This window comes from Vicia villosa, unplaced genomic scaffold (genome assembly GCF_029867415.1).
Source record: "Vicia villosa cultivar HV-30 ecotype Madison, WI unplaced genomic scaffold, Vvil1.0 ctg.000673F_1_1, whole genome shotgun sequence".
Classification (NCBI taxonomy): Eukaryota; Viridiplantae; Streptophyta; class Magnoliopsida; order Fabales; family Fabaceae; genus Vicia; species Vicia villosa.
The window spans coordinates 297,378-369,466 of NW_026705299.1; the positions used below are offsets into that span (position 1 = coordinate 297,378).

The window sequence follows — 72,089 nt, forward strand, 5'->3', positions numbered from 1 at the left end:
AAGGAAATGGTGATTGACCTTCAACCAAAATATTACAAGATGATAGATATGGGCATTTGCGTCCTTTCTCTAAAAATATTGCTGAGAGTGAAGTGGTCAAGCTTCTTTTCCAACTACGAATTGAAGTGTTTAGTCTCCTTTCCACGAACATGGAACTTGTAGTGGTTAGTCTTCAAGTTCAAAAAAAATTTAAGCTCAATATTGGTTTAACAGGATAACCAAATAACCTATATGAGATTTCAACCAAGATGATCTCAAAACTAGGAAGATTTTACCATCGGCTAATCTTCAATCAATCTTGGTTTTACAGGCTAACCAAGAACCAGGGGAAGATTTTTATAACGACTAATCTTCAACCAATCTTGGTTTTAATAGGCTAACCAAGAACCAAAGAAATATTTTAAAATCGACTAATCTTCAACCTAAATAGAAACTGATCACAAAATCCCCAACTATAGTTTTATCGGGTTTAACCTTTAACCCCAAATAATTCTTAATTGGACAGTATTCGACTAAGATATATAAAATATTCCCTTGGTGAAACTATTAATTCTATGCTTCCAGATTTACACAAATAACCTCACTCACAAAAAGACTTTCGTCACAAAAGCATTTGGCTATAACATTTAGTGAGAGAAAGTGAAAATAAAACTTAGAGAGAAATAATGAGAGAAGGTAGTGTCAAAACACGTTTCTGGATGATTTAAAATTAGAAATGAGGCCTCTATTTATATGCAAGAGGTGTGCCCAAAAGAGATTTCTCATATAATGAATTTTACCGTTGTCTAATCGATTAGACAAAAGTGCTAAATCAATTAGATTTCAAAAAATAATCGATTATATGTTTTCAAAATGAAAGTTTAAGATATGTTACTGTTGCACATCATTAAGGTGCTCTCTAAACGACTTGATCTTAGGTTTGAATTGATCTAATCGGTTAGACCAATGTCCCAATCGATTAGATTACTCAAATATTTCTCTTTTGCCATTTACACAGCTCCTAAGTCATCTGACACAACTGCGAGACATATTTGAAAAAGTTTTCTCTTGATATATATTAAAAAATGGTTTTAGTATGTGTGCTTATAGCCATATACTTTCACGAAAAAGCCCATTTGCTTTTACACAAGATCAATCACTTACTAACCTAGGATATTAACTAATGCTATAAGCCTTTTTCCAGATATTATCTTCTGTGTTGATATTGCTTGAGATATCTTTAAGGCTTTAGATAATATACTTTGTTTGCCTTTCTTGAATAGTCAAATTCATCAAAACATTTTACTTGAGTTTGTATCTTTAACCACTTTAAGTATTATGCTTGACTTATCATCAGTTATGTTTATGATTCACCTTATGATTAACCTTGTAGATGCCTTTACAGTTGTCATCATCAAAATATGATTCCCTGGTTAAAGGTATATTGCTTGCAAAACAATGTTCCACACATACTTGCAACTTTGAAACGTAAAAGATTTAGAAATATTGCAAATATCAAACAAGTGTACAATATTCGGTACCAAACTAACAAGTCACTGAGGGAGGGTAGAACTGAAATGCAACACCTCTTGAAACTTTTAGATGATAACAATTATGTATCCAGGTACTGAATATGCGAGGATAGAGTAACCGTTATAAATATATTTTGGACTCATCCTTATTCCATCAAGTTGTTCAAAGCATTTCCTACTATGCTAATCATTGATACAACATATAAGACCAACAAGTACAAACCTCCGCTATTAGAATTGTTCGTGTTACATCTATTTAGAAAACTTATTCTGTCACGAAAAAATAATCATACACACGACTATATAGGAAAAAAAAAAGAAAATTTTGATGCAATTTATGACTCTCTTGTTCCTTACATTTGTGGAATGACACCAGAGGATAAATGAATGCACTTCCCTGAAATGGATCATCTCCTAGCAAGTGTGTATTATAGAGTGAGTATCTTACAGTGCGCATTGTCCCACCTAAAAATCTAAATGATCGTATTATGTATGATGGGTGGATTTCAAATTTGCGACACTTTGTTCAAGTTTATTTAAAATCAGGATGCCCTATACCACTTACATCACTATAGTTGACAACTCATTCAACAACAAAAGTTGAGACTTGGCCGAACCATTTTGTGGAAATGATGCAAGAGTTCACCAAATTGAGCGAGATTGAAAGAGAATCAATTAAATAAAATTCACAAGGGGTACCACCCATAGTTTTAGATTTAGCCGGCGATAAATCTTTCAGTTTATTTTAGGCTTTCTTCATCAAGGTATTGTATGTAATCTTGTATTATTGTTAATGATGTCTAGTATATATATTTTGAAGTTTGCTAAATTTTTTTTATATTTATTACAAATTTTGTTTATGTCTGAAATAAAATTTTATTCTGTTCTGAGTACTTTCGAAAATACATCTCCAGAATAACATAAAAAGGTGGTACCGAAGATGCATTTCCAGAATATCCTCTGGTACAAGATAGAATTCAGAGGTTTAGATCTGTCTACAACTACTATAAATAAGGGGCATTTGTCTCATTGTTTCATACTAAAACACATTACATTAGAATGAACATCAATTGACATGTCACAAATGTCTACTTTAACGATGCAAAACCCTCAATTGAATTTAAGATCAATGAGTACACCCCTCTTGCATTTATGAAATACATACTGCAAAATCTTGTACCTTACAATGGCAATCGAAAAATTGTGAAACTCGAGTATCCTTCGGTGTCGATTGACAACAAAGGAATATTGAGTTTCAGCAACTTTGAGCTGAAGACGAGTGCATATATAAAGGCTGTGTGAAATACTTTTTCTCCATTTAGAAACAAAAGTTTCAATCGAGGTGAATACGACAATTTTAAGATCGGTCGAAGTATTATGAAGATGTTGTAACGTACACCTGAATATTGAAATGTGATGTTTGATTCATATTAATATCACTTATGTAATGCCGATTTTATGTTATCAATGATAACTTTATTGTCAACTTTCTGACTTTTTGCTTCAGTATGCTACGGAAATGCAATTCCATAAAAATTATGGAGTTGCATCTCCGAATTAAAAATAGACACATTCAAGAGGCTGAACTCAAAGCCAATCTTAATAATATACGTTTGATGCGTCAAGAGATACATTCTCTGAATTTAAAGGTATTATCATATTTTCACGAGGGATACTAATAATCCATATAATACATTAAAATTTCCATTTGGTTAAACTAAATCATCTCACTCAAATACGTTTCCGAGTTTAATGTAAATATATATTTTTTAAATATAGACTTTTATGGTCTACCTAAAATAGTAATTTTTTCTTTTTTATTTTTTGTAAAACAAATGATTGTGCTTGGAAAATAAAAATATCCTTCTAATGCCAGAAATACCCCCTACCTCTCTAAACGAACACAGACAACAGAGAGAGGCGAAGAAGGATTTTTGACAGTGAGAGATGGAGAAAGAGGAATTGCGCAGAAGAAAGAATGAGCGATGCGAGAGAACGAAAATTGACCACATCAGAATGGAATGTGATTTCTTTGATTTCAGGTATCATTCTTGATTTTCTATTTTTAGTTGAGTTGTGTGTTTTTTTCTTCTCATATTTTGTATATGATAGCATGATTCTGCTTCTATTTGTTCCTAAATTTTTTGGCTATTTATGTTATAAGAATTTGTTGTTTGTATTAGTTAATTGAAATGTTTATGGTTGTAGTTTTGTATAATTGAAGATTGCAACTTACTTGTTGGTTTTAAAATCTAGGGTTGTTGTGAGTTATTAGTGTTCTTCAGGGTTACTGCCTTGTGCTTTCTATCATACACATTTTCTTTGACGGTGTTTGGTTACTGATTTATATTCACTGAGGTTTTTAGGAGGATTTGATGAGGAAGTAAATCATGTTTGCATTATTTAGGTAAGTTAGCTTAACCACTTTATAAATTGCTTATTGAAAAATATATAAAATCCTTAACGAAGGAACCAATTCTAAATATATTTTCTAAGAGGAGAGATTGTTATACGGATCATCGCATTAAATTTATTTTTTTGTTAAAATTTGGGTTTGGATTTTGTCTGAGAGAAAAGACAGAGTTCAAAGAAGCATTTTTTAGATTGACGATTTGACGGAGGGTAGGGCAGAGAAGATGTGAGGCAGATAGAGGGGAGGAAGAGAGTGGTTACAGATCAGTGATGGTTAAGGCGGTGAGGATAAAGATGACTTGAGAGGTCCATGGCTTGGCTGAGAATTTTCAACACATGGCTAAGCACAAATCAGTGGAGACCAAGGCGGCCAGTCATTTATGAAAGGGGTGGAGCGAAGATAACAAAACTTTGATCTGACGATGATTAATTGTTGGACTTACCGCATTAATTGCAGTCCACCTCTAATCGCCTTAATTGCGGCACTTTGGCTTGCTTTCATTGCAGTCCCTAAAACCTTCATTGTGTTGGCTTTGAAGGGGTGGATTTAGTCCCACATTGCTTAGAGATATGGCCTGTGTTGTGTTTAAAAGTGGGGGTAATCCTCACCTTACAAGCCGGTTTTGTAGGGATGAGTTAGGCCCAACCCAAATTCTGAGATTAATAGATGACAATATTGCCTTTTTGGTTAGTAAAAAAAAAAACCATGCTAGACGCCAAAGAAATAGATAAATAAAAAGATTGACACAAAAATATCTCAATCCACAGTATTTTTTTTCTTCAGAAAAAGTACATATAAAAAGGGAACAAATTTCCAAAATATTTCATTTGAGGGATGACTTGTCCTTCTAGAAGAGTTCTACCCTTAAGAGTTAAGACACCACGGTTATAAATCCCGTGCCATCCGTTCCTATGCTTTTGTTTTCTCTCACTTTCTAGGGTTTCTTTTGTCATCTCAGACTCATACTCTTTTGCTGAAAGGTAATTCCTTTTCCATGCCTATGAGTATGCGTGTTCATAGTTTTCGCATACAACATTGTGACTTTATATTTTCTTAATACAAGCATGGATTTCCTTCCTTGAATGTCTCTTTTCCTTATATTCTTATTTTTATTTAGCATGATTTGGTCACGGTGCAAAATTTCCACTTAATTTTTATTGCTCGACTGTGATTGTCCCCGTGATATCAAGGTTTGCGGCTGGATCGGCCATATTTGAGTGTCATCTTCTGTTATTATCACCAATAATGGATAGGATTTATATCATTGATGCACGCGCGTGTAAACTATTATCAATTTCATTTTTCTTGCTTTGGCTTGGTGAATTCTCAAATGGCATACTTTTCTTAAGTTGTATAATGTTCATCCGAGGCGCTATCTGTTAATCATGTTTTGGACTTTTGGTGGTAGGCAAATTTTCAACTTTATTTTATCGTATATTTGTCAGTGCTTTAATCTTAAGAGGGTCTGATTGTTTTAAAGAAATTGATTTCTACTCATATTTATGAAGATTTCCAGTTTGTGTTTTGATATCACTATTGCTGGCATTGAGCTTTAGCTGTTCTGCAGTGATTGAATGACCACTTTTGCTTTCAATCAGGATCTTATACTTGAGAATATGTCGAAAGTGAAAACCAATTTGGATTTAATCCAATGGCTCGGACATGACATGTCAATTAAAGTTTTCTCGTATTTGGATAATCCTCGTGATCTTGTTTGTGCATCTGCCGTTTCTAGTTCTTGGAATGATTTTGGTAAGCTATCTATTTTTTATTACTTCCAGTGCTAGGATTTTATCATTTGTATCTTTATTTGTTTAAATGCTTATTCATCTAGAAGGTTTTTATCTATGCTATATCAAATTTGTGAGTTTTAATGGCATGCTTCTGAAAGTGAATTTCTCTAATGCTAAATTGTTCTCTAAATTCTGCGTGTAGCTCAATGTTCTCTGGCTTGATTTTGCTGTTCAAATGGTAATAATATGAAATCTAAATATTTTGCAGTTATTGAAAATGGTCTCTGCAAGGAACTTTGCTTGAAAATGATTCCTGAATTATCTAGTGTAGTTCGAACCATTGAGGGCGACAACCTGATTGAATTTGATGGTAACAATGTGGGGTATTATTATACAAGAAAACGGGAGTGTCTTAAAAGAGATCATAGAGTCTATGCAATTCTAGCGTTTGGTCTCATTCCAATGGGTAACAACTGCATCTCACAAGCCATATGTGCATCCAGCACTAATGATCCCATAAAAGAAAGCCTTACAAATACATTGGAGCCTAGGGATATTACTGAACGTGGCCTATCATATTGGTCAAGTATAGGGCAAAGCAATCCTTGTGTTACCGAGACTTTGCTTTATCGGCTATATTCCAAGATATGTCTTGTCACCGAGATTTATGTCCAACCATTCCAAGGTTAATCCTGTAGATATATTGATGTATTTTGTATATCAATTTGAATTGAAAAATAAGTTATACTGAGGATTCCAAACTTTTCCTTCTGCTGACATAGAATTTGTATTTCTTGTCAGATTATGTTCATGATGGCGTCCCAATATATTCAGCTAAAGCTATCCGATTTAGATTGGGCGGGGCAAGAGACCCCATGAAAATAGATTCAAAGTTTGATTTACGTGATGAAGTGGCTTTAAGCAGACTTACCATATGGACATATGCTTCGCCTGTATTTCCAATGTCTCAGGTTTGTTGTACTATGAACATATATGGGGTGGTGGTTGACTATCCATTCTAAATACCATTATCTAGTTTTTGTCAATTTTTGTATGAAATTTAACATGCATTATTTTGGATAATGGTAATTGGCTCTGATAGAGTATAAGTTAAAACAGTTAATTGGTTGGGTGGTTAATAAGAGTATGGACTAAGCTTAAAATAGTAAATAGTAAATAGTAGAAGGTAGATGAGTAAGGATGCCAATGGGTACTTCAAAGTTTATCCATGGTGAAGGGGTTAAAACTGTTATTATTAGGTGCTACTTAGCTCAATTAGTAGCAGAAGGGTAGAGATATCATTCAATTTTTTTGTTTTTTTGGATAAAGAGCCAAAAGGCAATATGATTTGTTTTGAATTCTCTACCTTTTTTGGTTTAGATATGATAAGCACATTCTCTCCCTTTCTCTTTAGATTTTCTAAATTGTTCTCTTGTGGATATTTACTGATATTTGGTAATTACTCAAGATATGAAGTTATTTTTGAGGTGGTGCAGTTTCTCATCTCTCTGTACCTTCTTAAAATAACAAGTATAGTTTTGAAATTTTACCCTTTTGAACTGCATTTTTTAGCGTAGTATATTCTATCCATGTTTATGAAATTTGAAATGCATTAACAGCATATTGTACAGGAAAACAAGTTACAGCATTTCAAGCTACCTGAACCTGTTTTGTGCATTGGAGGTTTTCTGCTAGTGGAGCTGTTGGGAAGTGCTCAAGAATTTGTAGGGAATAATTTATTCTACATATGGTATGTTTCTCAAATCTCATCTCTTCCGCTCACATGCACACACACGAATTAATGTTGTTTGGGTCAAATATTGACTGAAGAAGAGCATTTTTGCCAATTTAAATGGAATTGATAAGTTGGTTATTGATGGATTTTACAATTCCAGATTGATGAAATATGTATATTATTCAATAGAAATGATGAGCATAGAAGCTCTACAATGAAGGGATCACATGTCCGAAGTCAAAGACTCCTTGTTATTAGGGAATAAAAGTGAGAATTAAGTTTGTAACTAGAACTAATACACTTGTAGCTGATGAGTAACTAATTCTGTTAGTAAAACAGAATTAGTTATAGTAATTGGAACTGTAGCAAATTCTGTTAGTAGAACAGAACTATAAATAGTAATTGGAGTGAAGGGAAGTCAATTTTTGAACTCAATTGTAATCGGAAGAGTGGATTTCTCAAATCAGTCAGTTTATTGCAAACTCTGAATTCTTTTAGAATTCTTTATCTTCTTCCTTTGTTCCAATTGAAAATTCAATTGGCATCAGAGCAACACGATCTTGGAGTAATTCATCATGCGCAATATCAGAAACTCAACCATAATGGAATTGCGACCATAGGAAGTGTAATGAGAATGGATACATTGAAGACAGAGGTTCTTGAATCGACGGAGACACTCATTTTGGGGAACCAACAAGGGGACCCAACGACGACTTCGAACTCCAAAACTGGTAACGGTGAAGGGGGATTCAATTTTGGGGATGCCAATGACGGACTTGGAACTGTGAGTAGATCCATTCTGAAAGAATGAGAAATAAGGCATCACAAGGTGGAATTGCCGCTTTTTAGTGGCGAAGACGCAGCTGGTTGGATTAGAAAAATTGAGCGTTATTTTCAATTTAGGCAACTGCCTAAGGAAGATAAGCTGGACACTGCGCTTATGGAGATGGAGGGAGAAGCCCTTGCATGGGTGCAGTGGTGGGAGGCAAACACTTTAGCGCCCAATTGGCACGATTTCAAGAATGCCATGCTTAGAAGGTTGCACCCACGGTGGTTTTGAATGTGGTGGAGCTGATGTTGGGACTGAAAAACGAAGGCAGTGAGAGAATTTCGAAGGAGTAAAGCTCTTTCCGATCATTTGAAGATTCCAGATCCATAACTCATCTTAGGAATGTTTTCTAATGAATTGAGGGACGAATTAGGGCTGAAGTGAGGCTGCAAAGACCCTAAGATTTGGCAGAAATGATGGACGTGGCTCTGCTGGCCGAGGAGAAATTGGGTCCGGGCAAATTTGGAGGGTATGTAGGAAACAAAAATTAGACTTTTAACAAATCTCGTGTGTTCAGAAATCGGAGAGCTGAACCAGGCAGCAAACAAACTAATTCTGTCAATGGAGATAAATCAAAAAGTGCAGCAGGAGAACATAAAGGATGTAAGAATTCCACCCAAAAGTTTTTATCTAGTGAAGATTTATGGAGAAAGAAGGAAAGGATTATGTTTCACTAGTGAATAAACATTTTAAATTCTAGTGATAGAGGAGAGCTGTGACAGGGAAGATTCAGATGTGTCCGAGAAGGAAGACATTGTATGGGAAACACAAATAGAAAATCTGGATTTGTATAGTTTAGCACGAATTACTACTAAAAAATCTTTTATGATGTGGCAAGAGTTGTGGGAACAAAAGATTCTCGTGTTAATAAATAGTGGCACTTCCCACAGTTTTATTTCTTCTAAGATGATGGAGAGATTGGACCTAATGCCAGAGACTACAACGCCTTATTGGGTTCAGGTGGGAAATGGAGAAAAGATCCAATGTAATGGGGTGGGTAGAGGCGTGGAGATCAAATTACAAGGATTTGGTGTTGTGGCTGATTTTATGTATTCTGTTTAGATGGAGACAATGTTGTACTGGGAATGGAATGGTTGGACCTTGGGGACATTGAAGCCAACTTCAGGGACTTGAAATTGAGGATCAAGAGAGATGGGGTCAACTATAATTTGTTGGGGGATCCTGCCCTATCAAAGGGGAAACGACAACTAATCAATTGGTGTTTGAGTTGGAAAACACTACAGAAGCCTTTAAGGTAGATTGCAAAATCTTACAAGAGGTCAGCCATGGAAAGAACAGCATTTCAAGCCCTTTGCAGCAGTTTTGCAGGAGTTGAAGTTGTTTTCATGAAATTGGAAGGGGTGCCTCTTAAGAGGAGGCATGACCATACAATTATCTTGAAAGAGGGAGCAAACATACCTAATCTAAGACCTTATAGGTACCCTCAATTCAAAAAAATGAAATAGAGTTTGGTGGCAGATATGTTGAAAGCTGGCATTATTTTACCTAGTAGTAGCCCGTATGCAATCCCAATCATCTTGGTTAAGAGGAAGTACGGTAGTTGGATATTTTTTGTGTGAACTACTGGGCTTTGAATAAGGTGACGGTTCCCAACATATCTCCAATTCCTTTGATTGACTACTTGTTGGATGAACTAGCAGGTGCTCAAATATTTTCTAAACTAGATTTGAAATCTGTTCAAATCAGGATGACAGAGGATGCCATTCTAACATCAGCTTTTCATACGCACGAGGGACATTATGAATTCGTGCTCATGCCCTTTGGGTTAACTAACACTCCTTCAACATTTCAAGCTCTCATGAATGAGGTACTCAAGCCATTCTTAAGGAAGTTTATATTTGTATTTTTTGACGATATACTAATATATAGTAGAAATATTGAGGATCATGTCATTCATTTGAGGAAGGTGTTTAGAATTTTGCTGCAGCATCAGCTAAATGTCAACAAAAAAAAGGTGATATTTTTTGGGGGCGTATTGTATCTTTCGAAGGGGTGTCAGCTGACCCAAAGCAGTTAGAGGCCATGCTGCAGTGACCAACCCCAAAGATGTCAAAGGCTGCTTATGTGGATTTCTGGGTCTCACTGGTTATTATGTAAGGTTAGTCCAAAGCTGTGGCTTGTTGACTCGACCTATAACTAAGTTGTGAAAAAAGTAAAAAATTTAAGTGCTCTATAGAAGCAGAGTCAGCTTTCCAAATATTGAAAACAGCCATGACAACTCTGCCTCTGCTGGCTGTTCCAGACTTTAAGAAGCAGTTTGTAATTGAGATAGATGCGTCCAACAAAGGGGTAGGAGCTATTTTAATGCAGGAAGGGAGGCCAATTTCATATTTCATCCAGAAACTGTCCACTAGAGCTCAGCAGGAATCAAAATATGAAAGAGAGCTGATGGTAATTGTGTTGGCTGTATAGAAATGGAGACACTACCTATTGGGGCAACATTTTATCATCAGAACTGATCAAAGAAGTCTTCAATTTTTGCAAGAACAAACCATATTAGGGGAAGATCAATTTAGGTGGACCTCTAAATTACTTGGGTTTGATTTTGAAGTACAATATAAACCAGGTAGTGCTAACAAGGTAGTAGATGCCTTATCCAGGCAATGCATCATCTCGAAGGTGAATTTGTTTGAATGGGAGGATTGGGAAAAGGAAATTATGGCTGATGAGCACATAGCAGCAGTGACACAGAAGGTATTGTTGGCGCCTAAAGGGGAGTCCAAATTCTGGGTCCAGAAGGGCAGACTAATGAGAGGCAGCAATCTTGTTTTACCAAGACAATTCTGAAAAATACCCACTACTTTGGCTGAATGTCATTCTTCTTTGGAAGGTCATTCAGGCCTTTTAGAACTTATAAGAGAACTGCAAACATCTAAGGGAGTACATTGGCAAAACAAGTATGAAACTCAAGCCCCATCTGAACTACTGCATCCCCTACCTATTCCCGCTAAGGTATAGACTGATATCTCCATATGCTCTATTGGAGGATTACCTAGGGTGGGAGGAAAAGATAACATATTAGTAGTCATTGATAGACTTACTAGGCATACTCATTTTCTTTTATTGGGCCATCCCTGTACTACAAGAGAAGTTGCTGGGCTCATATCTAAAACATTTTCTCCGTGCTCTTCGATCCATCAATTCAGGATATGTAAGTTTTTTATCCCTCTATTCCAGTTATTGTTACCTCCTCTCCGTCCTTCTTCCTTGTTTATTTGAAGTGGATTAAAGCTGGATCCTTGGGCATTCACAAACAGATTGGAATGAAAACTGGGTCCATCGCATTTGGGCTGGTTACCCATACTTGGTCCAGAATCGAAACTTCCTCTACTTGCTCCCAGTTGCTAACCTGACCCATATCCTCATTTACCATGGGGCCCAATGTATAAATCTCTTCCTCCTCTCCGCACATTCTTGTATATGCATGCCCGTTTCCATATCCCAGCATATACCTCGCAAGTCCTTTCCAACATCTCCTGCCAACCTCATTACATGAACATAACACATTAAAACATCAAACACGTCGTTGGAGTTCTGGACGGAATCCGCCCACAAAGATCTTCGGGTAAATGACCAACCTGAGACGAAATACATTCAAATTTAGCAATGTATTTGTCTACACTTGGAGTTTGTGGAATTACGAGTAAATGATTTGAATAGAAGCATGATCCTAGATAGAACATTATGGCTCAAGTTGATCCATGTAGTCTACCCTACTTAGTGGATAAGGATTGATTGATGTGTAAACTATTCTCAAGATGTTATCTTGGTCTTGATGATTTAAGTTTTTGTTTTTTATAATAAGAAACAGAGGGAGCAATATTTTATCAAAATTTCATATTTTACCCTGAATGTTAGTAATTTATCTTGTTTCTCTCTTTATGAAGAATTGAAGCTTCTTTCATTTAAGTTACTTTTCTTACTTTACCCTGAATTGTTAGTAATTGCTTATGTCTTATTCTGGTATGATAAATTGGATTACTGTGGTGCAGCATCTCCCATGTTAAAGTTGTTGGACGAATACTTTCTCCAGAAATCCCTGTGAAGACGAGGGTAATTCGACGATTTTCCCTATCGAGCACCCAAGGTGGCGTGGCTAATCGGTTAATTAATTGATTAGAGAGTGTAAGAAAGATTACTATTTTTAGCACATTCTGTTAAATGGCATTATTGATTTGGATTTGTTATAGTCTCGGTTACATTTTGAATTTATTTAAATAAATAAAATTTCAGACTTGATGATAGATACCAAGTTATTTTATTTTGCCCTTGTAATGTTTTATGCACTTATTAGTTTTGCTTCAAGATGAAAATATGAATGTCACTCATCAAAATGTTTGTGTTGGTGTTTTTGGAATTTAAGGGAACAAAATAATATTGAACAAGCCATATACGTGATGTTTAAATTTTGGGGGGTGGAAATATGACTTTTTCTTCTCTCATTTGTCCTTTTGTTTCTTTCACCTTCTCGGAACTTTGTCAGTAATATTAGAGTTTGGTTTGTGTCGGTGGTGGAGTGATTTGAGAATTCACATTTGTGGTTAGGCTCGGTGGGAAAGGGGAAGGCGAATCGTAATGCAGATTTAGGTTGGTGATATGGGTGACTCACACTTATAGAAGAGATTATTGAAATTCAAGTGAGGGAGTAAGTCCCACAAAGATTAGAAATAGAGGAATTATAGAAGAGATTATTGAAATTCAAGTGAGGGAGTAAGTCCCACAAAGATTAGAAATAGAGGAAATGTTGGATATATAAGAGAAATAATGATCTATATTTGATATCATTAATTTTTAATTTATTCCAAAATAACAAATTGACACTCTATCCTTCTCTTCTTTTATAAACTATTTGGTTTAATAGACATTTATAGTTAAAAATAATATTAAAAAAATACTAGAATTAGGCTTTCACTTAATTTAATATTTTACTTTGTTCTCTTATTTAATAAACGTTAATTTTTAGTCTCTCAAAAATTCTTTCGTTAGTCAACTTAATCCATTCGATTAAATTTTGACTTTTAATATTTTAGAAGAGACAATATTATTGAGTGTCTATCATAATTTTATTAATTTTTTTATTTTAACCATTTGATTTTTTTAACAAATTGTATACCTTTAAATTTTGAAATTTGAAAGTCTATTAATTATAAGAGCACACCATCAACACATATTTCCTCCGGTCTCATATATAATCAAATTTACAAAAAAAACTCACTCTTTAAGAAGAATGTACCAATACATTTAATTCTTACATTCTTTCTAATTTTATCTCTATTTTTTGGTTTGAAAATCGTGCAAACATTAAAATGTAAAAAAATTATAGGGGTATATTTGGAATAGTGACATTGAATATCCGATGGAGTACGAAACACATCTGAATCACGACTATCATTATCAGAAGTAACATCCATCCTTGAAGGGTTTTGTGTTGGAACCGTAGAGAGAATTGTCGTCCAATCAATTATAGCATCAGTACCTAAATCCAACTCATCAAAAACAGCTTCATCATCTTCCTCATCTTCCTCACTGCTCATGTTATAATCGGGATCAGATTCACTATCTTCATCTTCATTTGCAGCCTCCTCATTATCAACCTCCACCTCCACATTTTCCTCTTCATTTACACCTCCATATTTTCCTCTGGATTTGCAGCATCCTCATTATCAACCTCCACCTCCACGTTATTATTAGGATTAGCAGCCTCCTCATTATCAACCTCCACATTATTATTAACCTCCACCTCCTCACTAGTAACCTTAAACTCCACATTTACATCCTCCTCAAAAATAACAACATCAATACTAACTTCTTCAACCTTGTGCACAACATAAATGTCAACGAGTTTAACTCCTCTAACGTCTTCCACAAACTTTAACACGTCGCTATCATTATTCAACGACCTAAGTCCATGGTAAAATGAAAAGTTTGGATTCCAATACCATAGACACTTTATGTTAATGTACCCCGGAGCTTTGATCAACTCTCCAATTTGCATATAGGATAGATAGTCCACATCCCAGTCCCAATTCACTGGATTGTCGATAAAACGTCCGCAATGATGTATTCGGAGTCTCACCAGTTGAGTTTCGGATGGCCTGCAACAGAACAAAACAAATTCACAAACATGTTCAACACTTTATGGACCACACAACATTCACAAATCAAAATTAGGGACACCAAATTAGGGACCACAAAAATTAGGGACCACAACATAAACAAATCAAAATCTGGGACAACAACATAAACAATCTGGGACCACAACATAAACAACTCAAACAACAATTTCAAGACGAAACGTAAAACTAAACAGGAAACGACTTACCTCGAAACGGAGCTTGAATTCGCCATTTCTTCAACTGAAAACGGAACCGAAAACACAAACGCAAACGGAAAACTGAACGGGAAACGCAAATGTAAACGCACAATTTCACTGTTTAGGGTTTGTGGGTTTTTTCTTTTACTCTCTTCATTTTGTTTAGGGTTCGTGGGTTCTTCATTGTCTAACAGAGAAATGAAGAGAATGAATTAAAATAACCTATTTTCTAATTAACTTAAGTTGTGAAATACAATTTCCATAATTAATATTTTATTTTAATATTAGATTATGTTTCTTTATGGATGAAAATGACGTGGATATTGTTTCAAAACGCCAGTTCATATAAAATCACGCTACGTCATTAAAATTCTGCACCGAATTGACTAGGGGACTAAATCCAAGCAACAAACTTAAAATAGGGACTAAAATGGTGATTTTGAAAGTGGGGGATCAAAATAAAAAATAGCTAAATAGGGAGACCAAAGTTGCATTTAAGCCCAATTTTTTTTTTTATATTTAAGATCATAGAAAAAAAATTGTTATTTATATTTGAGACCTGATGAAGTAATATGTTTTCATCTCCATCTTCATCCAAATTCAAAAAATTCAAAAAATAAAAGAAAAATAAAAACTTTCCAAAATAATTCAAAAACATTCCACACTGAAGATGCTCTAAAAACAAAACCAAATCAATTAATGAAAAACACAACAACTCACTAATCCGGATTATTGTAATAACAAACCAAACACATATATAACAACAATTAGAAAAGAGAAGGAACCAAATAGTTACCTCATTCATATTCCAACATCTTAGCAAATTTATTACCATTCTTGTGATTCCATCTTAGGAAATTTCGAAAAATCCAATATTTTTTTTCAAATTTTCTGGTATTTTTTTGAAATTTCTTGTAAAAACTCGTGGAAATTTTTAAAAATCCGATATTTTTTTAAAATTTCTGATAAAAACGCATATTTATTGAAAATTAGTGATTTTGAGCAAAAGTATAATGGTAAAAGCATACCCTTCGAGGTGGCGTGTATAATTCTCCTTATGGAACCATAATATTACCATCCTAATTTATTGTTTCAATGAACCAAATCAAATTGAAAACACATAATTGAAAAAAAATACCATAATAACTTTACTCAAAGTTTTCATCATTTTCAAAATTCATTCGGTTTTCATCATTTTCAAAATTCATTCATGCGAAGTGGAGATTTCAAATCTCTCAGGCAATATTGGAATTTTTTTTAAAAAAGTAAGTAATATATCGAAAAAGTGGGAATTAGTGGAAGATTTCCTTAAAAATTTCTGGTACAGTCTTCTCACTCTAATAAGTTCTCCTTTTTCATTTTTCAGTGAGGACTAGGAGAAAGACAACACCATTACCAGCAAGATCACTGATAGAGCGACAATTATCATTAGGGCTCCTGAGGTAGAGTCTTCTTAGCTACGGGCTGAATGAGTTGCTTCAACCGGTTTGCATCAGAAATAGATGGCTGAGCAGCCACATGGTCAGTTCCGCGGCACCCCGACGCCCAACAACTAGAGTTACTATGAAGGTACATGCTACCGTAGACGTACCCTGCTGCTGATGAGGTACCTCTTCATGAGGAGGTACCTTCAAGCAAATGTCTACAAAAAAGAAAGCATCCAACAAAGTCTTGAAGTACTAAGATGCCCTGCTAAATTAGTAATGAGTGAGCAAATTGTAAAATATAAGAGATTTCTTGTAAAAGCGCATGGGTAAAGCACACATACTAAAAAATATTTTCAATTTGTTTTCTTTTAAGAAAATATTTTCAAAAATATCTTGAAGTTGCATGAGATGAATGGGCAGTTGTCAAAATAACTCTGAGCAAAATTTTGACCTTGTTAATTGATTAGTACTTTCATCTAATCGGTTAGCTCACTTCAAAATTGAGTCCCAAGCGATTATGACAGTGCCTTAATGATATGTAACGGCTAGATATACTTTTCTTCCTATTTTAAACTTACAAAACTATTATATTTTGAACGTCTAATCGATTGGAATCATGTGTTAATTGATTGGAAAGTCATAAAAGTATTACATTGAAATTTCTTTTAAGCCAACCTTTAGCCTATAAATAGAGGTACCATCTCTCATTTCAAAATATCCAGAATCGTGTTGTGAGTTTTGACACAACTCACTCTATCTAAACTAATTTTTTACTTTCCCTCACTAATATTTTAGCCTTAGTGTCTTTGTGAAAAAAGTCCTTTTATGAGTGAGAACTAATGTGTAAGTTTGAAAGGATAGAATTGTAAGTTCACCATAGAACCTTTTTCTATAACTTGGTTGAAGATAATATCCATCTAGGTAAACTCATAAAAGTTTTGGTTTATGGGATTGTGTGATTCAACCTCTCTTTAGGTTTGAGATCAATCCGATGTTAAAATCTCATATGTTCTTGGTCAGTCCGGTATAAAACCAAGATCAAGTTAATGCTCATCCCGATATTAAAAGCTTGGATAAGGTTCGCGATTAGCCGAGTATTAAAATTTTATAGGTTATTGATTAGCCCAGTATAAAATCAAGGTTAAAGGTTCGTGAGCTCAGCTTGTATAAAAGTTTGTAAAGTTTCTGGAGAGAAGACTAGCCGCTTCAATCTACCATTTGTGGAGAGGGAACAAACCACTTCAATATACTATTTGCAAAGAAAGGACTAACTGCTTCAATTCACCAAGAGAAAACGCACAAACTAAACCTACCGTCTCACCGTTTTTGGTTGGAAGTAAACCATATTTCCTTGTATAAGAGATTTTTCAGTATTTTCAACTAAAAGCTCTCAATATATACTGGATAATCTCAAGATCAATTCTTCGAGAAAGGAGAATGTCCTTTTGTTTTGACAGAACCTCTATAATTCTCTTTGTTCTTCTTTCCCTTATTATTTCAATTTCCACAATTTATTTTCTACATTTTATTTGCGCTATTAATTATTTAAAATGTTTTTAGACTATGATTTTATTCCGCAAAGATTCTCAAAACCACGTTTTTCTCACCCACACAATTAACCACCCTATTGTGTGTAAAGTCACATGTCCACCACATATTATTGATTAAAAAGATTAAACGAGATGAGATTTCACGTCTTCAATTTATTTGATATTAGTCTTTTTAAATTTGATTTGACTTGTTTCCCGTCATCATTAAAATTTGATCAACTTTATATTTTGATAGCTTATTATATAATGATGCTTATGATTAACTTTGTCTTTTCGTTGTCACTAGGGGTAAGAATAAGTTGAGCCGAGTTAGGCTTTGCCAAGCCTGAGCCTAACTTTCTAAAAAATTCAAAGTCTAAGTTTGTCCTGTGCCTATCAAAAGCTTTTTTTTTTGTCTGAGTCTGACTTTTTCAAAGGCCTGATTGGTCTATTAGCCTACTTAAAAAGCCCATATTACATGAACATACGTAAATAAGCAATTCAACTAATGTTTAAATATACTAAAGAATCAAAAGTACAATGAGACTTAATGTTTATTTTTATTTACTTATCTGAGTTTACTTAGTAACATAACTTTTGTGAGATAATTTGTTTGAGAGAACTTATGAAAACACCTTATAATATTATTCTTAGAATTCCTTTCAACTTATTTTCATAAGTACTTCAAGATAACTAAGTTTCATTTTTGTATTTTAATATAAAGTATAAAATACAATATAAAAAACAATAAATTCATTCATATTTATTAAGATAGGCCGATTTGATAGACTTATAAGACTTTTTGTATGGCCTGTGGCCTAGTCTATTTATCTAAATAGGCTTATAAAAAAACTCAGGTCTTTTTCTACTTAAAAAAAATCTGATCTGTGTAGGTTAAACCGTAGGCCCCTATTAATTGACCAATTGACCTGAATTATTCAACCCCTAATTGTCACCATTAAAATTTCGTAATGCTTTAACCTGCACAGCAAATAAAAGCACAACTATTAGGATGTTGGAAATGCAAATCCTAAGAGATGGGTTAGGATATTCACTTTTCATTTCTCAAAGTACTATTCATAGAAGGTGTTGAAAAGATTCAATATCCATTTAGCAAAATAACTAAGAACTCCTATTTCTCAATATTTCAAGCCCTCACAAACACTCACCCAAGATAACTAAGAAACAAGCTTACATGGAGAAAGTTCCCTACTCAAATGTTGATAATTTCATGTCCACGGTTATATGTATTAAGTATGATTGGCCTATGTTGTGATCCTTGTAAGCATGTGTATTACAAAGCCAATAAGACTACATTGGGAGGCAATTAAATGGATCCTTAAATTTTTTAAAGGAACTTCTGATGCATGAAGGACTGAATTATGATAAACATAACAATGACAGATTTGAAGCAACCTGGAGAGAGAAATGACAAAGAGTTTGAAGCCACGACAACATGTAACCAAATGTTTTGTGATAATCAAAGTCACATATACTTGACTAAGAATCAAGTGTACTATCATAAGAGTACTAAACACATTTATATGAAACTGCATTTACCATATCAGTTTTCTTATTTTTTTACACCTTCAATGTGATTTATGTTTGGGAGTTGGAGGAGAAGGGAGGGGAGGGTTTTGAAAAAATAGAAGGATATGGGATGAAAAGAATTGAATGATTTTAGTTGGGAGCAGGGCAGACCCAAACAACGCAGAGGCCCCGTTCTAATTTTAAAAATGGACCCAAATATAAAATATAAAATATAAACACAATTATAATAATTAAAAAACACACATAAAAATTATATTTATGAATTAATCAATAATATATTTAATTATAATTATTGGAGCCCTGTTCTGTAGTTTTCTGCACATGCACAGCATAGGGCCGGCCCTGGTTGGGAGGGTTTTAGAGGATTTGGTTTTATTCATAACACCAAAAAATTTGGGGAACTCAAAATTTATATTAAATGAGGGTTTTGGAGAGTTTTAGAAGGCTTACATAAATTTTTTAAAGGGTCTTGCTAACCAGTGCCCTCAGGGCAATGGTTAAGCATTCCAAATTTTCAATTTTTGAGACATTAAATACGCAGATTACCGACATAAATTTACTATTTTTAAAGTCTTAATCATTTTCCTGAGGGCACTGATTAGCATTTCCCTTTTTAAAAATATCTTTTATGTTGTTATAGTATTCGGAAAATCAAAAATATAGTAATGATATACATTCTTTTATCATAGTATACAAAAGCATTTTTTTCAAAAAACATAAAATATTTTTCTATATTTTTTAAAAAATTTATTTTCGGAAGTCTTTCCTTCTGCTCCCCTTCAAACTCCCAGATATAACCTAAAGTTATATTCTATAATATTTTTCAATCAACAGGTTCTTTGGTTGGCATTATGTTATGATATCTTCTAGAGTCTTTGAAATTTAAGAAATCAAAATAATTTTTGAATAAGGCCAGATTGGGATCATCTCTTTTTCATGTTGGAACAAAAATAATTTTTGACAAGGTCAGATTGGGACCACCTCTTTTTCATGTTTTTGAATAAGGCCAAATGCAGTACAAAGATGGAACTACTCAAGACATGATAGAATGGTTATTATACCTTTGTGCTTCCCTCTTTTTAGTTTATTAAAGTAACACACTCATTATTAAACACATAAAAATAAAATACTTAACTTAACAATTAATTAATTAATTAATGTTTCCATTAACAAATTATTCTCACACATAAAACACATTGATGATACCATCACAAATCACACTTACTCAACTAAAAACTAAATCACAACATACTTGAAACACAAATACAAAGCACATTTATTCAGCTCCTCTTTCATTTCTGATTGAAGAATGAAAGTTTCTACTTTATTTAATCATATAAAATGACTTATGCTTAGTTTACTACTTCTTCCCCTTGCATAACTTCATAAAGTTTGTCAACAAGACTAAGCAAGAATCCATCTGCTCCATGACTAGCCAACAATGAGATTGATATAGGAACATCATTATACTTCCCAATTGGTATACTCACCTACAAGAAAAAAAGTTTCAAAAAATAACCAGAAATCAAATTCTGCTGAATATTTCAAAAAAAAAAACATACTTTCTCCGTCTTATATTATAAGCAAAAATAAACTTTTCAGATTCATTAAATAATTAATGTATCTGGACTATATATAGTCCAAATATATTAATTATTCAATAAATTTGAAAAGGTAATTTTTCTTATAATATAGAACGGAGGGTATATATACATAAAAGTAATCTACCTGGCAGCATCCAGATGTTCCAGCAATGGACTGCAAGCTAAAAGCCCTTGAGAGAAAATTCTTCAATTGTGATATATTTGTTTTGAGTTTTGGCGGCGGACCTGAAACCGTTGGCATCATAATAACACTTGAATCCTGAAATTTTTACACACAATTTTATTAGACATTATAAATTCAATCTGTTAATTTATTCGCAACTAACTAACTTATCTGTTATCGGCTAAAAAAGAAATACTTACTCCGAGAAGATTAGTAATAGCATCACGAGATTCTTTAAACACAGAATAACAAGTATCAATTTTTTTTCCACTTATCCTTAGAGCTTCATATACACTGTCAGAAATTCCAGGTCCTAGTTTAGGGTTCACAGCAGTAACCCATTCACCGTGGTTTTTCTTGAACTCATACCTACAATATTCAATTATAGTTAACAAATTAAGAAATTAAGTTTTGATATAAAGTATATACAAGAACAACTAGAAAATTAATGAACACATATATTCTACCGCTAACTTTACAGTGCACTTGGTCGCAGATTGTTAACTGTCTGCAACCGATTGTACATTAAAGTCAACAGTAAAGTATCCGGTTTGAATGTTAAGTTACACCTTTCAAGATATTGCATGGAACTTGACAGTGCGACTATTGGTGGAATGTTGTACACGCTAAAACTTTCCAAGCTTGGAACTGCATCATTCACATAACTGCCAATGTTTTGATGCTTTAGAACACTACCTACAAATTTTGGATACAACAAAAAAAACATGAAATGAATAAAAAAACGCACTTATTACAATTGATAAAAATAGTAATTTTTTCACCTCCATATAACTTCTCAACTGCTTTGATGATGAGTGATGTAAGAGCTTTGTATGGAATGCTTGAAAGCTCAAAACAATCATCAGCAATAATTATTTGAGCAGGTTTCACATGATGTATTTCCGGAAATTTCAGAAGTACACTTCCAACTTTGTTCAAAATCTTTGGATCCCTTGCAAACCATCCTACATATAGAAATTATGTGAAAATTATAGTTTATAACAAGAAATCAATTGTACAATAGATATGAAAATGGTGAATTATTTAGAGTTTTACCTACGGTATCCAAACTCTGTGCCATAGGAATAACTCCTGATGATGAGACAAGACTGTGTGAAGGACGGATACCGAAAACACCGCAATAGGATGCTGGAACTCTGCTACTTCCTATGCAATCTGTTCCCATAGAGAAATCCACAAGCTCTGAAGCAACAGCAACAGCAGATCCACTTGAAGATCCTCCAGGAACCCTATCTGGAGCATTCACATTTTTCGGTGTGCCATAATGTATATTCTCTCCCATTATACTGCCAAGATAGAGTACATATATAGTTTTAAGAATTAATACCAATGATAACATAACTTTTTCTCTTTCAATAGAAGTTATATATGCCGTGTTAACAGAAATATCGCAGATTTAAACTCGCATCTCAGTGTATCATCTATGTTTGGACTATAACTTACGCTCGAAGTAATGTTATATATATAAATTTGGAGTGAAAAATATGTAAATTTTGATTTAAACCTGTAAGCCATTTCATCCATGATATTTTTACCAACACAAGTGGCACCAGCTTCTAATAAGTTCAAAATAGTTGGAGCAGTGCAAGTAGCAGCTAGATGAGTCTTTGCCCAATCAGGATTTCCAAAACTAGACACACGTCCTTTCACATCATACCTGTTTCAAATTCAAACTCTAATTAAAATTACTTTCAATTCTTGTATAATTAAGCAGTTTTTGGAAAGATGAATTTGCTTAAAAAGAAAGTGTTACATGTCTTTGATTGAAAATGTAAGTGAGTTCAAAGGAAGATTAGGTGCATGGTTGGGTTGTAAAATGAAATGTTCCATGAATGATCCTCCACCTCCAATTTTTGAGATTGATTCCATGGTCTTAAGTTTCAACTAGAGATTGATGGTGCTATGTAACACAAGCTGTTAAGACCATTTATAATGAGGTTGTTCAAAAAATTATTAAATAGTTGAATGGTTGTAATGAGGTTGTTGAATGGAGGGTTGAAGTGAAGTGGATTAATTGGTATTGAAAAAGAGAGTGTAGGGGCCACCTAAAACACTTGGTAAAATCTTATTGGCTGCTGTGATTTTTTAGATTTTTATTTTTATTATTTGGGGTCAATTATTTCATAGTAAATTAATTAATTAATTTATTTTTATTTTCTCTAAAATTCTTTTTTTTTTCAATTATTCCATGGTAAATTGATTTTTTTTTTACTAAAATTTATTATAAAAAAATTTATCATTTTTTTCTATAATAGAGACTTGGTTTATTTGATTTGAATACAGAAAAAAATCGATTTTTTCTCTCTAAAACATAAAAGAAAATAAGAATATGAAATAAAAGTAGTAGGATAGAGTCTTGAATTTTATTAAACAAAATTATTTTCGTGAATAAAAGTTGAATGAGTGTTAAATAATTAGGTGGAAGAGAGAAGATGACGTGGAGTATAAAAAAAGTGTTAATGTGCCAACTTGATAATGTAATACAACTGATACTACAAGATGCAATGCATGCTTTTATAGTATTTTTTTTAGAAATGATATTTTGACATTCAATTCCTACACTACACCGTATGTCACTTTTCACGTGAAAAGTGACATACACAATTTTGACATTTTCTTTATATTTTTTTCTCTCTCCAAAACAACTTTGGTTAATAGGGTGTAAAAATTTAGTTAATACAGTTTGTAGTTTGGTTAATAGATATCCTGGCAATAAAAAGTAGTCTTAACTTGAAAATAAAAGTGGGTTAATTGAGTGTTATAAGTTGGTTAATATAGTTTATAGTTTGGTTATTAGTGTCTTAACTTAGAAATACAAGTTTTTTAATTGAGTGTTATAACTTGGTTAATACAATTAAAAGTTTGGTTAATATATATTCTCACTTAAAAAGATAATCTTACGTGATAAATTAAGTTTGGTTAATACTATGTATAAAATTGATTAATATTATTCATAAACTAGTTAATTAATTTTCAAACATAAAATATATTAAATATTAAAATAAAATTGATTAATGAAGTATAAAAGTTCGTTAATATATTTATAAATTAGTGTCAAGTATGGTTAATAGCATGTATTTTATTGGTTAATAAAGTAGTGAAATTGATTAATAAATTATAAGTAAGATAGTTGGTTGATAACGTACATTTTTGTGGTTAATTATGAAGTTGGTTAATGACACAACCATATATTGGTGTTATAAAATAAAATTTTTTTAAATTTTTTTTTAAAAATATATTATTATTTTATTTAAAAAAATATTATTCACCGTATAATATGGATTTCTAGGGTTGAATAAGGCCCCACCACATTTCTTAACATGGTACCAGAGTCTGGTTTAAGATCCGATAGGTATTATGATTCTCGCTATCGGGTCACCCACCATTTATTTTCATGCTCAAGTTGTCTAGTCCTGGGCGTGAGCGAGTGTGCTAAGAGTTTCACATCGGACAATATATGACTTGAGCATGTGTTTATAACTGGGGACAATCCTCACCTTATAAACTGGTTTTATAGGGTTGAATTACGCTCAACCACATTTCTTAAGAATAGTGTATATGATGTTACAAATGAGTGAAGAAATAGTGTGAAGATCATTTTGTAGTCACCTTTATCGGTACTACAATATATGTTTAATATTATCTAATTTTATAATATCAATAAAAAATAATATTACATGATTTTTCTACTATGTCATTAGTAATTTATTATTTTCTCTTTTTAATTATTTTTAGTTTTTTCAATAACATTTTGATGGATGATATTTTTAAATACCTAATTTGTAATTTTTTTATAATAATACAAAATTATCTATCTTTTTGAATTTTATGCAAGTATAAAGTGACATATTTTTTATTAGACAGACTAAAACATTTGCCTCTAATTAAAAGTTTTACAGGGTAATATTAACTTGTGTTCTAAGACACGCTAAAAAAAATTCAAATAAAAAATTTATGTTGAAAAATACATTTAAGATTAATTATACAAATATAAAATGACATGTTATTATTTTTATTTTTTTAAATATATTATTAATTAATATTTCTAATTTATCTTTAGAGGACATTTTTTTGACACAAATATAGAAAAAAGACAACTAATACTCTACTAGAAATAATATAAAAACAAAGAACAATTGAAACTAAAATAAATAGCATCAAGCACAAAATTAGTAGGTCAAATAGAGTAAGAAAATTTTTAGAAGAAGAATAAAGGGTTAAATATGTTTTTGGTCCCTATAAAATTATCAACTTTAGTTTAAATATGTTTTTGGTCCCTATAAAATTATCAACTTTAGTTTAAATATGTTTTTGGTCCCTATAAAATTATCAACTTTTGTTTTTGGTCCCTATAAAAGAGTTTGGATTCAAAAGCATTTCTCATTGTCTTATAGTAACAGGGTAAGATGAGATGTCAAACGGTGAAATTGTCAAAACACTTAGCATTTTTCAAAGTCTCAAAAATCATGTCCAAGCAGTCAACTTTTCAAGGTTATAACTTCCTTCTCAAGCATCCATTTTGATGCTCAATGGCTACAATTCAAGATTTCATATGATACTACATCATGGTGAAGAGTTTGGATTCAAAAACATTTCTCATTTTCTAATAATAACAGGGTAAGACGAGATCTCAAAGTTGTGAAAATGGCCAAAACACTTAGAAATTTTTCTAAGTGTTTTTCAGTCTCAACATTCAATTTTGATGGCCAGATTTCTCCATGATGCAAGTTGATTCTCTTCAGGTGTTCAACATCAAAGTTGTAGGGCATCATGCCACCTTTTCATTGATACCAAGGGAAAAAAATTATGATGCTTGAGCATGAATTTATGATGGGACAAAGTGACCACGGTAAGAAAGATTTTTAAGTCAAAATTGTACATCACTTTTCATGTCCAAACGTGAGATTGGCCTCATGATCCATAGAACCTCTGAAGTGAACCTCTAATACTCATAAGTTCTTATATTTAGAATGCTTAAAACATCTCATTACACAAAGCATCCATGCCTTGTCCAAACCTTTTGCCATAAATGGATTAAAGTGAACAAAGCATTTTTTTCCAGAATCTTCAAAATCTTGCTTTACATTCTTGAGCCTTATAAACCTGAAAATTCATTTGATCATACTCCATCTCTACATCAGAAACACTCCACCCTAAACCAAACCAAGAATCCATGCCCATTTGTGTTCATCCAAACGTAAGCCATGAAGCATGTTTGTGCCACTTTTGTTTGAATTGCACCAATGAAAAACTATCAATGCTTGCTTCCAAGACTTCTCCCATGCCTAAATGCAACCTCTATAAAAGGTAAATTCAACTCAGATCACAAAGACACTTGATTTCTAAAAAAAAACCACAACTGAAGCTCACTTTCACTTCAAAAATCCTTATCTTTGAATTTCCAAGCCTTCTCTCCTTACAATTTTTTCACTCAATCACCATCCATACACACCATAGAGATTATTGTAAGCATTATATTGCATCGGTAATCACCAAACCGAGCCATCCAATTCTCACATTTTTCACTTGGTCAGCGTGATTCAGCAAGTTTCAGAGCAAACCAAGCATACCAATATACTCTTGGAGGTTCAAGGAAGCTAACCACATTGTTTTCCATCTTTGAAAGTTCTTGAAAAGGAGAAACAAACTCTCTTTGTTAGACAAGATTATTGCAACTTAGAACTCCCTCATACGTGCATCAACTTAGAACTCCCTCATACGTGCATCATTTTAATCATTTCTTGACATGGTTATGTTAACTTTAATGTAAGGAGTAAAATCCCTGTGCATTTGGATTGTGATTGTGCTTGGTTACAATTTATTTATTTTTTTGGTTTATCACCATCGGTTTAGTTCGGTTCGGGGATCAGTTTTGGCATCAAGTGGTTCCAGCCCCCTCCTGATCGCAGTTGCGGAGAATCGAACTGTGGTTCTCCCTACCAAGTCCAGCGTCAATCACCACTGGACCAACTAATGATTGGTGGTTACAATTTAATTTAAATTTGAATTTTTAGGGGGTAGACTTTAATCTGAAAAATTATAATTAATGATTGAGATTTAATTTAAGTTAATTACATATTTGAAATCCTCATGAAATTTCAAGCAAAATGACATTTACTTTTTATTTTTGATGCACAAATGAGAAAGTTAGAATTGTGTCATTATTGAGTTTTGTTGTTGTTATAACGATGAAGAAGATGAACAATACTGTCCTGCTTAATTTTTTTAATTCGTTTGTTTATTTTATTTTTATTGATAGCTAAGTGATTAACGAATTGGCCATCATGGCATATTGGTTAGGGTGTATGTTTGCAAGGAAATGAGTTAGGGTTCGAATACCCCTCGTCCCAAACCTGTTTTGTGTTATTTTCTTTTCCCTTTTTTTTTGTTTGATCCTATTTTCTGTTACGCCTCCATGACTCTGGGTCTGAAGCATTTTCTGTCCACACACCTCTACCTCAGCCTATCACCCCCCTTTGTTTTATTTATTTTATTTTTATATTTATTTTTATGTTTAATTTTTTGTTTAAGTTATTTTGTTTTTTTATTGACTTTATTTTTTACACATAAAAAGTATCAAAAATATGTATGATTATTTTTTATTTTATTAGTTTTATTTAATTTCTTTTAAGCATGTTATTTTATCTCAATATATTAAAAATACAAAAATATTTATTTATTTTAAGTCTTTTTTTATTGAACAACACCATGATTTATTGTTTGCCTTAGTCTCATGCCTTGATTTTTTTTCTTGATAATAATTTGAAAGCTTGATTCATGAAATACTTGTTCACTTTTGATTTGTACATGTACTTGAAAAAACCCTAATTCCATGTCCTTCTTTGATGTTAATCTTGATGCCATGTTTTTCTAGTGATTGATCAATCTTATTGATGTGATGATGATACTTGGGATGTATGATTAATGATGCTTGGATGTTTTTTCTTAACACCTTACCATGAACCATAAACATTTGATGAATTCATTTGAAACCCTAATTGTGTAAACCCCAATTTCATTCTATGTTTCCTTTGTTGCTTTGTCATGTTATGATGTCTTTGAGATATTGCTTATGATACTTAACTTAGGTTTACCACACTTGTGTTTATTGTTTCGTTCATTCATGATCTCTTATCATTGTTTCTGATGTATGTTCATGCTTTGTTATTTTTGTGATGTTGTCTTAGATGCTTGATACTTTCTTCTTGATTCATACCATGATACCTTGAGTTGATAACTCTTGCCTCCTTTATGGACTTGTATCATTTTCTTTTACCATTCCTTGATTGATGTTTGTTTATAATATGCCCACATGCTTACTTTTCCATTCTTGATTGGATACATGATTGATTTTCCTTAGGTTTTAGACTTAGCTTTATCATGTTTTAGATGATACATGCTTTACCTTGTGCAGTTGATGTTTAGTCTTGACTTTATCATGTATGGTTTATGATATGTTACTTGATTCACACTTTGATAATTCCATCATTTAGCTTTGATGTTTTACACTTGATATGTCTTGATGCTTGCCATGCCATATCTTTGATACCTTGACTCATTTCTCTCGACTCACATGATTGTTCTTGCTTTGGTTTGTCTTATTTACTTATGATTGATCTTTCTATACATGTTTGGAAAGATTATTTTCTGAATTAATCTTGCATTCTTCCTTTGATACATGACATGATGTATGCTTTGATTCATTTCTCGTTGACATGTTATTTGTTCATATTTGTTTACTTGATGCATTTGGTTATGGGCTTCTTGATTGCTTACTTGGTTTGATCTTGTCTTGAGCTTGATGATGTTTGCCCTTTTGTTTGATTGGTTATTTGATCATTCTTTTGTTTTGCACTTGACACTTTGTTTTGATGCATGATCACTTACTTTACTTTGTGTTGGACTTGATTCTTATTGTATGTTTAAGTGTTCATCTGGGGTGTGATTAGATGATTAGGTTTAAATGAGCCACCTCCTTTGTTTAGGGTTTTTATGCTTTCCTTTGAGTTTGTTTAGTCCACTTTAGGCTTTATCTCTTGTGTATTCACTTGATGTTAATCTTTACTTGCTTGTGCCTCACATGCTCCCTTAGGATCTTCAATCCAATTTTAATCTCTTTATTAAATTGAATTAATTAGACCTTAGGATTTTATTAAAGCATGCAAACATGATTATGGTTTCCCCATTTCAATCCAAACTTTAAGTCCATCATGGCATGCCAACATTAGGTTAAAAACTCCCCCTTTCAAATCTCAACTTTAAGTCCACTTTGTATGACAACAATTAAGATCAAGTTTCCCATTAGATTTTGTTTCTTTCATATGCATCTTCATCTAAAACTAAAACCTTTTTCTTAATGAAATCCAAAACCACTTAATAAATATCTCAAACACTTTCAAAACTAAAGGGTAATGTACTCAAATACCCTCACATTATCAACATTGCTATGAGCCTACCATGGGAAGCACAAGAAACACTCTAAATACACTGGACAAAACACAACAACCAAAAGTGATAGTTAATGTGATTCTTGACTCACGAGGACCATTGCCAGAAAAGTACGAAGAACACATCAAGTACATTGGTGCAGTGGGGCAGCCATCTCCTTCCAAAAAGGAAATCGTTCCAAGTTCCCATGCCTTAACTTCATTGAGGAACATCTGCAATACCCTGGTGGTCGACTAACTTTACAATGCAGGAATGGTAAGCAAGTTGCGGCGTGTCAACAACTGATAGACAACCAGAACTGTAGCATTGCAGCAAATGAAGGAAGCTAGTGATTATATCCTTAATAGAGCTAGTGATATGAAGGAAGGTGTTGGCCAAAAATTTAGGTAAAATCAGGTTATGAAGACACTTTAATTCATGAGAGATTTGCAAGAGATAAGACAAAGGTTGGCCACATGATTTGTCAAGCTAGAAATAAAAAATATCACCTTTGCCAATGAGCTAAGTAGTTTTTTTATTGGAATTTAGGATATGAGTTTTTTAAATAACTTTATATGGATGAGAAAATATGGTGCCTAATGTGGCCATCAGGTTTAATGTCTCTCTCTAAAAAATTTACGGTTGAATTGAAAAATTATTATTGATCTCTCTGGGATCAGAACGATCTTATGTGGCCTGCAACACTTAAGCCTTTGCGGTTGGTGCGAAGACAAGGGGTGTACTTGCAAGACACTCTGATACCGAAGTAAGGTACATGGGGAAGATAGAGAGCAAGTACGAAGTTAGAGTGTAATTAGAATACCTGACCCTCTTATGAAATAGGGTATTTATAGTGCCCCAGCGTTGGGCCAAGGTCTTCCATTTTGAGTTGGATTCTGAGGCCCCAAACAGAAGACTGCCAGGATACTACATGGGTAAGGCAAGATCGCCACGTAATCTTCGTCCTGGTCTAACTACCCCGTGGCCGGCAGATGTGGGGAGACCGATTCTTTCGGAGGCGGTTGACCACGTGTTCTTAGAGGAGCACGTGGGTGAAGGACTTCTCAACGATTGTGGCAATCTGGGCTACTACGTTGGGCCATGCAGTAGCGTTGGACTGAGCCCTGCCCGTCGGTGGGCCAGCCACAGACCTAGCCAGAACAACTATCAAATGAATATGTTTCTAAAATTTAACATCAATTAAAATTTATCTAATATGTTAATAAAATATATCAGAATGAACTCGTCTTTGGACCATTAGTTTATTTAACAAAAAAAATATTGATTTTACTATAATAAATTAACATAAATTTCTAATATTTAATCTGTTTTTAAGTGTTTGGTTTGAATTTTCCATATTTATTAAGATAATAATGATTAATTTTATGTTTATTTCAATAATAAGGTGTACTAGCTAAACATGTTAATGAATACTTATATTTTAAAGAAATAAAAAAAAATTGTTAAATAAATAAACGAAAGATTAATGCATATTAGAAATCTATAAAAAATCTGAGATTCCAAATTTAAATTTTATAATATTGATATTTTTCAACTGATCTACATGCCAAAAAAGAAAAAAAATTAACCCAAAATATATATCATTTGTCTAATAAACTAATGCAAAAATTTCGCTTTTTAAAAGGTGATTAAATGAAATATTTCAAATTTCAACTAGTACTTATGCAATCAAATGAGTTTAGCGAGCAGGATTATGGAAATCAAAATGATTATGTTTTTCTAACAAGAATTAAAGAGAGTTCGTATAAAGAATCATGTGAAAAAGACATAGTATAAACCAAGGCACAACAACATCGTTCCCCTTCATGCAAGTTATTTTCCAAATCCGTTTCAAGTTTCACGTGTGATATTCAATTTTGAAACTATAGTCACTCTCACTCACCAAAATCAGTATCTTGTTTATGTGATTCTCTTTTCACCATCTGTCATAATCGTCACGACGAGCCATTCAGAATGATTTTGTTCCAGAGTTTCTAGTTTGGGGTTTTGGTATAGTAAACTCTGGGAAAAAAAGGAACTTGACCCAACCAAACGGCGAAAATTTTACTTCGTACCCCTACAATTGCCCTTCTACCCCTACAATTTTGTAAAAATGCCAACTTTACCCTCAATAGTTAATAACCATTTTACCATTTTACTTTTTACCATTCATCTAAAAAGTCAAAAAAATTCAAATCTGCACCCCTACGCACCTTCAATTCGGAACACTTCTGGTAAGTCATCCGGTTCACAAACTAACAAACCGGAACACATTATGCAAGTCATCCGGTTTACTTTTTTTTCTTCTCGGAAGACATTCTAAAACTGTTCCGGTAATACGAAAATCAAACCGGAACAGATAAGAAAAGTGTTCCGGTGCATTTGTAATCAAACCGGAACAGTTTTGAAAAGTAATCCGGTGAACTTGATATCAAACCGGAACAGATTGGAAAACTGTTCCGGAACGCATTTTGTATTTTTAAATTTTTGGTTTTTTTTTTTAGGTATGGAAGTTCCGCTCCAAATTTGTCGGAAAAACGAGACAGCTATAGATACCACTGATGTTTTCACAACTTCACAGAGATTTGTCACACGGGAAGAAGTTATCCGCTGGGTTAAAGAGACCGGAATCAACAATAAAGTGACTGTTATCATAGCGCGTTCAGACACTGAAACAGGCAAAAGAGGAAGAAGTAACAAAGTTATATTTGCGTGCGATAAAGGTGGAAAATATAAGGATAAAAGTGAGACTCAAAGTGCTACTAAGAGATGTGGATGTCCATTCAAAATCAGATCGACTCCGGCAAAAGATGGGTCTGGATGGAAGGTTGATGTAAAATATGGAGTTCATAATCATGGTTTACCAGATAGATTAGAAGGCCATTCATTTGTTGGTAGGTTGACAACAGATGAGAAGCAGCATGTTGCTGATTTGACAAAGAGACATGTTCCGCCTAGACACATATTGACTTCCTTGCAAGAGCGAGATCCTGAGAACGTCACTCGGATCACGCAAATATACAAGCATAAAAGTGTGATTGAAGCGGAGATAAGAGGTCCAAGAAGTGAGATACAACATTTGCTTAAGCTTATAGAGGAGGCGAACTATGTTTATTGGAGTAGGAAACGGGATGATTGTGAAGTTGTGAGAGATATTTTTTGGGCTCATCCAGATTCGGTAAAGTTGCTGAATCTTTTTCCTACTGTCTTGATTATGGACGCCACTTATAAGACCAACAAATATAGACAACCTCTGTTTGAAATAGTTGGTATGACATCGACCGAGTTGACATTTGCGGTTGCATTTGCTTATATGGAGTGTGAGCAGACAGAGAGTTATATTTGGGTCTTGGATAAGCTGAAGCAATTGTTTGTGAAGAAAGATGTGGTTCCACAAGTGATTTTGACGGATAGAGATCTTGCTTTGATGAAAGCAGTTGAAGTTGTTTTTCCTACGACGCATAACTTGCTATGTCGTTTTCATATTAACAAAAATGTTGGGATGAAATGCAAGGAATATGTGATGAAAGACATGCGAGAGACGATAGGCACATTGTGGAAAGATGTTGTATGGGCTAGTAATGAGGTTGAGTATGGTGTACGGTTGCAATATCTTGAACAAGCATGCTTTGCTTGTACTGACTTCCTCGATTACGTGAAGAACACTTGGTTGATCCCACATAGGCAAAGATTTGTAGGCGCATGGATTAATCTAGTGCTTCATTTTGGTAACACCACGACAAATCGGTATGTCATAATTCTTAAAATATTTATTTAGTATTAATTTTTGGAATATTATTTTTTTATACCTTTTTTGTTTATTTTAGGGTTGAATCTGCACATTGGAAGCTAAAGCAGATGTTAGGAAACAGCCTTGGTGACATGGTCAAAGTTTGGGAAGCTATGAATTCTAACCTAAAAATCCAAATAGGTAACATTCGAGCTTCGTTTCAAAAAAGTTTTTATGAGGTTGAGCACGCACACATTAGTCCATTTTATGATAATTTGCGTGGTTCAGTATCGAGAGCTGCTTTGAGACGCATTGCAGAAGAGTTATCGAGGCTTGATTATGTGTTAAATAGTAGGGAAACATGTGGTTGTACTATGAGAACAAGTTATGGGCTACCTTGTGCTTGTGAGATGGGAAGATCGATTGTTGTTGGAATCCCATTACAAATAGAAAGTGTTCATCTTCAATGGAGGATACTATCTATGGAAGGTGACTTGCCTTTAGATGAGGAAGCTGGTTCGGAGGTGGATATGAGTAATGCAATTGATGAATTGTGGAGAAGGTTTAAATCACTAGATGTTGTTGGAAAAAGAGCATTGAAAAGTAGGGTTTGTGAAATTGCATATCCCACAACAACTTCATTGTGTCCACCACCTGAGAAAATAAAAACTAAAGGCGGAGTGAAGAGGAAAGGGAAGAAACCAGTTGGGTATGATGTTTATAGGGATCCTTCAGGTTTTGAGTATGCTGATCAGGCGTCTCAATCTTCACAAAAACAATCGCAAGCATCACAAACTTCCAGGAAGCAATCACAATCAAAGAAGCAATCACAAGCAAAGGATGAGGATTTCACTCTTCAGTTTCCTTGTCATATTAGGCCATATATTACCGAGATTGTTAATGTTGTAGCAGATGGTAATTGTGGATTTAGAGCCATTGCATCGTGGCATGGGTATAGTGAGGATGGTTGGGCAATGGTGCGTCGTGACTTGGACATGGAATTGAGAGAAAAGAAGGACTTATATGAGAGATTGTTCGGTCTAAGTTTATTCGAAGTGAGAAATGGATTGTTGATAGATCATGTTGGTTTTCAACCACCGGAGAAATGGTTGACACTACCAGAGATGGGTTATTTGATAGCGAATCGGTATAACATTATTCTTGTGCTGCTTGGTAACCCTTGCTTGACCTTTTTTCCTATGACAACAACATTTTCTCCAAGTGCTCCTACATATTGCATTGGCCTTGTCAACAGGAATCATTATCTTCGGGTAACCTTTATTTAATTACTTATTTAATTACTTATATAATTACTTATTTAATTACTTTGTTAACGAAGTTTTATGTCATGAAATCAGGTTAATATGAAAGAAGGCTTCCCGCTGCCACCCGTCACGCTAGATTGGATGAAGTTTCGTCATCAAGTGGCGACATCTTGGATGTTAGGATTTGCTGGACGTCTTCAACATTGGCACCATCTTACGCCTATGTTACCATCACGTGTTAATATAGATTAATTAAGTGACTTTAATTTATATGTAATATTTTAGCTAAAAACGTCTTAGATTGAGTTATTTTATTTACATCTTAGAAGTTTTTATTTTATTTACAAAAAAACACTAAATTATTATAACATTGAATATAGAACATTAAAACATGATAACAATAACATAGAATATTAAAACATGATAACAATAACATAGAACATTAAAACATAGAACATGATAACAATAACATAAAACATGATAACAATAACATAAAACATTAAAGCATTAGACTCTTGCAGACGATTCTGGGCGCACCAGCATCTTCAGAACATCCTCAGCAGACCTTGTTAGGTTTACCTCAAACTCGATCGGTCCCTTTGCTATCTTACGGCGGTGTGATTTCCACATGTCTTTCATATCACCATCACATTTCAACTCCACAATATTATAACTTATCCTTCCATCAACATCCATGTTCCAATTTTCACGATACCAGATTTTAGTCACCACTCGGTTATCAGTTTCTGGCAACTCTTCTTTCACCCAACTTTTAAGTGACTCGAGTCTCCCGCAATTGTTAGGTATTGAAAGCTTCATGGGTTCCTTAGTTCCAGTATAGAAAACAATTGTGTCAACCATAAAATTACCAAGAGACATTCTGAAAAATATGATATTTTGTGTCAACACTAGGAGGTCCTATTTATAGGCCATGAGGGCAATCTTATCCGCACAATATCTTATCCACATAATATCTTATCCAAATAAGATATCTTATCCAAATAATATAAACTATAGAATAAAATATAATCCAAAATATACAATAAAATATAGAATAAAACAAAAGACTAAAATCAACTATAGAATCCAAAATATAATCCAGAATGTACCATAAAATTATCCAAAATGTAATATCTAAAATAAAATATAACATAGTCAATGCTCATCGGCGATGCGCAACACCTCAAATAAGTCAGCATACGCGACATCATCCTCCTCGGCCTCTACCTGCCGGAGATAACGGCGAACCAGTGTGGAGGCACGAGCCCAATCTGGATCAGCTGGTCCTGCATCAAAGACAGGAACGGGAACCTCTCTACGCTCACTAGGTGGGGGCGGCACAACCTGAGGATGAGACACACGGTAATACCACTCTAAATATCCATCCACCGTCTCATGAGGGTATCCCACCGCCTCCGTACCTCTAATCACATCTGCCACGCTCTGGTGATAACCAATCCACTCCACAGCAATCTCATCGTTGCTGAGCGTATCAGCAGGAGGTGCAGGCGGGATATACTGGCGAATACCAAACTGGCGAAGACACCTATCGGGTAAGTACGGCACATGTATGTCACCCGAAACAAGGAAACCTCTGTATAAAGATAGCTCGTTAAAAGCAATATGAGGTCGATGATCCTCGAATGGACGCCATATGACGTCTGTAGGTGTCAGCCGATCCAATATCGGTCTATATGCATCCACCTTGATGGCCCCCTGTCTGTAGAACCATCTCATCGCCCTCGGAAGCCCTTGGTTGTCTGACCGCCAATTTTCTCCTTTCCTTCCCAGAGTAGGAAAGTACTCATGTATCCAACACTGTTAACAAATAAATTAAATGATATTCATTAATACCAATGTTTATATATATATATATATATTAAATAATATAAATTATAATATATGAATAAACATATAATTAATTAAAAATAACATAAATACCTGTAGAAGAGTAGGATATCCACCGAGCTGCTTGCAACTAAACATAGATGCATCTCCAAGGTGGCGATAAAGAGTGGCCAGTGCCGCTGATGCCCAATTGTATGAACCAAGCCCACGTAGATCTCTAAACAATAGCAAATATCGGGCCTCAACCAGGGTAAATGTCTTATCCGCAAAAATGGTAGAACCTACCAACATCATCAGATATGCCCTGGTCGCGTAAGTCCAACTACCAGCAGCACGGTACTGCACGAATCTGTCATACAGCCACTGCAGTGAGTAATAAGCTCCCCTGCAAGAACGCACATGTACAGCCATGGCATGTCTATCCACTCCCAATAACTCACAGCCAAGATCAACAGCCACCTGCTCTGTGACATGCTCATCAGGATACCAGAACATACCATTGATAGGCAAATGGAGCAGGCACGCAACATCATCTAAAGTAATCGTCATTTCACCAAATGGCATGTGAAATGACAAAGTCTCAACATGCCACCTCTCCACAAATGCTGAGACGAGATTAACGTCTATCTTGGTCAGGCTAGTTCTCTGAAGAGAAGCCAGACCTGACCTAGACACGATAGCCTCAATCTCAGGTGGGAGCTGCTGAGGCACTCTCTCCTGGAGCTTCGTCCCGTGCCCAGCAACTTTAAGCTCCTTTTTAGAGCCTCTTTCCTGAAAATAAATAAAAAAACCACATTAGAAGATATAATAATAAATTCTATTTAAAATAAATCAAATAATTTTTACTAACCTCTCCGTACCATAACCGGCGAGCAACATGGTCTTGATATCGAACAAGTAAAGATAAATCTGATGGTCCACCAGGATATCCAACTGGCTGTGGTGGTGGGTTAGAGGAACCAGCTTCGTCGCGGCGGCGGCGGGTATGTGGTCTCCCGTCAGGTCCAAGTGTACGCTTTTTCCTGGAAAAAAAATTAAAAAAAAAAATTAAAAAAAAAAGCAAAAAAAAACAAACCGGAACAGTTCCAAAAAGGGTTCCGGTTTGCAACTGAGCTAAACCGGAACAGTTTTCAAAAGGGTTCCGGTGGAGATGAAAACAAACCGGAACAGATTTCAAAAGCGTTCTGGTATCATAGGCAACAAACCGGAAGAGTTCCAAATTGTGTTCCGGTTTGGAAGCGAACGCACCGGAACAGAAACCAAAAGTGTTCCGTGAAATATTTATGTGAACCGACCACTTACCAAATGTGTTCCGGTTTGGAAAGTTAATGAACCGGAAGAGTTTTCAATAGTGTTCCGGTTTGTGTTTCGTACAGATAAAAGGAGAGTCTTTGTTCAAGATCAGTAAAAAGTGAAAAATGAGAAAAAAAATTCCTATTTATGGAAGGGTAATTTCGTCCAAAAAATATGATTGTTAGGGTAGAAGGGCAAATGTAAGGGTAGGAAGTAAAATTTTCCCAAACGGCATAGTCAAGATCCTGATGATGCTAGGCCCAACAGAATTAAACTAAAATCCAAATGGCTAGAAGGATTTATTACAATTATTTTAGAGAATATTTTATTATCCCCCTACCTTCTTGGTCACACGCGGCGAAATTCCTAAAATGCCCCTATATTTTGAAAATGCATCTCCAAAATTATTTTTTTTCCGAAAAAAAAAAAAGTTGATTTCGGAAGTGCACTTCCGAAAACACAAAAAAAATGTGTTTTCGAATATGTATTTCCAAAAACAAAAAAAAAAAGTGTTTTCGGAGATATATTTCCAAAATCAATTTTTTTTGTTGAGATAGGTGCCTTTGGAGATGCATATCTGAAATATTCCAATTTTTGGTCTTGGAATGTTTGGATATGCATTTCTGAAAAAATTCAATAATTATTAAAAAAATCAAAATCAAGGTGAATCAATACCATTAATAGTATAATTAATTGTATTAATTAAAATTTATTATTAAATATATCATTATAATCAAGATATAATAATAATAATAATATTAACCTAATAAATATTTAAATTAACATTTTATTTTTATATAAAAAATTAATAATAATAATAATAATAATAATAATAAAGATATTTATTTTCTATTTTTTTATGATACATAAAAGAAATTATTTTATAAACTAATTTTCAAAAACAATTTTATAGTTATAAAAAATCATTTTATAAACAAATATAAATTAAAAATATTCTAACTTATATAAAATTATTTAAATTTTCAAAATTTCCTAAACAATTTTAAAGTTAAAAATTATTTTACTAACTTATATAAATTAAAAATATTCTAATTTCATAAGTAAATTTTGAATTATATTAAATTAAATATATAATTTATTTATTCATTAAATAAAATTAAGACAAAATTTTCTTTTAATCTTTTTAAACTAAATGAAAAATGTTTTTTATCATAATTAATTATTAAAATAATTTTTATATTTTTTGTTTTTATTTATTATTTTGAAAAACTATGTAATTAGAAATTTATATTAAAATAGTAAATAATTTTACTTTTATTTGATCTCTTTTATTTTAAAATATTGCTGAATAATTATTAATGTATTTTTTTTATATAATCATAATTATTGTGTATTAGTTATAGTTTTAGTATTAATTAATATGAAATTTATTTATTAATTTTAATTGAAATTAGAATAGAAATATCAATAGTATAATTATCATCATTATTATTTATAACTTACAAATTATATCAATTTAATAATATATGAATTAATCAATATCCCAAAAAAAATTAATTTTTGGGATATTTTCGGATATGCATATCCGAATTAATAAAAATCATAATTTTTTTGGTGTTTCGGAGATGCATCTCCGAAATAACCAAAATCCCAATTTTTTTCGGAGATGCACTTCCGAACTATGGAAAAATCTAGAAAAAAATTTACTTCGGAAATGCATTTCTGAAGTAGGGGTAATTAGGGGTTTTCGCTGGGGGTCACCCCCATAGGGGGGTCAGAAAAGAAATTCTCTTTATTTTATGTTATTTTAATATTTATTAGTTGTTGGGCCAGACCCAATATTTCTAAATAGCCCATTAGGGTTAAACCTTTGCTTGTATTTAAATGGCTTGCTGCCTAAGGAATGGGACTAGAGAATTATCATAAATCTTCTTCTTTATTGTTGTTGCAAATTCTGTTTTATGTTGTTCTTGATAACCCTAGATTCTTAGAAATTATAGTTGCTGCTAAAGATATTGTTGAGGAAGTTGTCCAAATAGCTCACCTTCACCTTGACAATGCTAGGCAAGAGACCCAAATGCAAATGGATGAGAGATTTCTCAAGACACATTCTGAAATGGAGCAACTTCATACAAGAATGGACAATGAAAAACATGTTTCAGATTCTAGATATGAAAAATATCATGGGTTTGCTCACAAAACTAGCATCAAGCTGAAAAACAGCCCGCTGTCACTGTTCCCGAATCCACTGTTCACGACAGCACTGTTCACTCACCTACTGCTGGCTCTGCTGCTACTGTTCACAGTGGTACTATTCACTCTGGAAGCTCATCAGGTATCACACAAATCCCTCCTTTGTTCCCTATCACTACCAATTTTCCATCAACTATCCCTAATTTACACACACACCACTTGCCTCACCAGCCTTTACACGTCCCTATACTACTATTCCCCCACTTTCCACTAACCTTTCTAACAGCCAAACCCTACCCAATCCCCAATCTTTCCGAACAGCATCCCAAAGGCTATTCTCCACACAACCTTACATGGACCCCATCTATTATACATCCCCACCAATCTTCACTACAACTCAGCCTTTCCCCATCCCTCAAATTCCCCAATTATGTTACCCACAACACCAACAAACATCTCCTATTCACACATTCCGAACTCCCAAATTAGAACTTGCAATGTTCGATGGTTCTAACCCATTAGAATGGTTGTTCCAAACGGATCAATTCTTTACTTTCTACAACCTACCCGCAGAAAACTGATTACCCATGATGTCCTTTTACATGAAAGGCGAAGCCCTTGCTTGGTTCAAATGGATGCATCACAATCATGAATTAAGGGATTGGAATTCGTTTACAAAGGCGTTGGAATTATGTTTTAGTCCTTCCACATATGCCAATCATCAAGCTAAATTATTCAAATTGAAACAAACTCATTCGATTGTTGAATACCAACCGCAATTCGAAAAACTTGGGAACCAAGTGGTTGGGCTATCTAGAGATGCAATCCTTAATTGTTTTATTTCGGGCTTATTACCGGAAATCCAGAACGAGATTGCTATTCACAAACCTGTTTCCATTTCTCAAGCTATTTGGCTGGCCAAGTTAATTGAATCCAAATTACGTGATTCTAAGCCCAAATTCACCAAACCATTTTCCCCACACACCCCAAAACCCACCCCAACAGCTGCAATCTCTAAGTCAACACCAATCAGCAAACCTTCAATCACAACCCAACCACCCAAACTACCAGTTCGCCGATTATCCAATTCCCAGCTGCAAGAAAGGCGTGCCCAAGGGTTGTGTTTCAATTGCGACGAAAAATTTATTGCTGTCCATAAATGTACAGCGGGAAAATTCCTTTTGCTAATCGAGGATGATGAAGTTGACACATCCGATGCGGTTGAAAATAGTGACCCTTTACCTCCCAATCCCGAAATCAATGACACTTATTTCCAACTTTCACCTCAAGCAGCCAATGGATACTTTTCTCCCAAGGCTCTATCGGTGGCTGTTTTAACTAATGGTTCTATTAAGGGTCTATCGGTGGTTGTTTTAACTAACACAGGCAGCACTCATAACATTTTACAACCGCGCATTGCTCATCATCTAAAACTTCCAACACAACCAATTCCAAATTTTTCTGTTATGGTGGATAATGGATCTAAGCTCTCATGTTCAGGTGTATGCCCAAAGGTTCCTATCAAGCTTCAAAATAGCTCCTTTTCGATTCCTGTTCACTTGTTTCCATTCGAAGGAGCATATGTGGTGCTAGGTATGGAATGGTTAAGAACTTTAGGACCTCTTATGGCGGATTTTTCAATTCCCAAGATTTCCTTCACTTAAAACAACACCGAGATCACTATAACAGGTGATAACCAAGCCCTCATCTCACCATCCTCTTACAATAATTTTTGTCACCTTATCCAAACTGATTCAATAGCATCCATCCACCTACTACTTTGTCAAACATCTCATGATAAAGATGTTGACTTACAACCCACCACAACAAACTTGCTTGACTCACTACCTAACACACTTCCCCCAAAAATTTCCAATATTATCAAATCCCACTCAACCATTTTTACCAAACCTAAGGGTTTACCCCCACCCATACCTCATTTTCACCATATCCCTATCTTGCCCAATATACCCCCAGTCAATGTTAAACCATATAGCTACCCTCACTCACAAAAAGATGCTATGACCAACCTTATCCAAGAAATGATACATGAAGGAATTATCAAACCAAGTAACAGCCCATATTCTTCCCCAGTTCTGTTGGTTAGAAAAAAAGATGGAACATGGCGTTTTTGAAAAGAAGCGGAAAACAGATGGAGATTCAAGGGAACAAGAACCGAAAATACTGTACCTTTCAAGAGGGTGATCTTGTCTTGCTCAAACTTCAACCATACCGTCAAATTTCCGTCCAATGTCGAACATCTCAGAAGTTGGCTAAACGATACTTCGGTCCGTTCAGAGTACTCCAACGTATCGGATCGGTGGCTTATCGACTGGATCTTCCGGCGTCCTCAAAAATCCACCCGGTGTTCCACATCTCGCAGCTGCGAGCTTTTCACGGAGAGGACACACTTTCTGATTCAACCATTCCCGGAGATTTCGAGCCACCACCAGACGACACAACGCGTTCTGCACATGCAAGTAGGGGTGTAATCGGATTGATTTGGACCTTTTTTGGTAAAAAAAAGGTCCGAACCAATAATATCTTCATCGGTTTGGTTTGGTTCGGTTTTTAACATTTTTCAAAAATGGAACCGAACCAAACTAATCGGTTTGGTTTGGTTTGGGTTGGTTTGGGTTGATTCGGTTGATCGGTTTTTAATATTTTTTTGAAACATTATATTCATCAATGTATTTTTCAATATTGTATTTTTCGGTATATTTTATGCTATTATTTTTTAAAATAATACATTTCATGCCATTTATTTCATGCTCTAATTTTTCAAACAACTTACAAGTTGCACTTAATCTATATATGAAACAATGACATAGTTTCATTGCATAATGAAATAAATTCACAATAAAAGTTAAATCTTGACATCGGAATGTTGGAAATAGATTTGAAAGTTTAACAAATAGAACACAAAAAAACACACATCAATTAACTTGTTTCCGCTTTAAATACACATAAAACTATTTTGTAACAAGACTAGAAGGAGTTTTGTTGAAGAAGAAATCAGAAAGGTAAAAACAAATATGAAAAGTAACGAAGAGAATTTGAACCTGTAGAAGGATACCATAACATATCATAGTGGCGATAGTGAGAGCAACATTTGAGGTAGACAACTAGAGAAGTAGTTTAGTGAAAGTTATGACTTATGATTTTTACTTTATATGTTTTGGAGTTTAGTTCTAAATGCGTGTTTTGCTTAAAGGAAGAAAGTGAAAACAAAGATGGAGAATGGTTGGAAAGGTACAAAATTTGAGCTTAATGAAGGGTGGAATAATGGATTTAGAGCGTAATTATTTCCATTGGTTCGGTTCATCGTTTTGGCGGTTTCTAAAAACTAAAACCGAGAACCGAACGAAACCACATTGGTTTTTATTGGTTCGGTTCGGTTTTAGAACCGAACCATAAATAATCGGTTTTATTTTGGTTTGGTTTGGTTTGAATTGTCGGTTTAATTGGTTTTTTTTTATCCGCTTACACCCCTACATGCAAGGGAGGATCCTTCAACCAACCTGCAAACGAAACAACAATCTTTAATCTCAGAATCAACTCAAGACAAGGGTAAGCCGAGCGAAATCGGATATAAGAACAAAGTGAATACCTCGCATACTTCAGAAGGCTTCGCGTCTTTAGATTGGGAGTACATCCTTTGTATTTCTAAGATAAGTTTCAGTTGATAGTTTTTTTTTTCTAAACTTTATTCTCGGTCTTTTGTAAATGAATTAGTGTACCACTAATACTCTCTTTATATCAATTCTTGCTTATAAAAAAATTGCCAACATACATTCAAGAGTACAAAATCTCGTTTTGTATTCTCTCTACTTTTCCCTTAATTTTCACATGTTTTCTTATCTACACTTTAGTATTAGTACCTATTTCTTTTATAGTATTCATTGCCAATAACACAACTATTTTAATATTAAAAATATGTATAACATGCAAAGAGACGGTCCCTCAATTTTCACATGTTTTCTTATCTACACTTTTAGTACCTATTTTTCTTATAGTATTTATTGCCAATAACACTAAACTATTTTAATATTAAAAATATGTATAACATGCAAAGAGACGGAGGATTTAGTGTGTGTTTGTATCCATGTCTGAATATTAAGTATCACATTACAAAACAACTTTAACATGAAAATGTTGAAGTTTTAAAACTAAGGATTTGCGAAGACATAAAATTCATCATGCATCAAATTTAACACATGATCAAACCAATGTTTAATGAAACTCCCTACACCTCTTATTTTCTCTCTTCAAGGGAGTATTTATTTGGGACCAAGATTTATGGAGCTAATTCCTCCAATAGATATCAGGGTCGATCCAACACAATTCGAGATTTAACGTAAATGTTAAAGTGCAATATTCATCTCATTCTATGGAATGCGTCTCATACATTTGAAAATTCAAAAATATGTTTACTGTGTCTAGAGATGCATCTGCAAACGCATCTAAAATCACACTAATTCTATTAATTCAGAAACACATCCAATTTTTGTCAAAATGTAGTCCAGAAATACATTTGTGTATATTATTTAGGGTGCATCAGAAGATACATCTTCATATACCCCCATGTATTTATTTTTGATATTTTTATTTACTGAGTTGATTTATTTAACAACTTAATGATGTTTTCAGATATGCATATGCGGAAATGTCAACAAAACTTTTTGAGTTACGAAGCTCTAATTATGATTAAAATACTACACGTCTGTCATGTTTTTCAATTCCTTTGAAACACCGCATTTTGTATTTTTTTTTTTTTTGCACTGATTTGTCTCGAAAACATCATTAAATAAAAAACGCATAAAATATAAAAGAATGCAATAAAATGCTTAATAATATAAATCAAAGATAATTAAAATAAACGATAAATAAACGTGTAAAATTCACTGATCACTCGCCGCAAGAGGGCTCTTTAACATGAGCATGTTAGAGCTATGCGGGAAATTGTCTCACCTAGGCCTCACAATGGGGAAACATCCTCTTCTAGGAGCCGCCATATGGCATCATCCCAGACTCACGTACACCAAGAGGAAATGCCTCAAAATACACACATAATCCAGAGCTTCTTTCACATCACGTGAGTTTGCTCTCTCCATAGCTAAAAAAGTACCACCAAACAAGGTATCTCACCATCGTTTGAAAACCAAAAAGAAAAACATTCAGCAAATTGTGTAAAAGACCATATTCAGAGATGCATATTCGAAAACTAAAAAAAAAAACAATTTTGGATATGCATAAAACCAGAAAGGACCAATTTTGAATATGCATAAATTGACTTTATCCGAAAACCAGAAAGGTATATCTATCCTTTAGATTTTTGAATAATTTTAATAAATATGCGTACAACTTATTTTAACTTTTCCTCAGCATAAATTTTTGAGAATTTCTTAATAGACCTCCTAACCTTCTTGGCCACCCCTTGCGAAATTCCCAGAATGCCCCCATATGTCGGAAATGCATTTCCGAAATCACTTTTTTTCTGAAAAAAAGAGTGATTTCGGAAGTACACTTCCGAAAACACCCCCTTTTTTGGGTTTTCAGAAATGCATTTCCGAAAACACCTTTTTTTGGGAGGGGGGTGTCTTCGGATATACACTTCCGAATTTTTTTTTGGGAGGGGGGTGTTTCGGATATACACTTCCGAATTTTTTTTGGGAGGGGGTGTTTCGGATATACACTTCCGAAATATTCCAAGACCAAATTGGTTTTGGAATGTTTCGGATATACACTTCCGAAAGAATTCAATAATTATTAAAAAATTAAAATCAAGGTGAATCAATACCATTAATAGGTATAAAATCAAGGTAAATCAATACAACTAATAGGTATAAAATTTCCTAAACAATTTTAAAGTTAAAAATTATTTTACTAATTTATATAAATCAAAAACATCTTAATTTCATATATAAATTTTGAATTATTTAAAATTAAATATAATATATAAATATAAATATAATATATATTATAAATTAAAACACTCATTGTTTTAATTTTTATAATTATTATATAAATGTATAAATATATTTATAATTAATATATAATAATTATTATATAAATATATAATAATTTTTATAAATATATAATAATTATCATAATTATTATATAAATATATAAATTAAAACACTCATTTTTTTTAATTATTTTTGTAAATATATAAATATATAATAATTATTATAAATATATAAATATATAAATAAAAAATTATAACTCATTTTGTAAGTGAAATTATTTTAATTATTTTAATTAAAATTATTTTAAATTTTAAAATATGAATCAAAATAGAAATATATAATAATTATTATTCATAACTCATAAATTATATCAAAATATATAATTATTATTATTATTATTCATTAATCATAAATTATATCAAATTTATGATAATTGAATTAATTAATATCCTAAAATTAATTTTTGGGATTTTTTTTAGATTTTTTTTTTTGTTGTTTCGGAGATGCATCTCCGAATTAGTCAAAATCCCAATTTTTGGGATTTTTTCGGAAATGCACTTCCGAAGTCTGGAAAAATTTAGAAAAAAAAAAATTTCGGAAATGCATTTCCGAAGCGGGGTAAAATGGGGTTTTCGCTGGGGTGACCCCATAGGGAGGTGGGTAAAGAAAAAATCAAATTTTTTTATTTTTTTAAATTTTGAATCCTCATGCTCTTTTGTTCCAGTCCTCTCTCTTTTTCCTTATCCTTATGTGATTAATAGTGACAAAAAAAAACAATAATACAAAAGAGAGAGAAAAAGAAGATCAACATCTCAAATTTTAAATGCACTGTAATTTTTGTAAATTATTGAGTTTTTGATTTCCGTTGCGATCTGACTCCCTATATTTTACTTTCTCGTTCTTTTTAATCCCTAAAATCAAAATCAGCATGAAATTTCACAAGAAAATCCGGAGGTTATTTCCTACGTATTTTGGTTTTAGACACTAAACCTCAAACAAAAAATAAGATATAGGGACTCAATCCAAAAAAGAATAACTTACACGAACAAAAATAAAAAATTCGCTAACTTGAGACTTGCATTTAAACCTTAAAAAAATTACAAAAACACAAGAGAAAAGGCGTGAGAGGATCTTTAAAAAAGCATCCATTTATTTTAATTTTTATGGACTAAAATTTGGAAGATTTCACTCAGAATAATTTATTTGAAAATGTAAATTTGAAATTTTAATTTTTGGATACTATTTTAAAAAAGTAGTTGGCACAACATGAAATCTTTAAATTTGTTAGTTATAATTTGTTAAAATAAAATTTGTATAAGTACTATAACCGACAAATAAATTGTTTATCCAAAATGTTGTAACTAGTTAAATTCAATTCCCATAATCTGCAGTCCCTTTGTCATTTTTGTAACAAAAAACTACCAACAAACTACTATAGCTACAATTATGTATATATTACACAATTTGATGTCTACATCACTAACCTTTTCAATATGAAAATGCAATACGTATACAACCAAGCAACAATCATCTCTCCGTGTGTTGCACGGGTTAAAGTACTAGCAGATTACACTTGCAGGCCATGAAAAAAAAACAACCCTTAAATAAAATCTCTCTACAACACCCACCTACTGTGGAGTAAGAGTCATCCATCACAAATTCCATCAAGAAAGAAAACAAGAAAAATAAGACAGAAACTGTTTAAAGTATCATCATCTGTACAAAGATAATATTATAATAAGATAAAACAATTGAACAACAAATTCCAATTACACTCACATCTTGACTCAGTCATGTCTTCCAGTTAAAACCCATGCTATCGTCTAGATCACTGTTAAAGAAGGGGTTATCAGCAAAATCATTGGCGAAATCGGAAGCTATGTCTTGCAATGCAAGATTCTGCGGTGGCATGTCAGATGATCTCTGGTTGAATCCTGTGTTGCTTCCTCCACCAGCTGCTGCAGAAGAATCACTGTTTGAAGCTGCTTTGAAGCTATTACTCCTTGAAACAGGTCCGTTATTTGCTGGACCGCTGGTAGAGCCGCCGCCTCCTCCGGTTGTGGGTGGAGTTTGTCCCGCAAAACCCAAATTATTATTCTTTGCCATATTCCCACTTACATTGGGTCCACTATGAGACTGTTGTTGCACTCCCCCGCCGTTGTTATTTGACATATCTTGTAGTAGTTGCTGGATCATCTGCTGTTGCAGTGATTGATTTCCTTGAGGACCTTGTGAGTGATTTTGTTGAGGTAAATTATTCGCACTTAACGAGCGCTGTTGAAGGTGTTGTTGTTGCCGCTGCTGTTGTGCGGATATATGTTGATTTGAGAAACCACCACTACTGTTGTGAGGTGAATTCTGCAAAGAGCCGGGGATTATAGCAGCAGCACCAGCACCTTGCAAAGAAGCTGACGAGGGACTTTGGTTTGGGTTATTGAAAGGGGACCCTTCTCGATGAAGTGAGCTAGGACTTGAATTCATCGAGTTTTGCCTCATGAGAATATTCTGATAGCTAGACATTGCCAAAGCAGCTTGTGATGGCCCAGTCAAAGCACCACGATTGCCCATATTGTTGTGATTATTGGTTATATGATTGTTTGATCCAGGATTCAATGCCATCAGTTTATTAAGTGTATTTCGATCAGATGGGAGACCTTGAGCATTTGCTGCCTGTTCCATCTCCTGCATCTTTTGCATTTGGTGCTTTGACGCGGTTGAAAATTGAGAATAATTTTTCAAACTCTCTGCAGGAAAATGCAAGGTTAGTAAACATGGAAACAGTGAAGGCTATTCCAAATTTGAAAAAAGAATCCAGACACCTAAAATTAAAATAGACAGACCAATATTTGATAAGATGACATGAATAATGAATTCAACCCAAGTGTACGATAATAAATATAATAAAAACCACAAGAATTACCAATTGCTCCGATATCTTGATCAGAACTGATATCAATTAGATCTTTCATGTTATTGCAAACCTCAGAAATCTGTAAAAACATTACATATGGCAAAGAAAAAAGAGGTTTTGATTAAATATTATAAATAAAGAATTAAGGTTTCACTGGTTTTCAACACTACAGAGAAACTGTGAAATCTAATTTAACAGTTTACCTGTAAGGTTCTCACAAATCTTTTTGAAAAGCCCAAGTCATTTAGTGATTGTAGCTCCAAACTCTTCGCAAGCTGACGCCCAGCAGTTAGGACCCTGATATAAAAGAAACATTGCCTTAAAACCTTAGTTCATAGACTCTCATAATAAGTCATATTTGGGTAACGACTGCTTAATAAGAAAATGAGTAGTTAGGTTGATTATAATGATTAATTTCATTTTTAGAAAACAAAGTATGCACTAATATGGGTAACAATAAAATTCACTATACCTATTAGTTGACCTTGTATGACTCCAAACACATTTGCATAAGCTATAAAAAATGTTAACTTACATGTTGCTGTTTGATTGCAAGTCATGCTGAGATACCCCGTCTGACCCACTTTCAGAAATTGTACTTTGGCATTTTTGAGCCACCTGAACTAATTGGTTGACCTGTAAGAAGTTAAAAAATAGTAAGGGCTATACTCCAAAATAATACCTCTACACCACCATTCCAATTATATAGATATAATTGTTGTTAATGCTATAACACTTTTAAGCCTCAAGGAAATTTTCAAAATAGTTAAAGATGAACAATCGACTAATCGAGAATGGTGATTAGTTCATTTTGAGTAGCACAAAGTTTCAACAAGAATATGAATCTAATAGCACAAGACACAGAAAATGGTGACAAATGGAGAGCTACGTAACAGAAATATCCCGTTAACTTTTGCACCATCTTACACACAACACAGCATGCAGAATCAAATACCTGTGGGGCAACTAACTTTCGAGGAAGAAGTTCTTCGTGGCGTCTTACACAGAAATCCCAAGAAAATATCTGTGCAAATTAGCAAGAATTTCAGTGATCTGTACAAGCAAAAGATTCAAATAGTGAATATATTCAGATACAAAAAAGATCTATAACCTTTAGGTCTTGAGTAAATACAATACGAAGTTGACCCTCACGAACAACACGAAGCTGCTCATACACACACTCTTGAACTGCTTTTGTATATTCTAACATCATCAAACCAGACGCAAATCTTATTTCGCGTGGCAAGTCCAAAAACAAAAGTTCATCGATCACTCCACCATCAAATTTGACTACGTTAAGTCTGGGTAGTATATCAAAAGTTGCCTCTGTTAAAGAGATCCAGCATGCACATATTATTAGATTAGCATCATCAGAAACAAAGAAACATTCTAAGAAATCGAGTTACGGGTATGAACAAAAAAGATATCCATAATCACAGTTTGATAGAATAACATAATATGTTCAGTTCTCTACCAAATCCCCTTCTTCCAGATTTAGCTCCACATATGTCACAGTGCCAAGCATGCTGGAGAAAGAAATATCAAGGTCAGATCATCATCACGTCAAGGACTATGGAACCAACATGCTAGATAGGAAAAAACAAGAAAAAAACTGACTAAGCAAATTCCAAAATTATTGGCAAAACTCATTCTTAGAAGTTGCCTACAATTTACATGATGATATCTAATCCAATCTATTAAAATTTTTAATGCAAGATTTATTATGAGAAAACATTACAGCATCATTTTATTCATGGAACAGGATATACAGGGTAAATAAGTGAAAAAAACTAACTGTAGTTGCTTGCGGTAAAACACCAGCAGTATGGTGTCCAGCATTACTATATAATGCCAAGCACCACCGTTGCTTTGCACGAGGAGAATAATATTCAGCCACGAATTTTCTCCAATACGCAATACTATTATCCTGAAAAAACAGATCAATTGAAGTTTGGTTATGTAACTAATTAAGATGTTAAATACCAAAGCATTAAAAACACACTAACTAATTCAAATGCCTAAAATAGAAGGGCTGATGCTTGAAACATGATATATTGCCTCTCAAACAGATTTGAACATCCACAAATCATAAAACATTGCTGCTGCATACACAAAAGACAGGTGTTCAGATGCAGCAAGCAAATAAACAAAACTCACACTTGGTCGCTGTCTTTGATGATAGAGGTACTGCATCAATCGACGGGAACATACGCCTCCAACACCACCATCATATGGACGCTTCACACCAGCCGAGGGCTGCATCATTTGTTGTTGTATTTGCTGCCTCTGCATTTGTTGCTGCTGCTGTTGTTGCTGTTGCTGCTGTTGTTGTATCAATTGCATCCGCTGGGCCTGGGGCAATGACTGAAAGATTTGTTGTTGCTTTAGTCTATGCTGTTGCTGAAACATAGCCTGTAACTGTGGATTCCGTCCTTGGAATTGTGTGGGGTCTTGTCTCTGAAGAAGCTGCTGTATTACCTGTTGTTGCATTATATCATCTGGTTTGATATCCAGCCTACGTTTTTTCAGCAAGTGAGATATACTATTTGGATCTTGAATGAAAGATCCTGCCACTTGTGCACCCATTTGGTGCGAAGACGATCCAGTTTGAGAAGCAGGCATATGCATAGAACTTGAACCACCCTGAAGCTTCTGCTGATTCTGCTGCAATTGTTGAGCATTCTGATCTTGATGAGAATTCTGCTGTACAACAGATGAACCATCCATTGCAGGTGACCCAGAAATACTAATATTATTCGATGTGAATGACAAAGGCGAGGCAGGTAATCTTAAGTACGAGTCTCCATTAATGCTTGCACTTCTTTGCATATGGCGGTCACCCGAGAGTGCAGAATTTGCATCCGTGACTAGAGAACTAGCTCCAACACTTGGTGCTGAGTTTGCAACACTGTTCAAAATTGCATTATTCATATCCCCGGGAACTGGACCAAGGTTGGAGTGACCAGTTCCAGGTACAGTATTAGACGAGTTAACTAAAGATGAACTCAAGTGAGAGTTAACTAAATTATGCGACTGTCCCTCTCCTTGAAAGAAAATTCCAGAACTTGATGATGATTGGGCTAAACCTCCTGCCACCCGAGAAGGTGCCATGGGAGGTATGCCCCCTTGGTGACTCGAATCAAGGTAGTTCTCGAAAGCCAGGCTTAACTAATAATCAAAATATACTCAAAACAATATACAAATTCAATGTAACAGGCAGATTTAGTATTAAACACCGATCGTAACACTCCTTTCTCTAAGATCTTCACTGCAGTAATACAACCTTTCCAACAAACCTACAATCACACATACAACCAAATGCTCAAAAATAACAATTTTCTTCTCAAATCTATCTTCAAATCCATTTCAACTATGTACAATAATACAGATCAAACAAAACAGAAAAAAGTACACATTCAACTAATTGACCCAAATAAAATGTTCTACATACCTGATTTAGAATCAAACATACATTTCTCAAAAGCATACAAACAAAATTCAACACTAAACACCCACCCTTTCAAATAAAGTAAAATCACAATCAGACAATTTTATTCAACAAACCCTAATTAATTATTCTTCTTACTGGTCAACAAAGAAAATCAGATATCAAAATAAACTCTCTCAATTCACACATTCAAAACCCTAAAACCCAAAATCAAAAAACAGTAACTCAATTATCATTCCCAATACACACCCAAACTCCTAATCCTAAAATCTAATAACAGAAACTGATAATTCAAATACCCAATCATCTTAAAAATGCAAGCTTTGAACTCATCGCCAAAAACACACCAAAAACCAAAACAAAAACCAAAACGAAATACTCGACAAACATTTACCATGATCAGTAAACAATGATTGAAAACATGAAACAACATAAGAGAATTGTTTTGGAGCTACTCACATCCAAACCGCGAGCTGGGAAAAGCGAAACGTCACTTTCTGGAAATGAAATTAGAAAAATCTAAAAAAAATGAATTAATTAATAAAAAGAAACAGTGTGAGAGAGAAGAGAGATGAAATGTTGAAGAGAGAGATATATAGTAGCTAGTGGAAATGAAAGAAAAGGCTATGACTGGTTTTTACCGGTTTATGACTTCGTGTTACCGGATATAGCCGGTGGAATATAGGCTACGTGTCGACTGTGTTACTATGTAGCTTAGTCGGTGATAGATTCGTAGTTTTACGCAATGGGGATTGAGTACGTGGCGGTTTTTCATTGGTTTAGGTTTTGTGATATGGGGAGAAAATCGTCTTTTTATATTTTTTTGCAGAGATGTAGTTTTGTTTTTTTGACTTGGAGAGAAAATCTTTGCACGCGTATTTGCTTCTTCGTGTATTAGTAGGAAAATTGTCTTTTTGTATTTTGCTCTAAAAAAACAAATTAATAATGATAATAATAATAAATAAAATATACTTTTTGAACAAAAATAAATTAATTTAAAATTTAATAATAAGAATTATGATTTATGATATGGAAAAAATATTCTTATAGTATTTACGGAAAATCTTTTGTTCATCGTTTTTTATCTTCGTCTTTATTTACATTACGAGTTCTTAATTTCCTTAATGAAAGACGGATTCAAAATATTATATCATTTCGAATATATATTTAATACTAATATCTATACATATTTATTAATAATTGTTATACTAAATAATATTCATTTTAAAATTTTGAAATAAGTAATTTTTTACACCTACAAATATAGAATCTATAAAAAGGAAAAAAATAATTATATAGCAAGTATAAGAAAAAATACAAAATAATGATCAATAATACAAAAGATCTGTTTGGTAAGGCATAATTTTAAGTTTATGTCTTATAGCTTATAATTTATAAACTTATATGACAATATAGACCTGTTTGGTAACGGTCTTTTCATTACTAACTTATAGCTTATTTTACTAGTTTATAGTTTATTTTCCAGACGCTATTTCAAATAGCGTTTTAGCTAATAGCTTATAGCTCATTATTTTTTCTTTTTTATCCTTATTATTTTAGCATAAACACATTTTTATCCTTTATAATTTATTTTAATTTTAAATTAAATAATTATGTATTAAATATCTTTCATGTCATTGAACCGCTAATTTTATCGAACACTTCAATTAGCTTATCAGTTATTAGTCTCAACCATCAGCAATAAGCTATAAACTATCAGTCATCAGCCATCAATTATAAGCTATAAGCTATCAGCTAGGGGTGGCAAACGGGCATGTCCGTCCCGTTTAGGCCCGCCCTGCAAAAGCCCCCAAGAAAATGGGGTGGGGCGGGACGGTCATAGAAGAGGGTGTGGGCATAAAACTTTGGCCCGCCCAGCAAAATAGTGAAGGTCGGGCGGCTAAGCCCGCGGGCACCATACTTTTTAAGCCTAAAAATGCAAAATTTATATTAATTTCGGTGCCCGTAAAAGCCCGCGTAAAAAACGGGGTGGGGCGGGGCGGTCACACTATAGGATGAGGGCTTAAAACCTTGGTCCGCCCCACACAAAAGTGCAAGCAAAACGGGCATGCCCAACGGGCCGGACCCGTTTTGCCACCCCTACTATCAGCTAACTTTTCAGTCAACCGTTGTTTTTATCAAACAGACTCAAAATTAATTATGGTCATATTAAGTTAATATTCAATTGATTTATATTCAATATGATTATTATAATTTTATGGAGCACTTGCCTGTATTCTAAGTTAATTCTTATTTGATTTTAGTCAATGTAACGTAATTGAAAAATATGTATTTTACGAATTTTTTTGCATTGTGTTGCCTTAAAAAATTTCTTCAACACTCTTGCAACCATTTTGTTATACTTTCTATCGAACTCAGCTTTAAAATGACGGGGTTTCCTTTCAAGCAAAGTCGTCTTTGAGGACGTATAAGAAGAACTACCACATAGCGCCTCAAAATTGTTAAAGTTAAACGGTAGGTAAATAAAACTTCATAAATTATTTTTCAACTTAAATTGTGATTAAAAATAGCCACAATTTATTTTATCATAGATAAATTATAGCTAACCTACACAAGGTCTCAAAAAATTTGAAACGTCTCTATTAAAAAAACAATAAATAGTGATATACTTATCCCACTCAATCAATCATTGTTCAAAACCAAACCAACCTAATAGAAAACCGCAAACCAAACCAAATCGAAACCGCAAAAAATCGCATTTGGTTCGGATTTGTTTGAGTCATCTTTTAACAAAACCGCATGATTCGGTTCGATTTGTAGTCTGTATTTTGTAAACCGAATCAAACCGCATTATGTTACAACCTAACTTTTACTTAACTTACATCCAACCCAAACTTAAACCTATTATACCTTAGCTTATGATTACGAACAATTTTCTCATCCTTACACATACGGTTTCAGTCTCGATCTTCTCAAATCTCTAATAGCATTATCACGCATTCTTTTCCACATACATCTTCCTTCTTCTTCTCTAGTCTCTACTCTTTTATATTCTTTCTTTTTCACCTTCTCATTTCTATGCAAATGTTCCCTATTTCAGTTTCGCTTTTATTGCACATCTTCTTTTCTAATCTCTCAACTCTTTTGTTTTTTCTTTTTCATCTTCACTAATCTCTCGTCTCTTCTATTTTTTTGTTTCATTATAATAATTTTTATATTGTTTTATGCTATTATTTTATATTTATTATTCCACTTTTGTTTAATTTAATTTTTACATATTAAATGGAAAATTATTGTCAAAATATGATGAGTGTTGTTGTTATTTGATAGTGTATGAATGTCTAAATACAAAGTTATGTTGTCATCTATATGTGTATGTATGGCTCAATAAAATATTTGTAAAAAACCGAACCAACCGAACCAAATCAAATCGTATTGGTTTGGTTTGGTTTTTTTAAAAGCAAACAGAACCGAACCAACGATTTTTTTCTTGCGATTTAGATGATTTTTTTTCCGTCAAAATCGTCCAAACCACACCGCAATATATATATATATATATATATATATATATATATATATATATATATATATATATATATATATATATATATATATATATATATATATATATATATATATATATATATATATATATATATATATATATATATGGCATATCATATGATAATGCCATATTTATATGAGAATGTGAGAATGAATCTCAACCGTTGGATTTTAAAATAAATGGTGGAGATTATGGGTGAATATTTTTTTTCTCTCTCCTACATCATTTGTTTCAAAATGTAGGAGAGAGAAAAAAATTCACCCATAATCTCCACCATTTATATATATATATATATATATATATATATATATATATATATATATATATATATATATATATATATATATATATATATATATATATATATATATATATATATATATATATATATATATATATATATATATATATATATATATATATATATATATATATATATATATATATATATATATATATATATATATATATATATATATATATATATATATATATATATATATATATATATATATATATATATATATATATATATATATATATATATATATATATAGGACGACTCAAGTGAGAACACTTGGTTATTATGAGAAATAAGAACAATGAATCACGACCATTAAATTTTGATTTTGTTGATTTTAATGGACTCGATTGGTTTCTCTTTCTATATTGATTTAAAATAAATATTAAGGATCATAGAAAGAGAAATCAATCAAGTCCATTAAAATCAACAAAATCAAAATTTAATGGTCGTGATTCAGTGTTCTCATTTCTCATAATAACCAAGTGTTCTCACTTGAGTCGTCCCCATATATATATATATATATATATATATATATATATATATATATATATATATATATATATATATATATATATATATATATATATATATATATATATATATATATATATATATATATAGAGAGAGAGAGAGAGAGAGAGAGAGAGAGAAGGGTTATATTTACTCCAAGAGTAAGTTATTATAACTTACTCCAAATCTAGACCATTGATTCTTCTCAATCTAATGGTTAAAAATAATAAGTAATAGTTTTCTCTCTCCACATTTAATTACTTATTATTTTTAACCATTAGATTGAAAAGAATCAATGATATAGATTTGGAGTAAGTTATAATAACTTACTCCTGGAGTAAATATAACCCTCCTTATATATATATATATATATATATATATATATATATATATATTGTTCTGGACTGGGCCGAGCAGGCCGAGCTCTTCTTACTAGCCGAGCAGGCCCAATAAGTTTGGGCCCATTTCCTTGATTACCGTTACGAATCAGTCAAGCGTGAAGACCACGTGTAACACTTCAGCGAAGGATCCGGTCAACCTCCTCCGAATCCTACGCCGTGCTCATCCAGAACGTGAGTCAACTACTGACTCAGCCCTAGCATAGGGTGTTCTGGCAGTTTCCTAGCACGTGGGCCTCCAACTGGATTTGGCACAATTAGGAAACCTTGGCCCAGCGCTGGGGGCTATAAATTCCCTCTTTCACTAGAGGGTCAGGTATCTATTCTTCACTTCTTAAACCCTCTCTCTCTGATAGATGCTGACTTTAGCATCAGAGAACTTTGTAGGTACCCCCATCCTGTTCATCAAGCCAGATCCCGCTGTTGTGACGATTCTTCTGATCAGGTACGATCAGTGGCGCCGTCTGTGGGAAACTTGCTCCCCCTTCTTTAACAAACAAAGATCAAAGCTAATCTGTTCACGATCGTCATGGCTGGCAACAACAACACCAACGTCCCAAACCCTGATCCCTTCCCCCTGCAACAACTCATCGAGGGTTCCACCCCCGAGGGGACGAATCGACATCGGCGGGAGGGACAACAGCATACCGCTGACGGGCAAAGGGGACAGAGGCATGAAACCTCGCAACCCAACTGAAGACAGCAACTTCAGACCATCGAGCAAGTTCAAAACGGTGGTAACGAGCAGCCTCAACCCCAGAATGGACCAGAGCATACTCAGAACCTGAACGAAACTGACGCCAGAGACGGGAAGGTTGCCTCTTCATTCACCCACACCTCCGAGAGGCGAAGAGTTCACCACGAAGACGACCAAGAGGAGGTCGACATTCCTGAGGAAGCTGACCCCACAACCGTCCTCCTGCTCAAAGAATTGCAAAAGACAAACCGTCTCATCAGGCTTCAAGGTGACCGCATTCACGAGCTAGAAAGGAAGCGACAATATCGTTCCCCTTCACGGAGACACTACCGATCGCGCTCCTATTCTTCCTCGCGCTCACCACCAAGGAGGTATCGTCGGCGTTCCCCATCCTCTTCGCGCTCCCCGCCTAAGAGATATCGTCGTCAGAGATCATATTCCCGCTCTCCAGTGCGAAAGAGCAGGAAGAATCAGACACCTAAAACCATTGAAACTGGGAGCCTCTCCCCCGAACGAGATTCCCGAGGCCCCTCCAAAGTTGTGTTGAAACCCCGCGAGCGCTCCCCTCCTCGGGACAATCACAAAAATCCGGGCAGAGCACAGGTGGAATCCCGGCAAGGCAGACACTCAACCTCTCCGGGACCAAGTGACGAGGAAGACTTCCGCAGCCCCTTGTCCGAAAGCATCCGAAGAGCTCGTCTCCCACGAGGGATGGAAAAACCACCAACCTTGGACTTGTACGACGGGACAACCGACCCCGACGACCATATTCGAAGCATCGAAGCCGTCATGGATTATCACGTCGTCCGAGGCTCCATCAAATGCCGCATCTTTCCGACCACGCTCAAGAAAGGAGCAATGACGTGGTACAAGAATCTTCCCCCCAACTCCATCCACTCCTGGACCGAGCTCAAGGAACTCTTTTTGAGCCATTTCACGGCCTCCCGTCGGCAACCAAAGTCAGAGGCGAACCTCGAAGCTGTGATCCAGGGAACCAACGAACCTCTCCGAGACTACCTCGACATGTTCAACAAAGAGGCCGTCCAAGTACAGACGACCGACTACATGAAGAGGTACCTTCTAGAGCGAGGACTTCTCCCCAGAAGCGACTTTAAGAAGGCTATAAAAATCGAGAAGGTGCACACCATGAACGCCCTCCTCCACAAAGCCCAAGCCTTCATCGCTTTCGAAGAAGGCGAGGCGGCTGCGATGAAAGCTTCAAGGGGCAATTATGCTGCCCGCAGCACGAACCACGACAACTCGGGCTCACGCCGAGGACATGAGAAGAGGAAGGACGACAGGTCCCACGACGCCAAAGAACGCCGAGGACCAGCCGGTCGATTCAACGACTACACTCCCCTGAACGCCTCACGCGAGAAAATCCTGGCCGAGTGCAAAAGCACCGACTTCAAGAACTCTAACATCAGACCCCCGAAGTCGAACCCCGCCAGACCAGGGACCGATAAATCTAAATACTGCAAGTACCACAAGAGTCACGGGCATCTGACCGAAGAATGCATACATCTCAAAGACGCCATCGAGACACTGATTAAGGAAGGTCGCCTTTTGAAATACACAAAGAAAGGAGAACCTTCCCGGAGGGACGACCAACAGAACTCTGACGAGGGTAACTCACCAGACAGCAGGCCCCTACAGGTAGCTCTATCCATCACCCGACCAAAAGACTTCATACCTTCGGTCGGAGTAATAACCGCCTTCAGCACATGGGAAGAGTTTCCGACCGCTATGGTCGTCTCCAATGGCGGGGACCCCGGTTCTCTCACTATCGGCTCAGTGAAGAGAAAGTTTGATGAGTTGATCAGCGCTAACTCATACCTCGGCCCGACCCTACAGAAGTTCAAAGGAAAGTCGGACCCAATCACCTTCTACTTAGAAGAGCTGCCCGACGGAGCTCCGAACGCCACAATTCCCCTGCTCGTCCGAGCCAGAATGGCGAATTTTGACGTTCGACGGGTCTTAGTCGATGAGGGAAGCTCGGTCGACATCATGTATTCCCACCTGTTCCGGACCCTCCAGCTAGACAACTCACATCTCACCCCGTGTGTGGGACCCGACCTCTAGGGTTTCAACGGGGCAACCACCAAACCTTGGGGCTACGTCGAACTGATCGTCACCTTTGGGGAAGGGGAAGCTTCCAGACAGGTCAAGACAAGGTTTTTGGTGATCGACTGCAAAACCCTCTACAACTGCATCATCGGGCGTCCCACTCTGGCCGAACTCACCGCCGTCCCCTCAACCGTGCATTTGAAGATGAAGTTCTACACCAGAAGGGGATGAGTAGCCACCATCAACGCCGACATCGAAGCCGCCCTAAGGATCTTCGACGCATCGGTAAAAGGGTTGCATCTAATCGCCCCTCCACCCAGCTCCAACAAGAAGCCAAGGGCTGAAAACAAGCCTCCTCGGGAAGATCACATTCAACCGACCAACGTCAGCTCAGTCGATCCCGACGCTCGCTTCTCGGAAGAAGAACTGAAGAACGGAGAAGAGACGCGACCAAAGACAGCTCACCCCGTCCGACCTGTCCCAGACGGGGACTTCGAGCTCGTCCCTCTGAGCGACAACCCCGACAAAGCGGTGAAGATCGGTAAGGACATCCCAGACCTACCGAAGAAGCATCTCGTGGCTTGCCTTTGAGCCAACGCCGACCTGTTCGCTTGGAACGCAGCGGAAATATCCGGACTCGACCCTGAGGTCGCCTGCCACCATGTCTCCATTGATCCATCCGCGAAGGCAGTAGTTCAACGTAGGCTTCGGCAGTCTCTCGAGAAAGCGGAGGCTGCCGAGAAAGCTGTAAAAGACCTTTTAGAGGCAAATTTCATTTCCGAGGCCAAGTATTCAACTTGGCTCTCAAACGTTGTACTAGTCAAAAAATCTAATGGAAAATGGAGAATGTGTGTTGATTATACTGATGTTAACCGGGCATGTCCCAAAGATGCTTATCCATTTCCTAACATTGATAGGCTGGTCGACAACTCGGCCAACTATAAATTATTATTTTTTATGGACGCTTATTCAGGTTACAACCAAATCCCCATGGCGAGGTGCGACAAGCAGTGCACGGCGTTCATGACCGAGTCGGGCAACTATTACTACAACGTAATGCCCTTCGGACTCAAAAACGCCGGAGCCACATACCAGCGGATGATGAACAAGGTATTCCGAGGAGAGATCGGCGACACCCTCGAGGTATACATGGACGACATGATCGTCAAATCTCGGGAGGACTCCGACCACACCACACATCTCGAGCGAGTATTCGAGCAGGCCAGATCCTGCAAGATGCTATTCAACCCAGAGAAATGCACTTTCGGTGTCCGGGCAGGAAAGTTCATCGGTTTCTACTTAACCGAAAGAGGAATAGAAGCCAACCCGGATAAATGTCGAGCATTCTCAGAACTCCCACTCCTAACAATAAAATATTCATCCAAGTCCTAAACGGAATGCTCACGGCACTATCCCGTTTCGTCGCAAAATCCGCCCAGCACGCTCTCCCATTCTTTAAGTAACTGCGAAAGGAAGCGACCTTTGAATGGTCCGAGGAACGCGAGCAGGCACTATCCCACCTTAAGCAAGTGCTCTCAAAACCACCCGTCCTCTCTCGACCGGGAGACAACGAGACCTTATATCTCTACATGGCCGTCTCAAACGAAGCGGTCAGCGCGACCTTGATCCGAGAGACTGAAGACGGGCAGAAGCCCGTATACTTCACCAGCAAAGCCCTACAAGGACCCGAGGTGCGATACCAACAAATCGAAAAAGTCGCGCTGGCCCTAATAACAGCAGCCAGAAGGCTGAGGTACTACTTCCTCGCCCATACCATCATCGTTCGAACAGATCAGCCTATCAAACAGCTTCTCAGCCGACCAGACATGGCCGGGAGAATGCTTAAGTGGTCCCATGAGCTATCCGAATTCGACATACAATACGAAAGCAGGAAGGCACTGAAAGCTCAGGCACTGACAGATTTCATAGCCGAGATGACCTCAATCACTAACTCCCCGGCCCCCGCCGAGAATAAGTGGACCATCTACGTAGATGGCGCCTCAAGCAGCTCGGGAAGCGGGGCAGGCATTATCCTAGAAAACGACGAGGGGCTTATCATCGAAGTATCCTTAGTTTTGTCTTTCACCATGTCGAACAATCAGGCCGAATACGAAGCCTTCCTAGCAGGCCTTCGACTCGCCGAAGATATCGGTGCTCGGGAGGTTAAGATCTACACCGACTCCCAACTCGTCGCGTCCCAAATCAGCGACGATTACCAAGCCAAAAGCGACGTGCTCGCCGAGTATCTCACGCTCGTCAAAGATAAGATGAAAAGATTCGCAAAGGCAGAAGTCGAGCATATCCCCCGAGAGCACAACTCCCGAGCCGACGTTTTATCCAAACTCGCGAGCACGAGAAAGAAAGGCGGAAACAAGTCGGTGATCCAAGAAATCCTACCAAGGCCGAGTATAGACAAGGACGCACAACCCCTACCAGTGCTCGCCATAGGCGACGACCACTGTTGGATGACCCCGGTATACAACTTCCTCACGAAAGACGAACTTCCGACCGACGCGAAAGAAGCTTCAGCGATCAAAAGACGAGTCTGCTCGTACACTATCGTCGAGAACAAACTATACCGGCGAGGCTTCTCCATTCCTCTCCTCAAATGTGTCGACACCTTGCAAGCACTCGAGATACTACAAGAGCTCCACGAGGGGATCAGCGGCCAACACCTCGGAGGCCGATCATTGGCGAGAAAATCCCTCAGGGCAGGGTATTACTGGCCGACCATGCAGCAAGATGCCAAGGAACACGTCCAAAAATGCGATAAATATCAGCGTCACACCGACATGCACTTAGCTCCCTCTAACGAGCTTAAATCCCTATCATCACCTTGGCCCTTCTCCACTTGGGGAATGGATCTCCTCGGACCATTCCCAGTCGGGTCATACCAAAACAAATATCTGGTGGTCGCCGTGGACTACTTCACTAAATGGATAGAAGCCGAAGCGCTCGCCAAGATCACGTCCCAAAACGTACTCCGTTTTTATAAGCGGAACATACTCGCTCGGTTCGGGGTACCACAGGCGATAATAACCGACAATGACACCCAATTCACTGATAGGAAGTTCCAAGAGTTTGTAGCCAAGCTCGGCACAAAACAACACTTCACCTCGGTTGAACATCCCCAAACAAACGGGCAGGCCGAAGCGGCCAACCGGGTCATCCTCCGAGGACTGAAAAGGAGGCTCGGCGAGGCCAAGAAGGCTTGGGTCGAGGAACTACACAGTGTACTTTGGGCATATAGGACAACGCCCCATTCAATCACGGGCGAACCCCCATTTAGGTTAACCTACGGCACCGAAGCCGTGATACCCGTGGAAATCCGAGAACCTTCTCGTCGGACCGAGTCTCCTCTCGAGGAAGAACTCAACAACGAAGCTATGAGGGAAGAACTTGACATGGTCGAAGAGATCCGAGCAGGGTCTTCCCTCCGAGAAGCAAAATTAAAGCAACAGATAGCTTTGCGCCATAACGCCAAAGTTATTAAACGCGAGTTCGAAGTCGGCGCCCTAGTGCTCCGCAGAAACATGAAAGACTCGCGCGAGGGCAAACTCGCCCCGAATTGGGAAGGCCCATACCGAGTTTACGATAAGACCGAGAATGGCGCCTATTACCTCGAGAACCTTCTCAGTGAAAAACTTTCTCGACCCTGGAATGCTGAAAAACTCAGACGCTATTACAGTTAGACATAAGCTAACACCCCCGGCCATCTTTCCCGAACGCGAGGAAAGACCGGGCATGGACTCGCGTCATGGTACGAACCCGAGCACTCCACGACAGCGACAGCCGGAACTCCCTACCGAGGAATAGAACCGGCTACACGGCAGATTCTACACCTAGACCCACCGTGGCAATACCTGCATGGCAGAACCCCAGCTCGCGATGGGACCGTTCACGCTGCGAGCACTTGGCCCCGACCGCGGTCTCGTGCCCGTCAATAAGCGCACACCTGCTCTGCGCGCCCCGGTCGTACCCCACACGCCCGGGAAACTAACCTCGGCCGAGCACAGTCCAGAAACATTCCTAAGTATTGGAATACCCCCCGGAATACAAGCATAACCCGGGCTCAAAAACATGCAACAATTAAACATTCTAAAACACGCAAAGACAAAAACATAAAATGCGAAATAGTATTAGCATTAAGAACCGACCAAACTGGCCGACGATATCCAAATATTACAAATATGACGGGCGCGCAGGCCCCAAAAAATTATTCGGGCATAGCCCAACAAACGAAACTTTGGCACGCAGGCCACAAAACATGTCTTGGCACGCATGCCAGAAAATAAGGAAAGAGGCCGATCAAACATCGCCGTCGTCTTCCTCGGCCCTGTGATCTTCGCCACCCTGGACATCCTGTTCATCGTCCCAATCCTCGAACTTCGGGTTCGACTCGATCCGTCCGTTCACGACCTTGCTATACGGACTAATCCCCCTCGTCACCAAGCGCGGATTGAGGACCCTCAGTTGATCCACGGCTGTAACACCCTGAATTTAATTAAATTGGTTAATTAAATTATTGAAGGATTTAAATATTTGATTTAGTCGAATTTGGATTGTCGGTGTTATTTAAGGGCGTATTTGGAATTATATAAATCGAAGTCGGATAGTCAGAAAATAATATTAAGAATAATATTATTTATAAGTCGAAATTATTATATTGGAGGAATTATTATTATAAGTGATATAATTGATTATTTGAGTTATATCTCTTATTGGGCTTAAATTGATTTTGGAGGATATTAAATAAAGAGAGGATTTAAACACTAAGCCCAATTGGTTTTATATTAGGGTTTTAGAGATTTTGGAAAGAGAGAGTTGTCATAATGAAGAAACAAGAATAGAGGAGAAAGAGGCAAGACTATGGAGAAGAAGAAGAAGCTTGAAGATTTTCATCCATGGTGTCAAGTAAAGATGCAATTAGAGACCCATTGAGTTGCTTCCATTGATAAGGTAAGGGTGGGGTTCTCTTCCTATAATGGGGCTTATGAGCAATTGCATGTTGGGGATTAGGGATTTAGGTTATTGCATTTGCTTATGTTAATTGTTGTCCCATTCTTGCTGGTAGTTAATAAGGAATTATTATTTAAGTGATTATTCTAAAACAAATTGGGTATGACCGTTGTTTTTCTCTGCGTATAATACACAAACTTGTGGATTCAATGAAACGTGAGTCTGGTATTTTGGCTTGGTTCACATTTGACAACTATAAACAAAATGAAGAAAAAGTGTACTAGTTCATAATGTCATATGTTATTAATGGTTAGATTGTGATGAGAGAAAATGTATTGAACATAAGTTAAGAAGCCATAGATTTGTTGTGTCACTTATGACGATGTGTTAGCACTAGAATTTATTAAAGTAACATGTACTGAAAATATGATGTTAATCAATTACCTGTGTAGTCTAGTCTCCAATGCTTAGGATTGGGCGCCCCTTATCTTCTTCTTGTCTATCTCTCGTTTGCATTTTGGTCTGTAGGTGACATGAAAATTTAATGCATAAGATTTCTCTATATATAAATAAACTATGTATATTAAGGAAATTGGTAAGGCATGCTAATATATATAATGAATGATGATGATAATTATACCTGTTACTTTATGACTTATATAATAAAAATGAAGTATGAGTAGAAAATGAAAGAATAATAAGATTTTGGAGATGAAACAGTAGTAATAGTAAAAGCAGTCCCGTTTGACCGAAATAGCCGAATTAAGCGGTATATTTAGTTGTTTAGAATTTGATGAAAATTGACTTGGTAGCTAAGTTAAATTAGTAGATTAACGTGGTAACGTTATTTTGTTGAAAATTGTGATATTTTACGAATCGACTGAAATTGTGTTTGGTTTAAATATTCTTTATAAATAAATTATAATAGTTTAATAGAATTGTCAATAGAGTTGTTAGAGTTGTCAATAGAGTTGTTAGAGTCGACAATAAGTTGTCAGAGTTGTTTTGAATTATTAAGAGTCATATTTTTATTTGTTTTGAGTAATTCTGACATGTTTAGAGTTGTCAGTGTATAACGTCGGTGTTTGTTTTTTTATTGGAACTTTAACAATTCATATCTTTTGAACCGTAACTCCGTTTGAGTCTCCGTTCGAGGCGTTAGAAAGCTAGTGTGATATTCTTTTCAATAAAAATGGTTTTGAGCAATAGAATGCTAGAAATTGGAAATGGAGTAGAAATTGAAGTGAATTAAATTAATATAGTTTGATATTAATTGGTTAAGTTAATAGTTAAATTAATTGCAATGAGTTTAATTGATTGGAATATACTTGAAGTTGGATCAATTATTCGGTTTGTCGGTAAATTACAGCATTTTGAGGATTCGTCCGTAATTGTGTTTTGGCTTGAATATGTATGTTGAGAAATATACATTATTATGTCAATGATGTTGTTTTGATATTGATTCTCTGTGGGTAGTTGGATAGCATTAATTTTAATGATTAATTGCTTGATTTTAAATGTGTATGTCCATATATAATTGGCAAAATGAGAATTAACATGAGATAGTATGGTTACTAGTGTTAATTGGATTTTGTGAATCGTAATTGATTAATTGACCTTTTATATGTGAATGATATGTATGTGTTGTGAATGTTGTGTACAATTGGTGGATAATTCATCGAGTTGAATTATTGTGATATGCTAAATATTAAGATGGTAGAGATGATCTTAATTGCATATGTTTGATTAACATTGTACATACATTCATATCATGGATGCCTTGAAACAAAGGTGGTTTGCTTTGAAACATAAGCGAGGCTTAGATTCTAAAGTGAATCGGAAGCGGTAAACTATATGTTTACATTTGGTGGCTTTGATCTTGTCCGGATCTGAAGCGTGGCTAGATTCTATATGAATCGGAAGCGGTGGAACTTTGGGTCCATATTGGGTACCACATGCATAGAGTCACATGTCTTGCATTGAGTCACATTGAGGTTAAGTGATGTTTGAATATATGCATTTATGTGATTGTCATGTGTACATGAGATGTGACAATTGAAATTGGTGATGTTTTGATATATAATTGGTTAAACGTGTGAATATGTGATAATGATGGATTGTGTATATATTTGGGATAATAGTATTGAATCTTTTGAGTATAATACTATTGAATTTTGTGCTTACTTGAATATATAAAATTTATTGGATGATACTATTTACATAATTATGACTTGTTGTGCGATGAAAAGTATGAGAGATTAATGAACTGTGGAAGTATGATGTGTATGGTAACTGTTGATACTTGCGATGTAATGATTTTATATGCCTGAATCCTAATATACAATTTATCATGCGCCCACTTATATGATTTGATATCTCACCCTTTTCTCTTGTTTCGCCGTTGCCTTTATATTGGTAACGTGCAGGTATTCAAGTATGAAGATTTAGTTGCCGTTACTCGAGTCGGTTGTCGCTCTGATACGTAGCACTCTGGGGGGGAACGATTTATGTCATTCATGATGTTGTTGTTTAATTGTGTTATCTTGGTTGAACAAAATGATAAGTTAACTGAAGATATTCTATTGAATACTTGTTTAAGTGATTCCGCTGTGTTTTAATAAAATAAGTTATTCTGTTTCAAAGGTGCTATGTATCCGCTTTATGCGACGAGTTCATTTGTTTTGTTTTGATCATGTGACGCCTCATTTGTTTATTGAGAAATTTTAAAAACTCTGATTTATATATATTTTCCGGGTAGAAATGGGGTGTTACAACGGCAGCCTTGAATCCAACCCCTAGGGTAGCGACGCAGTCAACCTCCAGCTCCCTCACCTTACCCAGAAGCTGAGAGCGAGTCTCCAAGGCTTTCTCGTCTTCATCCTCCTCGGCAGCAGGGAGGTGAGATTTTTCCAGGTCACCAACCCGCTCCCGCAGCCTATTCTCCTCGGCCTCTAAGGTCCTGATGCTGTCCTGCGCCTTGCAAAGGTCTTCGACGAGACCGTTTTGGATCTCGTACTTGTGTTTGTAATTCTCAAACTCATGCTCCAGCTTTTCATACTTGAGCAGCAAGGCGTCGTAGTCCTTCTGGGGACAGACCCTCTGAGCATTAAGGGCCATAGCTAGAGCGGCCACCCTCATCATCCCCTCGATGTCCTCGGCCAAGTCGTTCCCCCGGGACACCCTGTCCCGCTTGAAGATATGCCTCACTTCCTCGCGCTCGAGCAGAAGATTTTTCCTCGAGAAAAGTCCCCGATGCAAGGTACAAGGAGGCAGCACTATGTCGTCGGAAGGGTTGTCTTTGATGAGAGGACAAACCTCAGGGGGCCCCTCAGTCCTTTGTCTCTTCTCGGCCGGAGAACCTCCCGACGTCGTCCCAACCGAGGAAGGAGAACCACCATCAGGAGCAGCCGCAGCAGCCGCTTTGATCTCCTCGACCCGAGTCCTCTTCACAGTCACCTTGGCAGCCGCTTTGTTCTTCGCCCTCATCTTCACGACCTTGTCGTGCAAATCAGCCATTTGTCCTGCAAAACAGAATAAGTTAGCAACGAAGGAGTATAATTCAGGCAAAAGAAATAATTTCCTCACCAAGTAAAATCATCGCATCCCCGTAACCCTCGCACTCGAGGATAGCCTTGGTGTTGATGTATCGAGGCTCAAGCATAGGACCCCCATCCTCTTCGACTATAGGGTCCCCGTTGTGCAACGTGCATACCGCCGACCTAAACCCATCTACAAAGGTGACGAGCCTTTGATACCCCGTCGTATCGCGCTCGTTTAGATCCTCGTCCCGGAAAATGTAGGCGTCAGTCCCATTCTCGAAATGGTCGTATTGCCACTCCAACGGGAACCGAGCAGAAGGGCCCACCTTTTTCACCCCGTCCTGGTAATATTCACGGATCTCAAACAAATGATCCTCGGCCCCAGGAGTGAGAGGCTTGACCATAAAGTATCGGCCCTTAAAATGCTTGATAGAGTCTTGGTAAATGGAGAACAGCTTCTTCGGCTGCTTAAAGGACACCCAACTCCACTTGCCATCCGGGTCGCGCAACCTCTGAAGATGAAACACTCTGAAAAAGAGGGGCAGAGTCGCCTCGACCTCCAAGAAGCCGCACACGATTTCGAAAGCCCTCAGAAATGCGAAAGCGTTGGGATGAAGCTGGGACGGGCATAAACGTAGCCACCTGAAAACGCTCCGTTGCATATGCGTAAAGGGAAGCCTTAACCCGACCTCCTTGAAGAAAAATTCGTACATAGCAAATCGAGGACCAGGGAAAGCCGAGCAGATCCTCCGGTGAGATTTAGGTACAAACGCACCCCAGGAAGGTTCCACATTCAGCCCAAGGTCTTCGAGGACGTTAAAGGCCTCCTTGGGATGCGTCGTAAAATGCGAGGCGATTGTTCTCGGAGCAACGACCACCCATTCCTCGAGCTCCCTCGGGGAAGTCTCAACAACTGGAACTTCCTCATCCTGGGAGCAGCCAATTGCTTCGTCCCCGTCAGATATGTCGAAGACGACGTCATTCTTGTTTTCGTCAGCCATTTACCTGAAAAGCAGAGGAAACAGTGAATTCGACTTATCAAATCCACCCTTCCACCGCAGGTCAAGTGAAAGGGCAAGGAGAGCAGGCGAGTAAGGACTCCCACCTACATCCAACATCCACGACGCACTCTCCCGAGTCTATCGGATCCGGCCAACTAAAATCAAACTACCTAAGGAAAACGCACTCGCACGGTACAGTGATCACCCTCGATAATGGCCGGCGAACGTATCCAAATCCCCGACAAATTCATACCCTGATCGGCTCATGCAACTGTCCTCACCCGTCACACTTAAACTCTCCCCGCCAAATTCATACACTGGTCGGCTCACTCAACTGTTCTCGCTCGTCATACTCAAGCCTCACTCGGCAAACACATGCAAAAAGACACTCCGTTTCCTAAACCCACTCGGCGCACTCATAAATCTCGCTCTCCGCGCTCATAGCTAGATCATAAATCTTAAATAAACACAAAGGAGAAGACGAGGAACTTACTTGAGAAAGCGGAGGAGAGAAGCACGCGATGGAGAGCAGAGTCCGTGAGCGAGTCTTGGGAGGTTTTAAAATGCTAACAAGTGAGTGATTTTCTCACTCCTTATATAGGGATAGGAGGCCAAAGGGTGTCATGAAAGCATGGGAAGCCTAAAAGGCGTAATCATTGCCTACACCCTAAAGGCGGCTCCCAGCATAAGAAAGCGCAAAGGAAGTCATAAAGTGCGTTGAGAAGTCCAAAGGGTGCAATCAATGCCTGAATCAAAAAACGGTGCTGCAATGATTACACTCCCAACAGTCGCCACCTGTTAGGTAAACTCTGACGAGACAAACCAAACGTGTCAATTAAAAACCAAGTGGAGCAGCCACCTCCTCGACCAGGCTATGCGGCCTCGAACCGATCCTCTCTTTGGCCCGTACGTCTCTCTGCAGGAACTCCGCTCCCCGCGAGCCGAAGACTCAACATCCGAGAAGACCCTAGTTGGCTACGAACGCTCGTCCGTACACGTGCTCGGCCAGCCCCATGGGTAAAGTCATCACTCCCATAGGACTAACGACTTGGGGGCTCCTGTTTTGGACTGGGCCGAGCAGACCCAACTCTTCTTACTAGCCGAGCAGGCCCAATACGTTTGGGCCCATTTCCTGGATTACCGTTACGAATCAGTCAAACGTGAAGACCACGTGTAACACTTCAGCGAAGGATCCGGTCAACCTCCTCCGAATCCTACGCCATGCTCATCCAAAACGTGAGTCATCTGCTGACTCAGCCCTAGCGGAGAGTGTTCTGGCAGTTTCCTAGCACGTGGGCCTCCAACTGGATTTAGCCCAATTAGGAAACCTTGGCCCAGCGTTGGGGGCTATAAATACCCTCTTTCACTAAAGGGTCAGGTATCTATTCTTCACTTCTTAAACCCTCTCTCTGATAGCTGCTGACTTTAGCATCGGAGAACTTTGCAAGTACCCCCCCATCCTGTTCATCAAGCCAGATCCCGCTGCAGTGACGATTCTTCTGATCAGGTACGATCATATATATATATATATATATATATATATATATATATATATATATATATATATATATATATATATATATATATATATATATATATATATATATATATATATATATATATATAGGGGGCGACTCAAGTGAGAACACTTGGTTATAATGAGAAATGAGAACAATCAATTATAGCCCTTAAATTCTATTAAATGAAATTTGTGGTATAGATTATATCTTATTTAAAATAAACATGTGACTAAATGTTACACACAATCATATTTCTCAAATCTCGAAATTTATTAAAGAATCTCTTAGGAATAAATATTTCTTTCTCTAAGACTTTTATATTTAGAATTTGTTAAACATTAATCATAAAATATTTTAATAAAGCAAAATTAAATAATTTTTATAAAAAAGTTTCTCAATAATGATTTTATAAAAATTTATTCACTATAATTTGAAATTTTAAGTTTTTTTTAAAATCTAAAAAAAGGCATAGAAAAACAATTAAAATATCTAAATCAAATTTTAATAAGTATCAATTCAAACTATTTATTTTAAATTTAAATTTCAATATCGTTTTAATTTCAATTCATATAATCATCCAAAAAATTCAATTCACGTATTTCATTTTTCTTACCACATATTTGTAATGCTATGAAAGTTATATTTTACAAAAATATTAAAATAAGGAATCTTTAATATATGCTAATTTTAATACTGTTATTTATTTTTATAATATTGTATTTTAAATTTTGTAAATATGAATATTATAGAGATAATTATATCATATTTTGTTATATAATTATTTTAACAATATCACTATTTGTAATATATATTTTTTGGTTATAGGTTTTTTTAAAAACTATAAATTTTTTTAGGATCACATATCTTTGGCACAGAAAAAAACTTTTTAATTTTTTTAAAAATAAATAATTTAAATAAATACTCATTGAAATTGGATTTAAATATTTTTATCTTTTTTCTGTGAATTTTTTTTTTTTTTAATTATAGTGAAAAATTTCATAAAAATCATTATTGAAAATGAAATTATTTTGAAATTATGTAATTTTATTTCTAAATAATTTTTTATAATTTAAAAAATAAAAGTATTTAAGAAAGAAATATTTAATTTTATTTACAAGATATTTAAGAAACACTTGTATGAAAATATTAAAATATTTTCTACTCAGATGAATCATCAATCTCATAGAATATAAAATCAACAATTTATTTTTTATAAGATATAATGAAAATATATAAATGTATTACGCATTGGCGGAGTCAGAAAAATTATATATCTTGGATCGAAATCCATTGTATATATTAAATAAACAGTCATCAATTAAAAAAACATAGACTTGTAATTTTGTCCGCAAAAGTATAATTTAAAATAAAAGAGATGAAATATAAGCTTACAATAGTGTGTTAAATAAAATCACGAGGTAAATGTCCTTTCCGAGACTTCTTTGTGGTGAATGTTTGAATAATATCAATATCATCAAGTGACTTGAATATCTCCCGCTCGGTGTAACAATCTTATTGCGCAATTTAGACTTGATAATCTTCATTGCTGAAAAAGCTCTTTCAACGAATGTTGTCGATACCGATAATATCAAAGCTAACTCAATAAGTATGTAAACCAATGGAAATACCAAATATTTCTCAGTTTGAACCATCTTCATATCCAAAATTTTAAC

At 35.6% G+C, this 72,089-nt stretch overlaps 5 protein-coding genes across 7 annotated transcripts; 3 read left to right on the forward strand and 2 right to left on the reverse strand.

Moving 5' to 3' along the window:
• Positions 1-3,408: 3,408 nt before the first annotated feature.
• Positions 3,409-12,486, forward strand: LOC131630331 (F-box protein At4g00755-like). Of its 2 annotated transcripts, none has more exons than XM_058901119.1 (6): positions 3,409-3,553; positions 5,523-5,676; positions 5,926-6,342; positions 6,459-6,628; positions 7,277-7,407; positions 12,235-12,486. In XM_058901119.1, exons 2-6 carry the CDS (start codon positions 5,541-5,543, stop codon positions 12,356-12,358), a joined length of 978 nt encoding a protein of 325 aa, XP_058757102.1. In that variant the 5' UTR covers positions 3,409-3,553; positions 5,523-5,540; the 3' UTR covers positions 12,359-12,486. The 2 variants fall into 2 exon arrangements, with proteins under 2 accessions (XP_058757102.1, XP_058757103.1); XM_058901120.1 differs by lacking the exon at positions 3,409-3,553 and adding an exon at positions 3,591-3,918.
• Positions 12,487-20,208: 7,722 nt separating this feature from the next.
• LOC131630368 (amidase 1-like) lies at positions 20,209-22,820 on the reverse strand. The gene is made up of 8 exons (XM_058901155.1): positions 22,604-22,820; positions 22,355-22,507; positions 21,886-22,136; positions 21,612-21,794; positions 21,399-21,525; positions 21,030-21,198; positions 20,791-20,925; positions 20,209-20,552 (listed from the first exon to the last, which is right to left on the reverse strand). The coding sequence occupies exons 1-8, from the start codon at positions 22,717-22,719 to the stop codon at positions 20,415-20,417; spliced, it is 1,272 nt and encodes a 423-aa protein (XP_058757138.1). The 5' UTR covers positions 22,720-22,820; the 3' UTR covers positions 20,209-20,414.
• A 7,388-nt stretch (positions 22,821-30,208) lies between these two features.
• On the forward strand, positions 30,209-34,012 carry LOC131630359 (PKS-NRPS hybrid synthetase cheA-like). Its single transcript, XM_058901147.1, has 5 exons — positions 30,209-30,407; positions 31,782-33,024; positions 33,105-33,208; positions 33,296-33,922; positions 33,966-34,012. Exons 1-5 carry the CDS (start codon positions 30,209-30,211, stop codon positions 34,010-34,012), a joined length of 2,220 nt encoding a protein of 739 aa, XP_058757130.1.
• Positions 34,013-47,045: 13,033 nt separating this feature from the next.
• On the reverse strand, positions 47,046-52,494 carry LOC131630334 (probable transcriptional regulator SLK2). 2 transcript variants are annotated; one of them, XM_058901124.1, is made up of 10 exons: positions 52,355-52,494; positions 50,605-51,743; positions 50,243-50,374; positions 49,922-49,973; positions 49,559-49,773; positions 49,403-49,471; positions 48,983-49,083; positions 48,651-48,744; positions 48,457-48,526; positions 47,046-48,280 (listed from the first exon to the last, which is right to left on the reverse strand). In XM_058901124.1, the coding sequence occupies exons 2-10, from the start codon at positions 51,556-51,558 to the stop codon at positions 47,328-47,330; spliced, it is 2,640 nt and encodes an 879-aa protein (XP_058757107.1). In that variant the 5' UTR covers positions 51,559-51,743; positions 52,355-52,494; the 3' UTR covers positions 47,046-47,327. The 2 variants fall into 2 exon arrangements, with proteins under 2 accessions (XP_058757107.1, XP_058757108.1); XM_058901125.1 differs by having other exon boundaries at positions 52,290-52,424.
• Positions 52,495-61,223: 8,729 nt separating this feature from the next.
• LOC131630360 (uncharacterized) lies at positions 61,224-62,521 on the forward strand. Its single transcript, XM_058901148.1, has 2 exons — positions 61,224-62,306; positions 62,465-62,521. The coding sequence occupies exons 1-2, from the start codon at positions 61,224-61,226 to the stop codon at positions 62,519-62,521; spliced, it is 1,140 nt and encodes a 379-aa protein (XP_058757131.1).
• Positions 62,522-72,089: the final 9,568 nt, after the last annotated feature.

Excerpts from the sequence above, each read along its gene's own strand:
- LOC131630331 (XM_058901119.1), top strand. The coding sequence starts at position 5,541 with ATGTCGAAAGTGAAAACCAATTTGGATTTAATCCAATGGCTCGGACAT. Across the intron at positions 5,677-5,925 it reads TAGTTCTTGGAATGATTTTG|TTATTGAAAATGGTCTCTGC; the intron begins GTAAGCTATCTA and ends AATATTTTGCAG. Across the intron at positions 6,343-6,458 it reads TTATGTCCAACCATTCCAAG|ATTATGTTCATGATGGCGTC; the intron begins GTTAATCCTGTA and ends ATTTCTTGTCAG.
- LOC131630368 (XM_058901155.1), bottom strand. The coding sequence starts at position 22,719 with ATGGAATCAATCTCAAAAATTGGAGGTGGAGGATCATTCATGGAACAT. Across the intron at positions 21,795-21,885 it reads ACAGAGTTTGGATACCGTAG|GATGGTTTGCAAGGGATCCA; the intron begins GTAAAACTCTAA and ends TTCTATATGTAG. Across the intron at positions 21,199-21,398 it reads TCCATGCAATATCTTGAAAG|GTATGAGTTCAAGAAAAACC; the intron begins GTGTAACTTAAC and ends TGAATATTGTAG.
- LOC131630359 (XM_058901147.1), top strand. The coding sequence starts at position 30,209 with ATGGGTAAGGCAAGATCGCCACGTAATCTTCGTCCTGGTCTAACTACC. Across the intron at positions 33,025-33,104 it reads GGTAACACCACGACAAATCG|GGTTGAATCTGCACATTGGA; the intron begins GTATGTCATAAT and ends TGTTTATTTTAG. Across the intron at positions 33,209-33,295 it reads TAACCTAAAAATCCAAATAG|TATCGAGAGCTGCTTTGAGA; the intron begins GTAACATTCGAG and ends TGCGTGGTTCAG.
- LOC131630334 (XM_058901124.1), bottom strand. The coding sequence starts at position 51,558 with ATGGCACCTTCTCGGGTGGCAGGAGGTTTAGCCCAATCATCATCAAGT. Across the intron at positions 49,774-49,921 it reads ATCTGGAAGAAGGGGATTTG|AGGCAACTTTTGATATACTA; the intron begins GTAGAGAACTGA and ends TCTCTTTAACAG. Across the intron at positions 48,281-48,456 it reads TCAAGATATCGGAGCAATTG|AGAGTTTGAAAAATTATTCT; the intron begins GTAATTCTTGTG and ends ATTTTCCTGCAG.
- LOC131630360 (XM_058901148.1), top strand. The coding sequence starts at position 61,224 with ATGGCCGGGAGAATGCTTAAGTGGTCCCATGAGCTATCCGAATTCGAC. Across the intron at positions 62,307-62,464 it reads CATACCAAAACAAATATCTG|GAAGTTCCAAGAGTTTGTAG; the intron begins GTGGTCGCCGTG and ends ATTCACTGATAG.